Source organism: Brachypodium distachyon, chromosome 3 (assembly GCF_000005505.3).
Source record: "Brachypodium distachyon strain Bd21 chromosome 3, Brachypodium_distachyon_v3.0, whole genome shotgun sequence".
Classification (NCBI taxonomy): Eukaryota; Viridiplantae; Streptophyta; class Magnoliopsida; order Poales; family Poaceae; genus Brachypodium; species Brachypodium distachyon.
In genome coordinates, this window is record NC_016133.3 from 16,626,932 (window position 1) to 16,690,114 (window position 63,183).

General features: G+C 48.0%; 9 protein-coding genes and 1 pseudogene across 16 annotated transcripts in view; 3 read left to right on the forward strand and 7 right to left on the reverse strand.

The window, feature by feature from the left end:
* LOC100840945 (serine/threonine-protein kinase STY13) overlaps positions 1-3,496 on the forward strand; it is an 8,523-nt gene extending 5,027 nt beyond the window's left edge. For both annotated transcript variants that reach the window (XM_003573518.2, XM_010236172.3), the window contains exon 3: positions 2,752-3,496. In XM_003573518.2, the coding sequence (XP_003573566.1) occupies positions 2,752-3,091 (340 nt within the window). In that variant the 3' untranslated portion in view covers positions 3,092-3,496. The remainder of the gene's footprint in view (positions 1-2,751) is intronic.
* LOC104583572 (L-gulonolactone oxidase 2) lies at positions 3,303-7,711 on the forward strand. 2 transcript variants are annotated; one of them, XM_024461127.1, is made up of 3 exons: positions 3,303-3,444; positions 3,577-3,632; positions 5,607-7,711. In XM_024461127.1, the coding sequence occupies exon 3, from the start codon at positions 5,664-5,666 to the stop codon at positions 7,413-7,415; it is 1,752 nt and encodes a 583-aa protein (XP_024316895.1). In that variant the 5' UTR covers positions 3,303-3,444; positions 3,577-3,632; positions 5,607-5,663; the 3' UTR covers positions 7,416-7,711. The 2 variants fall into 2 exon arrangements, with proteins under 2 accessions (XP_024316895.1, XP_010234473.1); XM_010236171.3 differs by having other exon boundaries at positions 3,308-3,444; positions 3,583-3,632.
* A 2,006-nt stretch (positions 7,712-9,717) lies between these two features.
* On the reverse strand, positions 9,718-11,641 carry LOC100833703 (L-gulonolactone oxidase 2). The gene has a single exon (XM_003571495.3). The coding sequence runs from the start codon at positions 11,623-11,625 to the stop codon at positions 9,868-9,870; it is 1,758 nt and encodes a 585-aa protein (XP_003571543.2). The 5' UTR covers positions 11,626-11,641; the 3' UTR covers positions 9,718-9,867.
* Positions 11,642-14,981: 3,340 nt separating this feature from the next.
* LOC100840029 (L-gulonolactone oxidase 2) lies at positions 14,982-17,168 on the reverse strand. The gene has a single exon (XM_003573515.3). The coding sequence runs from the start codon at positions 16,853-16,855 to the stop codon at positions 15,086-15,088; it is 1,770 nt and encodes a 589-aa protein (XP_003573563.1). The 5' UTR covers positions 16,856-17,168; the 3' UTR covers positions 14,982-15,085.
* A 1,122-nt stretch (positions 17,169-18,290) lies between these two features.
* On the reverse strand, positions 18,291-22,701 carry LOC100840334. Of its 2 annotated transcripts, none has more exons than XM_010236173.3 (9): positions 22,522-22,701; positions 21,773-21,846; positions 21,518-21,692; positions 21,134-21,210; positions 20,772-21,048; positions 20,574-20,641; positions 19,575-20,060; positions 19,261-19,473; positions 18,291-19,178 (listed from the first exon to the last, which is right to left on the reverse strand). In XM_010236173.3, exons 1-9 carry the CDS (start codon positions 22,556-22,558, stop codon positions 18,816-18,818), a joined length of 1,770 nt encoding a protein of 589 aa, XP_010234475.1. In that variant the 5' UTR covers positions 22,559-22,701; the 3' UTR covers positions 18,291-18,815. The 2 variants fall into 2 exon arrangements, with proteins under 2 accessions (XP_010234475.1, XP_003573564.1); XM_003573516.4 differs by having other exon boundaries at positions 19,575-20,063.
* A 2,631-nt stretch (positions 22,702-25,332) lies between these two features.
* LOC100840646 (chloroplast envelope membrane protein) lies at positions 25,333-30,830 on the reverse strand. 3 transcript variants are annotated; one of them, XM_014901658.2, is made up of 9 exons: positions 30,633-30,830; positions 29,317-30,008; positions 28,993-29,078; positions 28,607-28,780; positions 28,325-28,439; positions 27,775-27,872; positions 26,721-26,856; positions 26,132-26,265; positions 25,333-25,734 (listed from the first exon to the last, which is right to left on the reverse strand). In XM_014901658.2, exons 2-8 carry the CDS (start codon positions 29,914-29,916, stop codon positions 26,197-26,199), a joined length of 1,278 nt encoding a protein of 425 aa, XP_014757144.1. In that variant the 5' UTR covers positions 29,917-30,008; positions 30,633-30,830; the 3' UTR covers positions 25,333-25,734; positions 26,132-26,196. The 3 variants fall into 3 exon arrangements, with proteins under 3 accessions (XP_014757144.1, XP_014757145.1, XP_014757146.1); XM_014901659.2 differs by having other exon boundaries at positions 26,721-26,870; XM_014901660.1 differs by lacking the exons at positions 25,333-25,734; positions 26,132-26,265 and having other exon boundaries at positions 26,718-26,870.
* Positions 30,831-33,909: 3,079 nt separating this feature from the next.
* LOC100834015 lies at positions 33,910-39,503 on the reverse strand (annotated as a pseudogene).
* A 1,256-nt stretch (positions 39,504-40,759) lies between these two features.
* Positions 40,760-45,880, forward strand: LOC100841450 (glucan endo-1,3-beta-glucosidase 6). Its single transcript, XM_003573519.4, has 2 exons — positions 40,760-42,037; positions 44,459-45,880. Exons 1-2 carry the CDS (start codon positions 41,700-41,702, stop codon positions 45,576-45,578), a joined length of 1,458 nt encoding a protein of 485 aa, XP_003573567.1. The 5' UTR covers positions 40,760-41,699; the 3' UTR covers positions 45,579-45,880.
* A 789-nt stretch (positions 45,881-46,669) lies between these two features.
* On the reverse strand, positions 46,670-47,979 carry LOC104581285 (BTB/POZ and MATH domain-containing protein 2-like). The gene is made up of 2 exons (XM_024461378.1): positions 47,755-47,979; positions 46,670-47,705 (listed from the first exon to the last, which is right to left on the reverse strand). The coding sequence occupies exons 1-2, from the start codon at positions 47,977-47,979 to the stop codon at positions 46,914-46,916; spliced, it is 1,017 nt and encodes a 338-aa protein (XP_024317146.1). The 3' UTR covers positions 46,670-46,913.
* A 2,082-nt stretch (positions 47,980-50,061) lies between these two features.
* On the reverse strand, positions 50,062-54,331 carry LOC100841751 (3beta-hydroxysteroid-dehydrogenase/decarboxylase). 3 transcript variants are annotated; one of them, XM_003573520.4, is made up of 9 exons: positions 54,058-54,330; positions 53,496-53,585; positions 53,223-53,356; positions 52,709-52,867; positions 51,967-52,089; positions 51,793-51,872; positions 50,958-51,165; positions 50,802-50,871; positions 50,062-50,706 (listed from the first exon to the last, which is right to left on the reverse strand). In XM_003573520.4, exons 1-8 carry the CDS (start codon positions 54,281-54,283, stop codon positions 50,818-50,820), a joined length of 1,074 nt encoding a protein of 357 aa, XP_003573568.1. In that variant the 5' UTR covers positions 54,284-54,330; the 3' UTR covers positions 50,062-50,706; positions 50,802-50,817. The 3 variants fall into 3 exon arrangements, with proteins under 3 accessions (XP_003573568.1, XP_010234477.1, XP_010234478.1); XM_010236175.3 differs by lacking the exon at positions 52,709-52,867 and having other exon boundaries at positions 54,058-54,331; XM_010236176.3 differs by lacking the exons at positions 50,802-50,871; positions 50,958-51,165.
* Positions 54,332-63,183: the final 8,852 nt, after the last annotated feature.

Consider the following 63,183-nt stretch of genomic DNA (forward strand, 5'->3'; position numbering starts at 1 on the left):
CTGGCCGTGTGACTAGTCTCGAGCAACCCTTGGTCATTGTCGTGCCGCAGCCCATGATGGTCACACTACTACTTTAGTGTGCTTGTGATCTAATTGGCGTGTAATCGCAAGCTTGCTTCCGAAGCCATGAGGAATCCCATTGCTTTGAAATCGATGAAGTTCGTGTGACTTCAACAAGCACCCTCGTGCTAGGGACATCACCTATATAACTGACCTCCTAGCGTTCTCATTAGGTAAAAAAGGAATATTTCTGTCAGCACTCCTAGCCATACTTGAATGTCAATTGGCATCAGCAATTCTAGCTATACTTGGCAAGACTTGTTACTGTGTACAGTAACAACTTGGGGAGCAATAATCCTTCCACGAGCAAGGAAAACCTTGGGGAGGTAGCATGACTCTCCTAGGTAGAAAACTTTGGAACAACATAGGAGAAAACGTCATGCAATACATTCCTATACCAGCCACCATCATCAATGGGCTTAGGTGGAAAAGGAAAACTTTCGGTGTGGATAAACTCGAGGGGGCCAAAGGATGTATTGAGAGCCTTGGTGCTTTGAGCTATTAATCACAATTGAGCTTGGCATCACCCCAAAAGAAGATGTACGGCTTAGATGCAGCCTAATATTAGCATCTCTAGTAGACCTATGGGCCAAGCTAGGACAACTGATTTAGGCCCAAAATGAAAAGTTTTTTTTCTACCATAACCTGAGGCTAGCCTACGGCCTTTGTGTCAGGCGACATGCAAATTATATTCATGCTTCATTCAAAACACTCGGCAAACCACAATCATGAATTGCTCCATTGCCAGAGTCAACCCGTATCAACTACACCCGTGGCAAATAGTCCCCAAGCTGTTTTTGGAGGTGGTTTTGCTACTGTGGTGGTGATATGGTGATGATGACTCACTATGTGACGGTTTTAGATGATTAAGTGGTAATTAGGCTTGTATACATCCATGATGCAGAGGCAGGGTTAATAAAGCTTCCATTTTCTTAAAAAAAGTGGTGTTTTAATTAGTTTCATAGTTTAGGGGTTTACATAAAATACCAACCCTAGCAAAATGTGCTTTCTCGTACCAAAGCCCAGTTATTGGTGAAATTCATATCCTGCATAATTTCAATATTTCATCTCACTGGGTTTACATGGGGGCTAAAATGGGGTCTGTCATCATTTTCTAAAAGAAATTAGATCCTTATTTGGTTCTTTGTGCACAGTAGCAGTTTGCTTACTGGACATTACTTTACCAGAGCAGCTAGTGATGCAAGAGCATACTGGACTCTGCTCTTGTTTGTTTTGATAACCTAGCTAGATGTAATTTAGTTAGGTCAGTTGTCAAGCCAGGGAGCAGGCTTATGGTTTAGCTTGTATCGTACTGGAGCCAAGTTTAAGTCAATCTTTGCTCTTGAGGTATTTGTACGTAGTTTAGACTTGACATTGAGAAATTATATTAATGGCGAAACTGATAAAACCATTGAAAATTATCCATAAACTACCAGAAAGAATTATTAATTGGCACTTCCATATAGTGCTAATGATAAAATTCTCCTAAATTTGAGAAGTTATATTAATGGCCAAATTGATAAAACCATTGAAAATTATCCATAAACTACTAGAAAAGATTATTAGTTAGTATTTCCATAGTGATAATGATAAACTTTTTCTAAAAGAAAGTTCTAGGTCTTTGTTGAGTTTCCATTTATTGAACCACGTAATATTTGGGATTTCTGTGTGCATAACTGGAATGATAGAAACATAGAGACTAGAGTTACATTCTTATTTCATATGAGCATAAATGGCAAGATTTCATTTAATGAAGACAACCCACTGTCCAGCCTTGGCTCAACTCAGCTTGTTTGTAAGCCAAGGCCAAGTTGTAGAAGTGCTCAAGCTTGTTTGTTAAGCCAATTCTGCGTAGTTGGCAAGCCTTTAGCTTTTCTTTTCAGCTCTAAGCATATCAAAGTGGGTATGCTGATATGACTGCGAACTCCAGTTGCAACATGACCATACATACAGGCTCAACCATAATACACACACATGTATGTAAAATTAGGTATTTTGCATACATTTTGCCATCATTATCTAATTATGCTACTAAGAGGAGTTATGGGAAGACGAGAAAATAATGCATGCAACAAAACATTATTTAACTAAAGTTGTATGCACCAAAGCCATGTTGAAAACATTGGAGCAATTGCTCTACATAATCTGACTAAGTTATTTGATCCACTACCTGAGTATTCCTGAAATTGTATAAAACTGAACATAGAGCGTTTACAAATGAACATAGGCACGCCACCTTTTGGGCCCTTCGTACTAAAATCATTGTTGTATGTAGTTTAAAATTTAATTTTTGGTACTTCTAAGCTTGTTCTTAGGTAGCATTTTTTTCAACTTTACTATTGCAGCACTAATCTGATCTCAAGGAAAAAAATACGTCTTTGTGCTCAACATCCTTGGCGTTAATTTGGTTCATATTTCGGTGATGAAAGTTAGCAAGCTGCGTTCAAGTGAAACTAGGAAACACTTTGAACATATTCTTTTGGTCTTTCTTGATCCATCTGATTGGACCTTCATATTCTCCAGGAAATTTGAAGTTATTATGTATAGCATTGCTGTTCTTTCTGCCTGTCCTCGTTTCTTCAACTATATATCTTCGTGCCTCGGTCATATATGTGTGCAATACTAGATTTGGATACACTGTGTTTTGTTTTGTTCATTCTGATGTGCCAACTTCTTATTTTGAACTTGCAGTGAGATGATCCAGCACAGACCATACAACCAGAAAGTTGACGTGTACAGTTTCGGCATTGTGCTGTGGGAGCTAATTACCGGGACCCTTCCTTTTGCAAAAATGACGGCAGTGCAAGCTGCATTTGCTGTGGTGAACAAGGGCGTCCGCCCAACAATACCCCATGACTGCCTCCCAGCCCTTGGGGAGATCATGACCAGGTGCTGGGATGCAAATCCCGACGTCCGTCCTCCGTTCACCGATGTTGTCAGGATGCTGGAGCATGTGGAGATGGAGGTCCTTACTTCTGTCCGCAGGGCCAGATTCCGGTGTTGCATCTCCCAACCGATGACACTGGACTGAACCAGGCGAAATCCAGAAGAAGAAAGCAACCTGGAGAGAAGTTGAAGTCCTTGTATTTATCATATTAATAGACTTGTGATGCAGCAGAAGCAGAAAGCCCACCCCAGCACACTGTGTGTGCTTGGGCGTAATACGATCTCCCTTTACGTATTTATCTTAGACCATACCCTAGTCTCTATCGTTGTCGTAAAACTGTCAGTTGTACTAGAGACAGCTTTATCCTTAACATCTTGAAAACATCATGCAGGTTTCCTTTTGTTGTAATGACCGGCATACATGTTCCTGCTGCCCTGTCCGTGTGTTATCCATCCTGCAGGAACATGAGCAAGCTTTGATGCTTCATAGTATATATAGTATGTACAATCACCTGGTTTGGTTTTGTCTATGTCAGCATCATTTAACCTAGTTGTATGCAGCACGTCAGTTATGTCTAACGAGTTCACTGTTCTGTCAATGCTTTATTGTTTTGCTCAATTTTTTTTCAGTTGCAGGTCGTTGGAAGAGAAAAAAAAACAGGGGAGCCAGAGAAGGAAAAATCAAGGTGAGTTAGCACATCATTTTACATCCAGCTGCTTTTAGAGTCGTTTGGATGGTGAGGCGCAGACGATTTTCCTATCATGATATTGCGAACTCCGGGGATCTGCGTGCTATAACAACATGAAGTAAGGTTCGTAGTTGTAGATAATTTGATTATACCACAAAAACTAACATATGCACATCCAGCGATGTACATCTAGGATATCTAATTTTTCAGGTTTTTTCTAACACACGGTAGCGTGCCTTTTGAATTTACACCATTCCTTTTTCCTTGCGAGGCAGCACGGTCATTTGACCATGGTCAAACCCATTGGCCTAGTACGGCTTAATAGGATTAATGTGAGCAATTTTACATACGCACGGGGGTTTTGAGCAAAATAGCAAACCTGAGTAAACAGCCCACGTGTCTCTCCTTACTGGCCAGGACCTCTAATGAATCCGCGTCTCAACTTTCAACATTTAGGACTAGTCCACCCTAATTTTCAAGAATTTAAACTAAATTGCTCCTGCGTCTTAAGTATTTGGACTGTCACTGTATTTACCTCTTGATAGAATACTCATATCAACAAGGTAAGCGTGATTGGCTCAGAGCAATTTGAGGATGGGTGAGCGACCGGGAAGTTTCTCTCGGGATTACATGAGTGAGTACAAAAAGTGCTGGAAAGACATGTGTCAGATGGCACGCTGCTATCCATCTGATGTTTTTTATCGTACACATGGAAGAAGAATCGGATGTGGACCTCGCATGAGAAGTTTTCCCCACACCCACCACATGCCCAAGTATACATGGCTCACTGGGTATTGGTCTCATTTACCAGGCCGAAGAACTGCCCCCGCCTCACACACCTCCCCATTAGCCTCTTGCTCAGATCATCCTCTCAGCGGAAATTCCAATTCTATTCGGATTGCACTATCGTCGACGAGGAGCAAGAGAATCGGAATTTTCCTTGAGATGATCCACGGTGCAATGTGACTCGCATGACGCATGGTACCGAGAAAAGCGGCATCACGGGCTCACGTCACCGAGACAACTAGTGGAAGGGGAGGTAAGATCGGGAGAGTCCGAAGGTTGAGGAGAGAGGACAAGGGCCGACGACAAGTATAACATGGGAGGCTATGGTTTAAATTTTAAAACGAGATGGATCGAGTAGAAATAGTTGGGTGGTATGGGAAATTGAGTTGGTGGGGAACTGAGAGGAATTGGTGAGCACGACAAGGATTTAAGAGTTTCTCACTCTATATATGCATGAGACTACATATCCCCCATTATGTCATATGGCTTTGCCGGTTGATGGGTACGGGTAGGACAATCTATCTCACTCCCCCTCCACCCGTCGGTTCATGTTTTTTCGTTTACACACCGTTGGTGACAAATACATACCACCAGGTGACCCTAATAGGTTAAAAACCAATGATACACCGACCGACATTATGACATTATTATGCAACGGAGTATGTCTTTAAACTGACGCTATACGATCTATATAATTTGTTGGCATTAAATGCAAAGATGTACGATAGAAAAAGGTCGATCGGACCAACTATTCACGGAAGAGTCAATTCTCCCATCTATCTTATTTCTCTTACCTTCGGCATCGGTGTAAATTTCAAATAAGATGACATCCAAGATCGATGCCTTTAGCCGCCACCGATCTAATCTATCGGGCTGCTTTCGCAACGCGTGGGACTGGAAGAGCTAACCTCTGTACGACGCTACCGTGAAATTGACTAATACATTTTATTTTTTTGACTAATTCATTATTTTTGTCCCTTGGGTTCCGATAGTCTGCGATTGCAGCCAACCTAGTCTAATTTCATTAAGCCAACCTAGTCAAATTGATAACGATGTTGAGGATACAACAAATATAAGATGATATCCTTTGCACTGATTTAATCTGCTGATCGAGCGTGTATATATATATATATATATTTAACCTTGTTTATTCATGGTAATACTACGGACATCTTCCTATTTAAGGCCCAGCTAGCTGGCGAAGCAAGCAGCACACAAGAAGATATTCCATTAAACTGAAGAATGGGCAGCAACTTCGTCCTCGCGGTTCTCTTCCTGCTCCTGATCCCCATGGCGGGCTGCAGCCCCCCGGCGGAGCCGGTGATTTGCACGCAAGGGACGTCCGATTGCACCGTCACCAACACCTACGGCTCCTTCCCGGACCGCACGCTCTGCCACGCCGCCACCGTCATGTACCCGCGCACCGAGGAGGAGGTCATCGCCGCCGTGGCCGCCGCGGTGTCCGCCAAGCGGAAGCTCAGGGTGGCCACCAAGCACTCCCACGGCATCCCCAAGCTGGCGTGCCCTGGCGGCCACGACGGGGCCATCGTCAGCACGGCGCTGCTCAACCGGACAGTGAGTGTCGACGCCGCGAACCGGCTCATGACGGTGGAGAGCGGCATGCTCCTCCGGGACGTGATCCAGGCAGCTGCCGCGGCGGGGCTGTCCCTGTCGCAGTCGCCCTACTTCTACGGGCTTACCATCGGCGGCATGATGTCGACGGGTGCCCACGGGAGCTCCCTGTGGGGCAAGGGCGGCGCCGTGCACGAGTACATCGTCGGGATGAGGATCGTGACCCCTGCGCTGGAGAGCGAGGGGTTTGCCATTGTTAGAGAGCTCGCGGCTGGTGACCCGGACATGGACGCCGCGAAAGTCTCCATCGGCGTCCTCGGCGTCGTCACCCAGATCACTCTGGCATTGCAGCCATTGTTTAAGCGGTCGGTCACGTTGCTGAAGCGCAACGACTCCGACTTCCCGGAGCAGATTGCCACATGGGGCCGGCTCCATGAGTTCGGCGACATGACGTGGGTGCCAGCGCTGGGCGAGGTGGTCTACCGCGAGGACGACCGGGTGGACGTCTCCACGCCGGGCAACGGCCTCAACGGGCAGCCCCTCTTCCGCTCCACTCCCACGCGCGAGGCCATCGAAGCGAGAGCCTTGGAGGAGCGACTGCAGCAGACCAACGCCACCGACGTCGCTCGGTGCGAGGCGTTGCGGCGGCAAGTAGCTGAGGCCGAGCGGGTGGGCAATGGCTTCACGAACGACGGCATCGCCTTCACGGGGTTCCCCGTGGTGGGGTTCCAACACCGGATCCAAACGTCCGGAGGATGCATCGACAGCCCGGAGGACGGGCTCGCCTCCTCCTGTGTCTGGGACCCACGCATCCGGGGCACCTTCTACTACAACGCCGGCTTTAGCGTCCCGCTCTCCAAAGCGTCGGCTTTCGTCGCCGAGATGCAGCAGCTCAGGGACCTCAACCCGGACGCGTTCTGCGCCGCCGTGGACCCTAGGGTGGGCCTTCTCATCCGGTACGTGAAGGCCTCCTCGGCGTACCTCGGGAAACCCGTGGACTCGGTCGTCTTCGACATCCTCTACTACCGGAGCCGCATCGACGGCACACCGCGCGCGCATGCCGACGTGGTGGACGAGCTGGAGCAGCTGGCGTTTCGCAAGTACAGCGGGCTCCCGCACTGGGGAAAGAACCGGGAATTCGCCTTCGACGGCGCCATCGCCAAGTACCCGAACGTCGGGAAGTTCCTTAAGGTGAAAGGAAGGTATGACCCCGACGGGCTCTTCTCCAGCGAGTGGACGGACAAGGTGCTTGGGATAAGTGGGAACCCAACCACCATCGAGAAGCGTTGCGCCATCGAAGGGCTCTGCGTCTGCTCCGAGGACTGGCATTGCGCCCCCGAGCAGGGATACTTCTGCAGGCCCGGGAAGGTGTATCCGGAGGCCAGAGTTTGTTCGTTCCAACCCACTGGTCACCGGGATTAGGAACGATGACGAGGGCTAAGACACCTCTCCGGCTGGCCATACATTGGTTCTTCTATAAACAAACACTACAACTATCCACATGTGCAATAAGGACATCTCTAATGGATTGTATGTTAGGAGATTGTCCAAGTCATCAACCAACTACACATCATGCAACTAAAATAAATTGTGTCTAAGTGGGGCAATAAGAGGTGAGAGAGTATAAGTTGTGTGTGCAACTAAAGTTTACACTTCCCTTTCGAAATATTGTATTTGTACAAGCAGTCCTTTACATGCAAAGTGATAAATTATCGTTTGGTCTCCTGTGTTATATGAACTGGATGATACCCCGCGTGTTGTGGTAAGACTTTTGGCCTTTTAATCTTTTAGAACATGTTTCGAGAGACGCATGCATTTCTCAAAAAACAAACAAATAAGACATTAATTAAGGATCACATTTAATTTTGAGTTAATTTGATCTATGCCGCTCTCTATTTCACCGGTTGGAGATATGCCATTACAAAAATTTACTTGGAGAAATGCCACTCTAACTTTCTTATACCTCTATCAATGCTATTCTGTCCACTTAAGACCAACAAGTGTTCATAAAATACATGTATTTCAGCGTGTACAGCAGTATTTATCATAATACCCCTATTTACAACGTTCAACAGTACGTTCGAGTCCTCCAGGTGCCATAAAGGTTCAAAAAAATTCAAATTTGGCCAAAATTCAATCTTCTAAGAAAAATCTATAAAACTTGCAGAAAATACAAAACAGTAATATGAGTCCACCGTTGAGGACGGGATATGAGGAACGCGTGGGGAATAAGAGGAATAGAACTGTTTGACTTGGGATGGGAAAAAAACTGTTCGTATAGAGTTATGTCTATATGTATTTAGACAGTATACGTGCTGGTATTGGACAAAATGGCATGAATAGAGGTATAAAAAAGTTAGAGTGGCATTTTTCCAAATCAAGTTTTTGTAATGGCATATTTCCAACCGGTGAAAATTATAATGGCATAGATCCAATTAACTCTTTAATTTTATAAACATGTTAATGCTAGCCGGATATATTTTTATACCAACTTAAAACGACGATTCGACTCAGCAGAAATTAAAGTTTGGTTGGGACTTCAAATGAGGCATTTATTTATCTGTAAGAAAATTTTCAAATTTGTGCAGAACAAAGTATTAAGCACTGGAAGATAAAATAAAGCACACCTAAAACATCACATACATGGTCTCAACATCCCAAGACAGCTTGAATAATACTTTTCTTAAAAGGAAAAAAGAAATATGTAATACACAAAAGATAGAACAAAAAGAGATGGTTATCATTAAGTTGTACCTTGACTAAAGATTTCGAACAGATGCTTTTGTCTTCTTTATTTAAAAAAAACAATGATTAGAAATCAGAGTCAACAAACTATGATAATGTTTTAATTTATTGTACATTGGTCACATGATTCATGCAGCTAGCTAGTTTATGATTTCTTGGCGATATGCAATTAGGACTTTAGGATGACATGAATGAAACATAAGCAATATTTGTTACGTATACCTCAAAAGTACTTGTACTCTGATTGAAAGAAACAGAGGCACACGTGAGTACTGAAATAAGAAATTGATTTAGTGAAAAACCATAGCAGACTTGCGGATACAGGCATCATCTCAAATGATCTCATTTTGATCTACATGGCGCCTGAGAAATTTTTATCTTCACAAATGAAAAATAGGAAAAAAAGCAAATGAAGGATAAATCATGAGTCGATTTCAATCTTACTAAATCAAAATTACAAACCAAATCATGCAGACTGCGTCTGGCGACCGTGCTGTCGACTGCAGTCGCCTCACGGCGGAGCGGAACCTGGACGGCTCACACCTTCTCCTCTCCCGGTCTCCCCCATGCCCCCCGCGCCTTGGGCCAACGCCCTTGCCGCCTTAAGGCCCACTGCAGAAAATGCCACCACGCCGGGGAGAAGAAGAAACGCACTGCTCAAGGCCCATGGAACGGCCCATATCGGCCGGAATGGCCAATATGCACGGGATCAAGAGAGCGCGATGCCGGACGTGATCGAGGGACTGCCTACGATGGGAAAAGAGGTGACGTGGCAGCAGGAGAATTTTCCGGAATTTATAGTCAAACACACGGTCCCATCGATGGTCCAATGGCCCAGAAATCAATTTATGTCTAACTAAAATTCAGGAGACTTAGATATTGCAAAACCATTATTTAAAAACGGGTGCGCAGATTAAAATTTTGTTGTACAATGAACAAGGCTTAAACAACACAATTGCTTTATTATTATTTTTCGAGGAACAACACAATTATTTCACGATGGATTGCAGTAGTTACAAAGACCCACAACATGCAGCCTGTTCACGAAAAAAAAAAATTTGATAGTGTCACATGCAGTACTTGTTTTATTTGTTCATGGAAGAAGCAATGGCCAGGTAGCTTGCCACTCCTAAGCCCGGTGACCAGTTGGTTGGAAGGAGCAAACCCTGGCCTTCTTATACACCTTCCCGGGCCGGCAGAAGTATCCCAGTTCAGGCGCACAGTGCGAGTCCTCGGAGCAGACGCAAAGCCCTTCAATGGCGCAGCCCTTCTCGATGCTGCTCGGGCTCCCACTGATCCCAAGCACCTTGTCCGTCCACTCGCTGGAGAAAAGCCCGTCCGGGTCATACCTTCCCTTCACCTTAAGGAACTTACCGGCATCCGGGTACTTTGCAATGGCTCCATCGAAGGCGAAGTCCCGGTTCTTCCCCCAGTGCGGACGCCCGCCGTACTTGGTTAGCGCCAGCTGCTCCAGCTCGTCCACCACGTCGGCGTGCACGCGCGGCGTGCCGTCGATGCGGCTCCGGTAGTAGACGATGTCGAAGACGACCGAGTCCTCCGGCATGCCGAGGTACGCCGTGGACGCCTTCACGTAGCGGAGGAACACCCCGAGCCGGGGGTCCACGGCGGCGCAGAACGCCGCCGAGTTGAGGTCCCTGAGCTTCTGCATCTCCGCGATGAACGCCGGCGCTTTGGAGAGCGGGACGCTGAAGCCGTCGTTCTCAAAGAAGCTGCCCCGGATGCGTGGGTCCCAGACGCAGGCGGTGGCCAGCCCGTCCTCCGGGCTGTCGATGCACCCGCCGGACGCCTGGATCCGGTGCTGGTACCCCACCACGGGGAACCCCGTGAAGGAGACGCCGTCGTTCGTGAAGCCGTTGCCGAGCCGCTGCACCGCCGCCACTTGCCGCCGCAAGTCCTCGCACCGGGCGGCGTCGGTGGCGTTCGCCTGCTGCAACCGCTCCTCCAAAGCTCTCGCTTTGATGGCCTCGCGTGTGGCAGTGGAGCGGAAGAGGAGCACCTGGTTGAGCCGGCCGTTGCCCGGCGTGGAGACATCTACGCGGTCGTCGTCTCGGTATGCCACCTTGCCCAGAGCCGGCAGCCAGGCGATGTCGCCGAACTCATGGAGCCGGCCCCAGGAGGCGACCTGCTCCGGAAAGTCGGAGTCGTTGCGCGATACAAAGGTCAACGACCGCTTAAACAACGGCTGCAAGGATAGGGTGATCTGGGTGACGACGCCGAGGACGCCAATGGAGACTTTCACCGCATCCAGGTCCGGGTCACCAGCGCAGAGCTCTCTAACCATGGCGAACCCCTTGCTTGCCGGCGCAGGGGTCACGATCCTCATCCCGACGACGTACTCGTGCACGGCGCCACCCTTGCCCCATAGGGAGCTCCCGTGCGCACCAGTGGAGAGGAGGCCGCCGATGGTGACACCATAGAAGTAGGGCGAGTGCGGTAGCGCCAGCCCCGCCGCGGCCGCCGCCTCGGTCAAGTCCCGGAGGAGCATGCCGCTCTCGACCGTCATGAGCCGCTTGGCGGCATCGACACGCACCGTCCGGTTGAGCCGCGCCGTGCTGATGATTGCGCCGTCATGGCCGCCGGGGCAGGCCAGCTTGGGGATGCTGTGCGAGTGCTTGGTGGCCACCTTGAGCTTCTGTTTCGCGGCCACGGCGGCGGCCACGGCGGCGATGACTTCCTCCTCGGTGGACGGGTACGTGACGCTGGCGGCGTGGCAGACCGTGCGGTCCGTGAAGGAGCCGTAGGAGTTGGTGATGATGCAGCCGGAGGTGCCGTGGGTGCACATCACCGGCTCCGGCGGGGGGCTGCTGCCCGCCATGGGGATCAGGAGCAGGAAGAGAGCCGCGAGGACGAAGCTCATGCTTTCCATTGTTCAATTTAATGAATTACCTCTTCTGTGCTCTTGCTTCTACTACCCTGGCAAGCTGGCTAGGCCTTAAATAGGCAGTTCCGTGAATATATATAATCTCTAGGAATGATCGCAAGAAAAAAGAAAAGGTTAAGGAACAAGAACATGGACATAGTCATGTTTGCACAAAATAGTTCATTTGTTTACGTCAGTTTGGGTCTTAGAAAATAAACCCTAACTTCTAATACCACCGTTGTTAGTCGTGGAAGTATTCATACACAGACATTCCAATGCTTATTAGTCGGCGGCTGCTAGACCTCCACTCTGACTTAATATTTGGTTGTACCAACAAAAAAACAGATTTTCTGAAAAAGTAAAACCATCATGTTACAATAACACATGAAAAATGACGACTAAATGCATGGATTCTCAGCCACACTTAAACGACTCAGTTAGTAATATAAATCTCGAGTTTTATGCACCACGTCAACGATCTTGTCCCCAAATGGCATTGGCATCCCAAAAATCCAGACCATAGGAGATTAACTTACAAATGATGCTGATTTCACAATTACAAAGTTGAGTTTTTTTCCATAGTTTCTTTTTTTTGAACGAAGTTGGGAGGGGAGACCCCTACCTGAATTTTGATTAAAAGGAATCAGAGGCTCAAAGTTACAAAGCGTCTGAAACCGGCAAAAGTGAAAATAATTACAAGGCAGGACAGAGCAAACACAAGGAAGCAAAGGAGAAAGAAAGAAAAAAAAAAGTTGGTATTTAATCACGCCAATCTTCAATCCAGTGGTCAACCGCCTGTTTTTCATTGTTCTTCAAACGGCAGGACCATAGTTTTAACGTTTCACGGCATTGTCTCGCGACCACGACTGGAGGAATATTGTGATCGTCGAACACCTTCCGATTTCTAGCTATCCAGATATTCCACATGATCGCGATCAATACCAAATCCCAGGCATTCTTCTTATCAGGCAAACAAGAAATCTTCCCAATCGTGAATAGATCGCTCATCGTCTGAAAATTAGACACATTCAGACCAAGCAATTGAAAAATTGTAGCCGACCTGGGGCATAGCACAGCAAGATGCAGCGCCGATTCGCTTGTGCTGCAACCGAAAGGACATTCATCCGAAGCAAGAATTTGCTGCTTCATAAGTACCGATCTGACTTTAATTCTGCCCTTAACCCATAACCAAGCAAAGATTTTATTTTTATCAGGAGCAGAGCATTTCCAGATTGCAGCACAAGCTTTGATCAAGGACGCCCCCAAAGTTTGAAAGGTGATACAAACTCCGCACAGACAAGGATTTCGATCGATTCATTTTGCACACTCTTTTGTCAGCAACACCCTCCATCGGCTCCCATCCTACAATAATCTGAGTTAGAACAGAGAGCTCAGCACCTGCCCTGTCCGAAGTAAGGTGACGGTGAGGAATATCCCAATAGACATTCCGATAACAGTACTTTACTCTCTGCTCTACAAAACAAAAACATCTTCCGCGTGAGGCGTGAGCTGAACAAGTTGACCGCGAGGGAGAGAAACGCATATGTGACCACAGATGACTATGGGAATGGCAAAGAAGATCCGTCATTATATATGCTCGGTCTAATTACTAGGAGATTCAAGATCAACGTAAATTAAATTAAATTAAATTATATAGTCCGCGGCTGCTATTGCAGGCTATTGGAACTGAAGGAATGAAAACTGTTGTCTGTTATATATCGTCGGTGGCTGCTATTGAATTAGTCAGCTTTGTGGTCGCGTCATTATTATCACATCCAATGCTTATTAGTCAGCGGTCTTGTCTATCCGCACAAGCTACAACTAGCTAAAACAAAGGAAATTAGAATTACACGCTCCTAAAAGAGATGAAACTGTCACTGAACCACTAAATTAGTTGAACAGCAGTCCCAACAACAGATCAGGTACCACTAAAACGGAACAGAAATTTTCATCCCACAGACACAGGTAAAAACGAAAGGTGACTAGAAGAACGCTGAAACCGAAAATCATTCACGACATGACACGGAACCAAAACGAAGGGAGATCGCGAGAGACCGCTAAAACTAAACAGCATTCACGACGCGACACAAGCAAAACAGGAGGAGACAAGAAGACCACTAAAACTGAACAGCATTGCCCACATACGCAAAGCTTGACCTGTTAGAGTACCAAAAAAGGCACGTACTCCCTCCGATCCTAAACTTTTGTCATTGTTTAGTAAATCTAGGATCGGAGGAAGTAGTCAGCAGTACACAGTATGTACAGTGCATGTTGGCTGCAGTACTGGCTGTCTTTTTTTGTTCTCACTCAGAAATTTGAATGTGAAACAAACAGGCACGCCAACATGATCTAGTCCAAAGGTCAAGTAACATTGTCGGGACCAAACACCGTGACCGCCCCATGAAGGGACAGATGGAGAGCCTACTCCTCGGATCTCCAGTTATAATTCATCAGTTACACGATGGTGCCTATAATTTATTGTTTTTACTAAATTTTGTGTATTTAATTAAGCATGCGTTAATCAGGTTGCCGTTGGGGAGGGTTTGGCTTTCCTCCCCGTACCCAGAGAATGAAATCCGCATCCCCATAACTATCCATGGAGTACCTGGTTTACCCGTACAAAATTTCTCAGATCCCGAACTCTGATCCTCGCACACAGTGGCCACGCTCCTCCTCCTCGATCCGGACGGCCTGGTTCACTTGTTGTCGTCTGCAGTGGTAGCGGGCTCGCCGAGGATCAAGTTTCCAGCACCACGCACGGTTTGAAATATGAAGCAGCAGCAGCAGCAGGAGGAGAACTTGTCCGCCGCTGATGTCGCCGCCGTGTCTTCCGCTTCCGCCCGCAGCCTCACAGCTCCCTCCTCGACGACGCCTCTTGATTTGATTTGGGGAGGGAAGGATGGAGCGATTTTGACTTGGGGATGGAGAGGGACGAGCGATTTGGATTTTGGGGACGACGGAGGGATTGGAGCGATTTGGGGGATCGTGGATAATGGCCACAACCTCTTCTTCCGGGCTCAGGCCCATGCATTTTGATAGGCCCATCAAGCGCAAACGAAAGGATGGTCAATGGGCCAGGGCCGCCGCAACCGAACTTCAAACAAGCACCCCAAATCCCCGCACGTGGCCCAGCACAAATTCCCCCGTCGCTCGCTTCGCATCTCGGTTCGTCGGTTGTGTTCAATAAAAAGAAAATCTCTGTTCGTCGGCAGATCCAAGCGCGCAGCGACCCTGTTCGTCGGCGGCGCGTCGTACCGTACGGGTCCTACACAGCCTTCCTGCTGCCCTATCTCTCCTCTCGATCGTCGCCGCCGAACTGAGAGGCAAGTTCAACTTTCAACGTTGTGTTGTTCCATCGTAGATTGGATTGTACAAGGCTTAAACAAGGCAATTATTTTACAGATGGATTGGAAAATGAAGAAGGTTTTTTTTTCCCAATGACCAAGGCTTAAACAAGACAATTATTTCACGCAGGTTTTTGCCAGCCACCCCGGTGACCAGATGGTTGGAACGAGCAAACCCTGGCCTTCTTATACATCTTCCCTGGCCGGCAGAAGTATCCCAGTTCAGGCGCGCAATGCGAGTCCTCGGAGCAGACACAAAGCCCTTCGATGGCACAATGCTTCTCGACGACACTCGGGGTCCCATTGACCCCAAGCACCTTATCGGTCCACTCGTTGGAGAAGAGCCCCTCGGGGTCATACCTTCCCTTCACCTTAAGGAACTTACCAGCGTTCGGGTACTTTGCAATGGCGCCGTCGAAGGCGAAGTCCCGGTTCTTCCCCCAGTGCGGGAGGCCGCCGTACTTGTTTAGCGCCAGCTGCTCCAGCTCGTCCACAACGTCGGCATGCACACGTGGCATGCCATCGGTGCGGCTCCGGTAGTAGATGATGTCGAAGACGACCGAGTCAACGGGTTTCCCGAGGTACGCCGTGGATGCCTTCACATAACGGAGGAGCACGCCCAGCCTGGGGTCCACGGCGGTGCAGAAGGCCGCCGGGTTGAGGTCCCGGAGCTTCTGCATCTCGGCGACGAACGCCGGTGCCTTGGAGAGGGGGACGCTGAAGGCGGTGTTGTAGTAGAAGGTGCCCCGGACGCGCGGGTCCCAGACGCAAGCGGTGGCGAGCCCGTCCTCCGGGCTATCCAGACAAGCGCCGGATGCTTGCATCCGGTGTTGGTGCCCCACCACCGGGAACCCTGTGAAGGAGACGCCGTCGTTAGTGAAGCCGTTGCCCAGCCGCTCTGCCGTGGCCGCCTCCCGCCGCACCGCCTCGCACCGGGCCATGTCGGTGGCGTTCCCCTGCTGCAGCCGCTCCTCCAAGGCTCTCGCCTTTATCGCCTCGAGTGTGGGTGTGGAGCGGAAGAGGAGCAGCTCGTTGACGCCGTTCCCCGGCACCGAGACATCCACGCGGTCGTCCTGGCGGTAGGCCACCACGCCCAGCGCCGGCGTCCAGGTGATGTCGCCGAACTCGTGGAGCCGGCCCCATGTGGCGACCTGCTCCGGGAAGTCGGTGTCGTTGCGCTTCACGAAGCTCACCGACCGCTTGAACGCCGGCTGCAAGGACAGGGTGATCTGGGTGACGACGCCGAGGACGCCGATGGAGACCTTCGCCGCGTCCAGGTCCGGGTCACCGGCCACGAGCTCTCTAACCATGGCGAACCCCTTGCTTGCCGGCGCAGGGGTCACGATCCTCATCCCGACGACGTACTCGTGCGCCGCGCCGCCCTTGCCCCACAGGGAGCTCCCGTGCGCGCCGGTCGAGAGGAGGCCGCCGATAGTCAAGCCGTAGAAATACGGCGAGTGCGGCAAAGACAGCCCTGCCGCGGCAGCCGCCTCGGTCAGGTCCCGGAGCAGCATGCCGCTCTCGACCGTCATGAGCCGGCTGGCGGCGTCGACACGCACCGTCCGGTTGAGCCGCGCCGTGCTGACGACGGCGCCGTCGTGGCCGCCGGGGCAGGCCAGCTTGGGGATGCTGTGGGAGTGTTTGGTGGCCACCTTGAGCTTCCGCTTGGCGGACGCCGCGGCGGCCACGGTGGCGATGACTTCCTCCTCGGTGCGCGGGTACGTGACGCTGGCGGCGCGGCAGAGCGTGCGGTCCGTGAAGGCGCCGTATGCGTTGCTGACGGTGCAGCCAGAGCTGCCGTGCGTGCACATCACCGGCTCCTGCGGAGGGCTGCAGCTCGCCATGGGGATCAGGAGCAGGAAGAGAACGGCGAGAACGAAGCTGCTGTCCATTCTTCAGTTTGATGGAGTACCTCGTCTGTGCTACTTGTTTCTGCCTGGCAAGCTGGGCTACGCCTTAAATAGGTACTCCCTCACTTCCATAAAGGTTGGCACGGATTTGAACTAGGACTAGTTTTAAAACCGCGCCAATCTTTATGGAACGGAAAAGTAGTTCCGTGAATAAATAACGTCAAGGAATCATAGCAAAAAAAAGGTGGTCAAAGATCAAGGACACCCGCAAAAAAAAAGAAAAAAAAAAGATCAAGGACATGTACATGTTTGCACAAAATACATTCATATTCATTTACCGAGTTTGGGTCTTAAAAAATAAACTCTTACGTCTAATCCCACCATAACTTTGATAATCTCTCTGAAACTTGTTTCAGGAATTGTACAATGTAAAAAATGCACCGAACACGGAAATTGTACAATATACTCCGTTCCATATTAAGTGACTCAAATTTGTCTAAATATGGATGTATGTATGCTTAAAAAGTATCTAGATACATGTAACAGAAATTCACTTAATATGAAACAGAGGGAGTAGCTGTTTAGATGAAACACAAGAATTTTACAAGGAAGCTTTTTCAGAGAAAGAGAAAAGGAGAGATAAAGACACATGCTGTATTGGAATTCTCAAAGAAAATGAAACATGAGGTTTAGGCAAATGTTTTGAATCCTCCAAAACATGAAGGAAAGAAAGCATTCCTATAACAATTCTTTCAGAGTTTCTATGAATTGACTTTACTCGTTACTCTAAACAACCACATCTTCCGTTGTGAGCTGAACAAGTTGACGGCGAGGGAGAGAAGCGCATATGTGACTACAGGATAAGATGGGAATGGCATAGAAGATCCATTATTATATACGCTCGATCTAATTAAGAGATACAAGATAAAATAAAGAAGATTAAACAAGTACAAAAGATATCATCTTAAATTTTGTTTACCGTCGGTGGCTGCTATCGCAGACTATTGAAACTGAAGGGACAAGAAAAATGGCTTAGTCAGCTTTGTGGTAGCGCCATTCGGCAGGTACCACACCTTTAAGGTAGTTACTATTATCACATCCAATGCTTATTAGTCAGCGGCCTTGTGTATCCGCACAAGCTACAAGTAGATAAAACAAAGAACAAATGCTGAAAACATACTTCCTAAATTAGTTCAAGACATTTTGCAAGTGTTTATGATTTTATTTATACAGGTCATAGGCAGACACCGAGTAAACATACATCAATACTTTTAGAAACGTTGAAACTTCAAAATGGCTAATTCTCTAATCATGCACTCGATTTACAATCTGTTGTTCACGGCTAGCTTTATCTTACATTATGCTACGACGACAGTTAATCGTGCTGCTTGAACTGCGTTGTGCTGCTTATTCTACAGTTTGCTACGAGAATAAAATGCTTTAAAGCACACCAGAACAGAACGAGAGGCCGAAGAGATGAAACCGTCACTGAACCACTAAAGTTGAACAGTATTCCCAGCCACAGATCTGGTACCACGAAAACGGAACAGAAATTTTCATCCCAGACACAGGTAAAATGAAAGATGACCAGAAGAACACTTAAATGGAAAATGATTCACGACACGACACAGAACCAAGACGAAGGGAGATGGAGACCGCTAAAACTAAACAGCATTCACGACGCGACACAAGCAAAACAGGAGGAGACAAGACAACCACTAAAACTGACAGCATTGACGACATACGCAGAGCTTAACCGACAGGAGACGGAGAGAAGAAAGGAGAGCAGGAATAGGGGGACAGGAACAAGATTTTTGAAACTATGATATTGAAACTATACCCTAAATGGAGGTGAAATAAAATCCTATGATGTTGTACAACTGAAGCAACAGCAACCCACATTCCACACCAATCAACCTGCCCTCCCCCTTTTCACCTCCGGATGAGCATTATATGATCCAACTGCTGCTTCAAACTAGTAAATCGATATGGGAAGAGCAAATCAATTGCTTCCCTCCACAGGGCTTGCCTTCATGTCTACCTTGTTTTCTTCAGCCTTGATGGTAGCTGTTTGCGCATCATCAGCTGAGATGGCGCCCTCAGCTCTCAGTTGGTTTCCACTTGTCTCGATTTCTTTCAGCTGGACAGTCCGAGAAAATGTGTCCGAGATATGATCAATAGAATCTCCTACAGCTTTGGCAACTGTTGGTTTCAGGGGTTCTGTGCTGCCAGGCTGCTGCTGACGTCTATTTTCCTTCAAAGCTTTCTCTCTTTGTTCATAGAAGTCAAAGTCCTCCACGATGGTTGTCTCAGCCTCGTGGCTCTTGAAGATAGTTAGCATCTGGAGACCATACTCTAGCTTCACCTGCATGGGTTGCTCACTGGGTTAACAGATCTTTTTTCAGAAAACTGTATTCTACATAAAATCTGGCGAAAACAAAATTTACCTCTTGGGTGTCCCTGCTGTTTGTAACAGGTTTGTTGTCATTGTTCTCAAGAGTTATGTGCCGTAGCAGGTTGTTTGGGACATCCTTAATTATGTGCCACTTCACAGGAAACTGGCCACTCCACTTGTCCTGCTGCCAGTAGTCAACACTTCTGTCAAAATCGACAGGTCCAATCATCTCAGCCACACCACAAAACTGACCGCTGCCATTAACCTATAAAAAGGCAGTTTTGTGTTAATGCAAATATATGCAAAGATAAAACCTAAATTGACGACCGGGAAAATAAACCACCAAAATAAAGGGGCTGGTCTTACCGAGAAAAACAGGAAAATAGGGCAATGGTCTTCTTTCTCCTTGGCTGCACGGTAAGCTGAATCCAGCTTTCTATTCCCACTAGCTGTGCTGGCCCAAACATTATACTTAATGCTCCTATGTACATGGTCCTCTGTGTAGGATTTTATTACAAAAAACTTTGCATCCTTGTATTCGGTGACAAAATCAGGACGGTTGTACAGCTCACTATCAACCAGCGGAACGGCTTTCTCACTTTTATCATCTACTGAAGAGTCCTCTGTGTCTTGCTTCTTTGGTTTTGCAGCACGTGGGCCACGGTTTTGCTCATTCAGAAACTCCAGAGAACCATTCTGAATACCGAATTGCATGCTCCCCTTTTGTTGACCGGAGCTGTAGTCAAAATTACCATATCTGCGACCCGCAGAACTCCAACTTGGAGTAGTGCCTCCAAATTTACTGCCTTGTTGGCGTGCCTTGTAGGATCCGGAACCATACATTGATCCATGCTGCTGGAATAACATGGATTATCAGTGCTGGGCATTTAGAGGCCACTATAAACATAATGAACAACTAAACTTGAGGTCCAACAATAACTGCTCATTTTCTACTGAGCAGCACATCTCCAGAGCAGATTATAACTTGGCATAAAAATCGTGACAGAATGATACAAAAATTCTAGCAAAATTCATGATGTCACACAAATAAATTTATGCAAACTTGCATATTTGGCGGTATTCAAATCCTAACCTGTTAAAGTACCCAAAAAAACATGTAGTCAGTACCCAGTATGCACAGTGCATGTTGGCTGCAGTACTGGTTGTCTTTTTTGGTTCTCACTTGAGAAATTTGAATGTGAAATTGTGCAAGTTTGCATAAATCTATGCGCTACAGCCATGAAATTCGTTCAGAATTTTTGGAACACACGTCCATGCCCAAATCCAGGGGATGCAAGCTCCCCTGGACATGGAACTGCAACTCTAAACCAAAGCATGCCAAAATCAAATTGCATAGCAACATACCATTCCAGAAGCCAGTGGTGCATTGCCTTGCCCAAACATTCCCGGAGCATTGTTTGGTTGTGTTGGTGCTGTGAAAGTGATATAAGATCAGTTTGGCACTTTGGCATGGCCCTAACCAACTTATCACAACACGTATTGCTTGCCATCACAATATCTATGCCTGGAATAGTACAGGAGACTGAAAGGGACAGAAGTTACCTCTGTTGTAAGACCCGAATGGTTGATGGTACGCTGCTGTGGGTGAATAGAGAAGACCATCAGGAAGGAAGTATTCTTGCTGAAGCATAGGGTCTCCTTGAGGCATTCCAGTACCAGAATTTGAGTATCCCATGCTAGGAGAAGCTGGTGGCTGGTAGTACGGACTTGAGAAGGGGAATTGCATAGAGGAGTAGGACTGGCCATCGGTTGAAACAGGAGAATAAGCTCCATACATCATATGGGAGTTGTTCGCGTATCCAGGAGATAGCATGAATGACTGGTTATCATTGTAGAATTACATCAGTGAAACACTTAGGAACTTAATAAAGAAAATGAAACAAGTTCAGTAGCTGGCTACTTACAGGTGACGCAGAATGGAGTCCTTCCATATTCACATAATAGGGATACTCTTCCCATTGCCCTGAAGGATTCATGTATCCTACAGAAGAAATAAAAGAAAATTCAAATTAAAAATAGCATTCTAAGCAAAAAGAGAAACCAAATAATCTACTATCCACCATCATAAGAAGGCTAAGATATATACCTCCACAATAATTTATATTAGTGCTGAACACAGAAGACCAGTAAACAAAAATCAACCATATAAATAGTAAAAACAAAATTTGGAGAGCAATGGTTCAAACTTGACTCTCTAGTAGTCTAGACATGTTATTTTCAAGTGCAGTGTGCGACGGTGCTGAGAAAATGCATCAAAATTAATACACAGAAAATAGAGGCGATCTAACCTCCAGAATAGAGTGCCTGTGGCTGTGGTGCATACACATTGGGCTGGTAGATATAAGGTTGTTCTCCACCTTTACCCAAAAAATTGGCCCTCTCTTGTGCACCTTTTGGTGACTTTAAGGAGGTAGAGCCATGCACATTGGTAGCAGTTGTTTTATCAGCTGTAATAGAAATAATCTGATGCAACAGAAATCAACCGTCAGTGACATTTCAATGCTTGGACAGAAGAGGAGACAAAGGGGTATACAGCACATTACCTGCTCTTTGGTATTTACACTCTTCGAGGGGTTATTATCAACTACAATTTCTGGTTGCGGTGGAATCGTGCAATCTACAACGAAAAAATACGAAGGTGAAAACAAATAGATTCATCATACAGATAAGAGCAACAGAGAGAATTTGCAGAAAGTTTTGCCATGGTACAATTGATGAGTCATAACCCCCTAACGAAATGCTTGACAAGTATCATGTGCTCAAGACACCACGCGGCTGTAAAATAGCCTTACGATGCTCAGTGGATCAGCAAGAATCCCTTAATCATGTTCGTATATCCCCAGCGCACACCGACACAGGCTATCGCCGTGCAGGTTCATCGCTAACCACACCCCTCTCTTCTGCTCATCTCAATACGCGTTCATCTTTCTTCCTAGCAAAACGACACTCAAATCCCCACGAGGAACGCAAAATTCAGCACGACCAACTCGCTGCCCTGACAAAATTCCTCCCTCCCAGCGGCAGGTGGGGCCCTAAATGCGGAAATTCTCAGGAAACGGGCAGCGATTACCGCTTCTCCGCAGCAAGCACGCCGGTCTAGGGTTTGCAACCAACCAAGACAGACCCACCCTAGCACCACCGCCTAGGTCTCTTGCAGGAGATAAGCAGCAGGCGGGGGGGCAGGAGCAACCACGCAACACAGCGACCCTCCGGCGAACGAACAATTCGGGCCGGATAGCTGGAAGCACGGGGACGAATTGGAGCAAGCGAATTAAGCAAAGCTAGGGCTTACCGACGAATCCGGACGGATCTCCTCCGCTGGACGCCATGCTCCGGCAGGGGGGGAGGAGGGGGAGGGTACGGGGGGAGGTAGTAGCGGCGGAAGGCGCGCGGCCCGGCGGTAGCAGGAGGCCGGCGATGGGTGGCCGGCGGGGGAGGAAGGGGTTTGACGGTGGTGAGTATGCGAGAAGGGAGGAGAGGTCCACTCACGGGCTAATCATCGTTGCCTTTTTAAATCAGACCGGTTCCGGCTGTTTTGGTCCACCGATCCGATCCGGCCCGGCCTGTAAAAAAAGGCCAGTAAACTCGATGCAGATCGCTTCTTTAATGTTTACCCCGGTAAAAACCAAAGTCAAACATGGACAAGCAAGCCTTCGGCGAAGATATTATGAAAAAAAAACTGAGAAACACAGCTCGCAGATATTATGCATATTTTATTTCAATTTCGATGGGCCGTGGACACATGGCACACGTTAATACAATGTTGCTCGTGCTAGATATGCAAATTAATTGATAGGGATTATGCGGTTGCTAATGCTAGAAATGCAAAATTGATTGATAGGGCTCCCGCTGCGGAAGTGCCTTCATTTTGGTGAAGATATTGTGCATTATTTTATTTCGATTTCGATGGGTAGTGATATATGGCACACATTATTACAATTTTGCTTGTGCTAGATATGCAAATTAATTGATAGGGATTATACTGTTGCTAATGCTAGAAATGCAAAAATTGATTGATAGGGCTGCCAGCCGCGGAAGTCCCTCAATTTTGGTGAAGATATCGTAGGATGGACCTCCAAGGCCTTGTTCGGTTACTGTATTCCCTGGCGGGATCGGAGTGTATGGGGGGGACGTTGAACTAAATTTCGTTCGTTCCCCATTGATCCCCGACGGGAAGGGTAGATCTGAACGGAGCCTAAGTGGGCGGGTTTAGTCGGCCGGTTTGCAGTGCAAATCGAGCCATCTTGAAAATAACAGGTCTGCGCGGTAGTTAAACATTTTTTATGTTTACTTGGGTTGAAGGCCCAATTTGCAGGCTGGGTTAGTGTTGGGGTGTCTCCATTCTCACCGGATATTTACCTCGATAAAAACCAAAGTCAAACATGTACAAGGGCCTTTTGGCAAATATATTATGCAAAAAAATCTGAAAAACACAGTTAAAAGCATGCGACTCGCAGACATTATGCGATGGGTTGTGGATACATGGAACACATTATTACAATGTTTCTCGGAGTAAAATACACCACTAGTCGATGAACTCGGCAAAAATGAACACTTTAGTCCACGAATTTGGAAATCGCACACTTAAACCCCTAAACTGGAACTACTGTGTCACTTTAGTCAAAAAACGATTCGTTGAGGCTTAAATACGCCACGTGGCCACCACGTCAGCTTCGGCTAGGACCGCGGGCAGCTACACGATTTTCTCAGGATTTTTTTCCGCAAAATCACCATGCCCAAGCCGTCGCAAGGGGCAAGGCAGCTACGCATCTTGGGGCCCTGAGAACCACGGCGTTGAAGCCGCCGCCTCGCCTAAGGTTGCCATGAATCCCACAATGCTCAATTTTGACGAGAGAACGCAGGTGAAGGGGTCACCGAAGCCGATGTGGCGGCCACGTGGCGAGATTAAGCCTCGCCGAACCGTTTTTGGACTAAAGTGACACAGTAGTCCCAGTTTTGGGATTTAAGTGTGCGTTTTCCGAGTTCATGGACTAAAGTGTTCATTTTTGTCGAGTTCATGGATTAATGATGTATTTTACTCGTGTTTCTCGTGCTAGATATGCAAATTAATTGATAGGGATTATACCGTTGCTAATGCTAGAAATGCAAAATTAATTGATAGGGCTGCCAGTTGCTGAAGTGCCTTAATTTAGGTGAAGATATCGTAGGATAGACCTCAAATTAAGTAGGCGGGTTTTGCCGGCCGGATTGCGGTGCAAACCGAGCCAGCTTGAAAATGACAGGTTTGAATGGTCTGAGTTAAAGCAATTTTTGTGGTTTACTTGGGTTGAAGGCACATCTTCCAGGCGTTAGTGTTCACGTGTCGCCATCCTCACCGGATAATTTGCACCCCTGGTCTGATTTTGAAGAGCCCATCGTGTACCCGCGGTAGAAGGGAGGCATGAAGATGCACCAGTGGGACAGGGAAATACCTACTCCCTTCCTCTCATACTACATGTCTCAAATTTGCTCAAAATATGAATGTATTTATACATAAAAAAACGTGTAGATATATGTAATATTTTGACATTTAATTTGGGACGAAGGATATAAGGCACGATCACAAAGTAAATGGCAAATTAGCCACGCTGCGCGTCAAATATTCCACAGCAATCGGCAGGCACACCACATGCAGTCGACAAAAAAAAAAGCTGCAGGCGATCGAAGAGAATCCGCGGCGTAGCAATTCCTCTCGACTGTGAAAACAAGTAGTTGACCGGCTTGACGAATCTAAAAGAATCTTCTTGCATCATGTTTTTGGATGGATTGACTTGCACGATAAATTCACACAACAGAGGAGAACAAGAAGATATCGGTAGTGAATGAGATCTGAAGGTGCAACATAACCAAAAAGGCGTGGTATGCTGCACTCCTTGATCCTTGCAAACAAAACACAACAAGAAGAATTCTTTTGCCTGCTGGGGACCATGCAAGCATGTTCGGATTGCTCCTGCAAATTATTGTGTTATTGTGGATCTGCAGATTTTTGTTTATTCTTGTTCAGTTAACCGACAGGAAAATGCTCCTATTCATGATGCAAATTGGTAAAGCAAGCAAAGATTTCAAAATTTCAATCAACTTTTCAACTTCAGCAGCATGAATAAGAGAGTGATGCAAGACCAAGTTACCCTGCTGCATCTGTTCTTTGTGTATATTATACAGCAGCCGCTTCAGAAATCACAACAGAAGATTGAAAAACATGATCTTCCTTATATGCGAACTTTGGGGGCCAAAACCACTTGGCTTCATAATAAAAGATCACATTTGCCTATAGGATACCTATGGTGCAAAATCTTTTTCTTTACCTGGAGAGTAACTATAGCATAAAATCAGCATGACACATTTTTAGAATAATAACTGGTTCATGCGACATCTAAAATTGCCAGCTATGACAAGTAGAATCATATTTGATCACTGATTAGACACACATTCCGACTCCAAGGTGTCCGCAGAAAAACAGTTCCTCCATAGTTGAAATCCTAGCTCCAATGATCTGTTGACTAACCTGCAATATATAAACAGACATTTTCCCTTTGGTACAAGAAACAAGAAATTTAATCCTGATTGGTTTACTTTATTTTCTTGCAACCATTGTTTATGATTATTTGGAGTTTGGACAGTTTAAAATTCATTCATAGAATGAGTGAAAATATTTAAATTTTCATCATCTCAAGCTGTCAAGCTAGAATCAAGAAATACTTTTTATAAGAAAAACATTGGTGATGACATATCACATATCAAAATGTGCATCCTTATAATTGAAGGACAGAAAAATGCTCTTTATTCTCCTTGAAGAACAATTAATGAATAACTGTATGTATCAATCGCTGCTAGTTTTCAACTAATCAATAATTGACACCAACACAACTAGGAACCAACACTACATAGAAGTCAATACATACCTGGAATATCAACTTCTCCTAGCAATACCCTAAAAGGATCTAAAACTCCTGATGGAAAGAATTCTCTAGTGACGCCTTATTTCATCCAAGATGTTGCCCACACTAGGTGATAATCTTGGAAGGTATTTGTATACCTGCAAAATAAGGAAAATAAATTAAGTATTTAAGTATGCCAATCTTATCCAGAGAACAGGTACTTTGAATTATGAAAAAATGGTACTTGCACATAAAGTGTGAACCTTTAACGACACTTAAACAGAGCAGTGTCAGGAAAATGGAGGTGAATCCACAAAAGATTGTGACTGAAAAGCTGGAGCAAGTTCAAAATCACTTTCTCCAAGAAACTTCAATTTTTTTTAATGTGAGTTTTTAAGTGTCAGTACCATAATTGCTAAAATTTGGAATAAAGGATATTGTAAGATCACCATCTTGGTTAAAACATCTCATAAAATTTTCTTTAGCAAAATTAAATTGTAAAGTGATGAAATCCAGAGTTCTAACCAAAATAAATGTGATGCTTGATCTTATAAATCCACTGTCATGTCCCTATTAGCTTGACTGTGCAAAGGTAAGTAGAAAGTAGACCTACCCAAAACTTTATAAATACATCCAGTGCGACTGGAACCAGACAAACGAAAAAGGTGACTGCAGCTTGATCGGTTTCAAGCCCATAGTGCTCAAGAATGATTTCTACCAACGAATGCCAACCTGCCTCTGAATGGTACCTGTGATAGGGCAGCTTGAGGATGTTCATATAATCAAACAAGATGACACAATATTTGCTCAAAAAAAGATGCAGAGTGCAAACCAAAATAATACTAGTCTTGATTTACATTTGTACGAAAAGATAGAAAATAAACAGACTTACAAACCTATTGCAATATGTCTTATGAAGCATGGATATAAACTCGTACCGGAGAATTCATTTTTATTAGAGCAGTTTGTTTCTGTGTTAATGAACTTCTGAGAGGCGAAATAACCTAGTGCGCTTAGGCGCTTGTTCAGTATTTCGTAGCTAAAAGTGACATGCACTTAGGCGCTTGTTAGAGAAAAGAAAAGCATTTTGAACTAGACAGTAAATAAATTTCAGTATTTCTTAACTAGATGGTAAATAAGACTGAATCTCCTAACTGGTTTAATTATCAAGATTCTGACAAATATTCCACTTCAATAATTTTTAAAGAATTAAGAAAGTGACGTTTTTACTCTGTTATGACTTAAAAACGCAATGTTTTATAAAAAAAAGTGACGGTTTTACTCTGTTCTGGGTCTGGCCCACCTAGGCACTATCCCACCATTTCAACCTAATTGCCCATCTATCGTGACTAGTCCATGAGATAGGCCCCACTCGCCTAGCCCTTTCTAGAAAACTATTAAATTGTGAGATAATGCTTGCTAGAGAAGCCAATGCACTATTGCCCTAGTATTAGCCAGGCTTCCTGTTAAGCCTTTTCTTTACGAGAAAAAAAAATCTTTGAATATTGTGAACTTAGCTACTTTTTCTTACATGTGCAAAAGCTTTGGTTGTTAAATTTTTGTTTCTATTATATAGGTTTTATGGTATACGTGAGTATAGCTTATGGGATGCAGTTAGCATTTTGGGGTTTGGAGGGGCAGGGTAGGTCTCAATTCATATAACTTACCCCAGAAGTATATCTGACACTAGAATGATAAGAAAGGCCTTGCCACTGTCCGAGATATTGTTTAGCAACTTATACCCAGTGAACTTCAGCATTGCAACCTGAAAGCATTGGTACGAGTAAGATGTATGTCAGATGATAACAAGATAACATGTATAATGTTATAAGGAGAAAAAATAGGCCAAGATCTTGTACAGAAAACATTGGACGTGCGTCAGGACCATTTACTGAATGATACTAATAGGAAAAGAAAAGGTTACTGTAATTGAGATGATGTTAATTCAGCACTAACTTAAATCAAAGCATTATCAAGTAGTCACAGTTCGGGGGAAAACTCTGTTAAGTTCATTTCTGACGTTATTTGACCTAACATTATCAGGTATTAACAGCTGACGTTGATTATTATTCACAAGTTCAAATAGCGCAGAAGATCCACATGGTATTTGCACATCAGGGAGGGTGCTAGACAAATTTAATGGTACACAGTTGCCAATGGTAAGAAAATGAAAAAAGAAAAGAAAGAAGAAGCTGCTTAGTTGATATATATACTTACTTTACTCTGGTTAAAGTACATAATAAGGAATAGGGTGACCCCGTAAACCATATCAGACCAGATATTTGCAAATGCTTGTCGGTTTTCTAATCTCCATTCATCCCTCAACTCTACCCTGATAAAGTAACAGAGCAGATCCGTTAAAATTAAACAAATAAATTTATTGGACCACAAAAAGATGTTCATGACTATCTTTTTCACAGAGAGGATGAATGTTCATGACAGACATTGCTACTGCGCTAATGTAAGTAACAACTTGGCAAGAAAGCATAATGGTCTCACGCTTTTTCCCGCAACTCTGACCAGAACTCCTCATCAGAAAGTGGAGGAGATTTACCAATCTCTACTTCAAAACGGAATCGTGCTTTCTCAATATTTAGGTCCTTTATCATCTGAAGCTTCTGGCTGCGTCTTACGTCAAGGATTTCAGCGGCAAGTGGCACCTTCTCGACATACCTGTTATCGTGTAATGATCAATGTAATCAATTGTGCATTAGTGTACATGGTTGCATGTAATTACAGAAGCATAGAGTTGCTATTATCAGTAGCTTTATTTTATAAAAAATATTCTAACATCAGATAGGTATACATAGAATATGTGTTTTCTGCAACAAAAAACAAGAGAAGAAAGATTAGATATGGAACAACATAGCTGTAAGATGAATTACCTGTCTAGAAATGGCATCATAACATAGTCGTGTACTAGAAAATCCAACACCCACGGAACCACAATCAGCAATGCTAGAAATTTGGCCTGCAAAGTACAATTTCGAATAAACGAGATGGATGCTAAACTCTGTAAAATTTCCATTTTTCTTCATTGAAATAGATCCACAACAATTTTTATTGTTATTACAGGCATAATAGTACACCACATGCAAAAAACACTGCATTACTTGTAGTAAAGATGAAAAGCAAATAATATCTCAAGATTATTGCAAGACAATAAATTGTGAACTTTTAGTGACACAAGCAAGGCAGTAAGAACGCACCGAGTTTGTAGAAGCGTATATGAAAACCTGGTCCTCAAACAGCATGTCATTGTAATCTTCATCAATGGAGTTCTTAAAAGTTTCAATGATGCCTTTATCTCTCACTATCTCTGTCGGATCATCACTTATCTGGTCCGACAAGCTCCCAGCCCCACCCCAATCACCACCTCCTGTGGTGCTGCTCCAACCGATCCAATCCTCCCAAGAACGCCCTTCCGCATTCTCAGCATCCATCTGGGCTTCCCGGAGCTCGACAATTGCCTCGGCCTTACTCTTCCACATCTCAAACTTCTCATTCTCCAACAGGTCTTCATCATTAACAACCTCCTGGAACAATTCATTGTCCTCCCTCAACCCAGCCAAGTTGTATTCCTCATCGTTCCAATCCGAGAACCACTCCTTCCACCAAGGCTGCTGCCTCTTGGAACGCCTCCTCCTCTTCTTGGCAAAACCCACCAGGTGCCTTGCCCTCCTCCTCTGCTGGGAACAAACATCAAACATCTTGCATGTGCAAACCCTCCGATGTCGAATGCTCTCTTCTACAGCGAGCCAGACTGTAACACCGCTATAGCTGACCACGGGACAGCTCATTAAGTTCATGGAATGGAGACCACATCTTTCAGTCCTCCAGCAATGCCTAGAACGCGGCTGTAGATACACTGGCTATGGTGCCCATGGCCTCACAGCATTCCCTGTTGTAGAAATGTGGTTTTAGCGATTTTGTCCTTTCAGTACCAACATTAACTACAAACATGCTATACACTATGTGACTATGTTAGGCAGAACAATTAGCATGAAGCACAAATTGTTATTATCAAATTTGCTCTCAGACTCTCAGATGACGTGCTGGGATAGCTTACAACTATTCCTCCTCATCACAGTTCGCCTGCACTTCTCTTATCAATTATGTATGACAGTACTAAGTACTAAGACTAGGTTTCAATTCTTAATTAATTGTAGAATTGATGGTCAAAGTTGAAGCTCGAAATTCTACAACATTAGCACCATACACAGTAAGAAAATAAGTAGGAGGCAATGTCACAAGAGAGTGCCAAGAGGAATTAGAATAATCATTTGTGCCTTGGTCCGGTCAGTAGCTGGGCCTGCTCCCTAACCCGTCTTCCTCCCGACGCCTCTGCTCCCTTCTCCCTCTCCAGCGACAACCCAACAAGAGGGACTAGGCGCTCATCCTCATCGAGGAGCGGCACCGACGCGGTGTGACCAGCGGCCGGAGGGGGGCGCGCGGTCTGGGCGGCAGAGAAGGAAGAGGGAGGGTAGTCTTGGGCTCTTGGCGGAAGAGGGCAGAGGAGGCCTACCTTGGCGGGAGGAAACGCTCCGACGTGGTTGGCGGATGGAGAACCCGAACGCCGGAGGTGAGACGGGAGGTAGCGGCTGAAGTTTGGGAGCGATCGGAGAGCTGCCAAATATAACTGCGGGGGGCGGCACTGGATAGGATGGGGAGCTCTTCTCTGATGGCCGTTGATGAGCATTCGGATGTGGTCAAAAAAAAATGGAGCATTCGGATTTGTATTTTATTTATTTATTTTGAACGATGGAGCATCGGGGCCCTTTTCTCTCTTCTTTTTTTTTAGAAACATTTCTCTTCTCTTTTTCTTTTCTTGAGAGGATAGCATCAGGATTTACGTTACGTGCCTGGGCTGCTGCTGCCTCCTACGGTGTACGATTAGTGTGGTTGTTTTTTGTTTTTTTAAAGGAATTAGTTTGGTTGTTAGTCACTTAGTTGGGCTATCCAGATTTGTCCCTGCTATCCTCCTTAACTGAAAACCATCCTGATTATACCCTTCACCCCGGCGTCATCCTTCTCTCGTGACACGGGGGAACCTAGCTGCCGCCGGCCTCAGGGCCCTCCACCCTCCCTCTACCACAACGCCGCCGTCAGAGGGTGTGCGCGGGTGTGCCGGAAAAGCTGCGCACACCCAAGGAAGGGGCCGCGTGGCAGTTTCTCATCTCGCACGGCTCTTCCTCTGGGAGTTTGCGCGGGGCTGCTGCAGACAAGGCGGCGCAAGGGCGGCGGCGTGCTGCAGGCGAGGCGTCGCGGGGCGCTGCTGGCGGGACGACGCTCGGGTCGGAGCGGAGCGTGGATGTGCTGCGCCGCGCGGCCGTCGGGGGCTTCTGGCATGGTGGCGTTGGCTCGATGGCCGGCCGGGCCAGATCTGGGGTTGGAGGTGCCGGATCCGAGGATGGAGGTGCTAGATCCGGTGCTCGGATGGGCCCTAGCGGCGGTTGGGGCAGCGGCGCACGTGAAGGCCGCCAGGGCTTGGCGGCGTGTGAAAGTCCTGCTGGCGCGGGGCCGCGAGGAGGCCGCCGTGCGCGGCGGTGCGGGCCGCGAGGGGGCGCTCGGCCCCCGCCGGCGGTGTTGGGGGCCTGTTTTGGGCCTGGTGGGTCACGGCCACGCTGCCCCGTCTACTGCTCATGTGGCCAGATCTCGGGTGGGTGTGGCCAGATCCGGTGCGTGGGGCGGTCGCGGCGCCCTGGCTTGTTTCCCGGTGGTGGTTTTTGCGTGTGGCGTTCGGCGAGCTTCGCCCATGCTCGCTGCGGTGCGGGGGCCCCTGGTCAGGACCTCTGTCCGCGGTGAGTGTGGTGGCTGCGGGTGGAAGCCTTGCATCGACAGGGTCAGTGACGGCGACGACGGCGTCCTTGGACATCGTTCTCCTTCTTGAAGGCGTCGTTGTGCAGCTCCGCCACATCCCACTTTTCGCAAACAAGGTGCCTCCGAGCGAAAGCTCTGATTCGGTGGCTGGGTCGGGTAGCGGCGACGTCCTTATCAGACGCCATGTCATCCTTGTAGGCGTTGCCTTTGGAGCCCTCGTTTGGTGGCAGAGTATGCTCGCTGCGGTGGGCCTAGTATGACCTAGCCAGGGAAAGCGACTTCGTGCTACGCGGGCTTGTCAATGCGCGCCACGTTCCTGTCGGGGCAACCTCTTCTGGCTCCGGTCATCAAAAAACCCAGTTCTGCCTACCTTCTTTGCCGCAAGGAGCTGTTCCCTGTTTGACATCGTTGGAGTGGAAGGGGTTTTGTCTTTGCAGTAGCGGCTCGTTTATTCGTTTTCGTTATGTGTACGCTCTTTGTCAGGGTTTCGCACGGCTTCCTTGAATAAGCCGTGCATTGTATCGGTTTTCATGCCCAGTTTTCTTTATAAACGGGGTCAATTCTTTCTTACCGGTGCGTCCTGAAAAAAAGATTTGGGCCTGGTCTCCTTCCTTAGCTAAGGGCCATCTATATGCATATTATTCCCCTAAAAGAATGTATATGCACACTATTATTATTTTCTAAAAAACCCACTGAATAATCATCAACAACAATATTATTATTTTTCTAAAAAAATCTCACTGATCTACTAATAATCATCAACAACAGTAGAAAGAGTCTGACAAGTAATAAGAGTCACCGTGTGTTACCGCGGAAAATTCTATTAACAGATTTGGACATAATGTCATGAACAAATGATAATAATATGATAAATGCAAAATAAAAGACAATTTTATCATCTATAACACGCATGCAGCAAAACAATAGGAGCAACTTAATTGTACATGAACATTAACATCTCCTGTGAAACCGGTGAAAAGAAGCTTATGGAATCTAAATATTTGCAATTGTTAGAAATATCAACATACATATAATGAAAATATGGCTGCTGTAATTTTGAGATGAATTGTCCAATGAGAATATAATCACATTCCCGCTTAGTAGAGCCGTTGTTTACTGTAGAAAAAGAAAGACATCAAGTAAGCTGTGTCGATTGTTTCCTGAGTCAACCAGATCGAGCAAATGGTGACTCGGTCTCTTGAATGAAATATTTGTTTACTTTACATATACACATATATAGACGGGTCTGAAGTAACAAGCTACTCACTCCGATCTTAAATTCTTTTTTTTATGAGACACGGTACAAACACAGACGCCCACAAGCACGCACACATACTGACACTAATGCACGCACGCAAGGAGACCCTGTTCTATGAGCACTAACCCTAATGTACGCACGCAAGCAGACCCTGTTCTATGAGCATCTCCGAGAGACTGATCCGACACATCATCTTGAGATTGACGAAATCACCACATACGCCTCATAGTTGACGGGTATGTCACTCTCACTGAAAACACAACGCCGGTTAGATCTTAAAATAAATCAAAAAAATGCGAATACCAATGTTAAGTCGGAGACTTGAAACTGCGTGGGATAGTTTCACCGTGAGAAACCAACCACGCTCACTTCGCACCTACGATCCTTTCTTGTTTTGAACTAAAACAACAACAAAATATTTGGATCAGAGGGATTAGCTTCGTGTACGTTACCAACCCGTCACCAATTTACGTAATCTGTAACTACTAATACGCCACTAGCAAATGACCAGTGTAAATACACGTCAGCTTGTTATCATTTAGCAAATGAAATGCCTAGCGTGAACCGGTATACTAGTTGTTGTTTTAAACCGGTATACTGCCTAAAAATGTCAACACTGCCACTGCTATTTTAATTTTGCCAAATGAAACGACTCGAGACCTCGAGTCGTTGTTTTAAACCGGTATACTAGTTGCAGCGGTAGCTATCACGATGCATACAAAAATTTGGATAATTGTCGGTAAACAATTACTACTACTAGGTAAGCAATGCACATTGACCAGTTCAGTACACTTGCGTACACAGCTTTCAGTGTCTTGCTAAAACAAATACTCCTACATCATCGGCCGGTGTCATTATAAACTGTCTTAGTTCGTCAGAGAAACAGACTTTTACTTTGTGGTCATGCAACGAGAAATGTAAGTTTTCCTTGTAAACACAATTAATCACCGACTCCAGTACGTACAATCCATTTTTCATAAACCTGATCGAGTTTGAGCGAGAGCCCATCAGATCAGGCTGTGGAAGCAGAGAGCAGACCCTTGACGAATCCCCTGGGCCGGCAGACAGCCGCCAACGGCGTCGCCATGGGCATGCTCAGGCCTCCACCTTCGGCCATGTCAACGGCGCCACCTTCTCCGGCCTCCCAATCGAAGCACTGCACGAGCGCCGCCAGCGTGAATCCCACAAGCCGCATCGCCAGCCCTTCCGCGGGGCACCGCCTCCGGCCAAGCCCGAACGGCATCATGGGCGCGGCGGCCGCCGTCGTTAAACCGAAGAACCGCTCCGGCCTGAACTCCCCCGGCGCGTCCCCGAACGCCTCCACGTCGCGGTTGATGGCCCACGAGTTCACGAGCACCATGGTGCCGCGCCGGACGCGGAAGCCGCCGACGGTGCAGTCCTGGACGGCCTCGTGCGCCGGGATGAGCGGGCCGACGGGGCACAGCCGGAGGCTCTCCTTCACCACGCACTGCAGGTATTCGAGCCCGGCGATGTCCGACTCCTCCACTAGCCGCCCCGTGCCGACCTTGGCGTCGATCTCCTCCCTCGCCTTCCGCAGCGCCGCCGGGTGCTTCAGCAGCAGCGCCACCGTCCACTCCATGGTCAGCGCCGTCGTGTCCGTCCCCGTGCTTAGAAGCACCAGCACGATGCCTTTGACTATGGTGTCCGTGTAGTGCTCCGGGTCGGCCTCTTGCAGCGCCACCAGCTCCTCGATGACGCTCCTCTTGCTGTCGGTGGTGTCTCCAATGGCGTTGCGGCGGCGACGGTGGTCGTCGAGGAGGCCTTGCACGAACGCGTCGCGCTTGGACTGCAGGCTGGCATGCGCCGCGTCGATGCCGCGGAGGCGGTCGACCCAGCGCAGCGCCGGGAAGAAGTCGCCGACGCTGGGCGCGCCGACCACGGCGAACGACTCCTCCACCAGCTCCTGGACCCTGCGCGCGTCCCCGGCGTGCCGCCGCGCGGTCACCGCGCGCAGCATCACGTCCAGCACCAGCTTGAACAGCCTCGGGCGGAGGACGATGCCGACGCCGACGCCGGCAGCGGCTGCGGCAGAGTCGGAGAGCAGGGTCTCGACGAGGTGCCTGACCTCGGCGCGGCGGTCGGCGGCGCGCTCGTCGAGGCTGCGCGCTGAGAAGAGGTTGGCGGCGAGGAACCGGCGCAGGGTGCTGGAGCGGGCGCCGTGGGGCGCCCAGGTGAGCGTCGTGTAGCCATAGCCGAGGTACTTGCCGACCAGCAGCCGCGGCCGGCCCGACAGCGCGGCGTCGGTGTGCGCCGTGAAGCACTCCTCGGCCGCCGCGTGCGTCGACACGAGGAGCGTGGGTCGAGTCCCCAGCCGCAGCGACAGGAGCGGCGCCAGCCCGCCGTTCGCCGAGGCGGCGAGCTTGGCCAGCGAGCGGTGCAGCGGCTTCTTGATCAGGTGGAGGTGGCCCAGGAACGGGAGGGACGGCGGGCTTGGTGCGGCTCTCCCATGGCGACGGCGGCTCGATCGGACACGAGTGGACACGAGGCCGGCGAGCAGGACCACGAGGAGCAGGAGAAGGCCGCCGCTGTCCATGTCTACCGTTGGCATTGCCTTGAAAGCTTCAGCACATCAGCTCTTGGCTCTTGCTATATACCAGTAGTACCCGCTATCAGGATCACGCACGCTGCTTCATAAGGATTCTTCCTTTTTCTTTTGCGCGGAAAGCGTAAGGATTCTTCCTGTGTGAAGGGAATCTTCAGCTTAAGTAAGGACAAAAGTTGGAAGTCCTATCTCCGTTGATGTACAGAAATGAGAAGCAAACAAAATTCTTACACAGATTAATTATTGGCGAGGTGCTAATATAATTTGAAGACTCGAGTTCCAGTCTTCCTAGATGTTTTCATAAGATACTGCGATAGCACAGTAGACTATGATAAGCGCGCCCATTCCTACGGTCGAGAAGGACAGCTTTGGGTGTAAACTAACATGATATAGTGAACATAAAATTAAAACGGAAATTTTATTTTATTGAATAACAGGCGGCTTTACTTGACTTTGGAAGTAGCGTAATGACCATGAGAATTAAAATTTACCATGTTTGGTACAGAAAGGTAAATACAGGATTCCTTTGGCGGACTGGTCTCATGATGAAAGTAGGTGATCCATCAAAGATCTTCCGGTTAATCCATTCGTGTTGGCGATGCGGTGCATTAATCATGTCTGTATGAGGACCACCGACATAATTCGTAGGTAGGATATCAAGTGCACACATGTCTTTATTTGATTCTTAGACGGATACCATACCATCTGCTCCCTCCGATTCATAATAAGTGTCGCTGGTTTATAATAATTATGGATCGGAGGGAGCAGTAATACTCATCCTTCCTTGTAAGGCTTTATCAGTGCAGTGATATTCAAATATTTTTTTTTTTTCAAAAGATCAGTTCAGAGGAACAAAAGTTGAGTTCAAGTACAGGTAATATATACCTCAGGCAAACTGATTCCCCCTGCTTCCTTATCTGGCAATGAATCCATGAGAATTGCATGACCGCTGTTTCTCGGCTTCCAAATTTTATCCGGCCTTGCTCTTTACTGTAGGCACTCGGATCACTGATTATTTGAAAATAGGTTGGAGCCAGGAACCTGCCAAGTTTCAGTTTATTGACTCCGATGAGATCTACACATGGACCAGATCCTCATTTCTTAATCTCAATCCGCAAAGACCATATAAACGGACTTTCAGTTTTTTGAATACTGCGGAACATTTAAAAAAAAGACGGTGAAGAGTTGAGTCCCGATACGCCCCGCGTCGTCCTCCTCGGGCGACTCGGGGGAACCCTAGCGCCGCCCCGCGTCGTTCTCCTCGGGCGACTCGGGGGAACCCTAGCGCCGCCCCGCGTCGTTCTCCTCGGGCGACTCGGGGGAACCCTAGCCGCCGCTGGCCCTTGAGGCCTCGTCCCCTTCCTCCCCCACCTCGGCGCCACCGGAGGGGGCGCCGGCGAAGCCGTGCACCTCCGGGGAAGGTGGCGGCGGGGCGTTTTTCCTCTCTCTCCGCGCCCTTGCGTGCCAGATCCGGGTTGCGATGGAGGCGCGGGGCGGGCGTGGCCGCGGTGCGCGGCGGAGGCCTGGCAGGCAAGGTCGCGCGGCTGCTAAGGCCCGGCGGGCAAGGCCGTGCCTGCGGGGCGGGCCCAATTATGGGCCTGGGCCGGGTGGGCGCCGGTTGCGGGGCACGTCGGGCGGGCGTGCGCTGGCATGGTGTGGTTTCTGCCCTGGCTGGTGGAGATGGAAGTGCGGCGGCTCCGGCTGGTTGCGGAGCGTGTGGTGGGCGTCAGATCCGGGTCTTGGAGTGCCAGATTCGGGTTTTTGGGCATCAGATCCGGTGCGTGGGGCAATTGCGGCGCCCTGGCCGGTGGTGGTTGGGCTGCATGGCGTGCGACAACCTTCGTCGACGCTCGTGGTGTGCGGTGGCCCCTGTCATGCCTTTGCCTTCGGCTCGCTGCGCGGCTATATGCTCCTGTCCGCGGTGGGTGCGTGGAGGTTGCGGGTGAAAACCCTGCACCGTCTTGTCGGTGCCGGCGACGACGGTGTCTACGGATGTCACTCCCTTCTTGAAGGCGTCGTCGAGCAGCCCTTTCACTCCCCACCCTGTGCAGACAAGGTGCTTCCAAGCGAAAGCTTAGATTCGGTCCGGATCGGGCAACGGCGGCGTCTTCGGACGTCGTGCCCTCCTTGTCGCCGTTGCCTTTGGAGCGCTCGTCTGACGGCGGAGTATGCTTGCAACGGTTGGCTTGGCAGGGATGGCGGCTTCATGCAGCACGGGCTGGCTAATGCGCTTGTGGTTCCAGTCGGGGCAGCACCTCCTTGCTCCGGTGTCGAAGAAGCCCAGTTATGCCTACCTCTTCTGGCACATGTAGTTGTTCCTTGTTCGGCGTCGTTGGAGCCGGAGGGGCTTCGCCTTGGCGGTTGTGGCTCGTTCTTTAGTTTGGTCCTGTGTTTTGCTTGTAGCCAGGGTTTTCCGCACGGTTTTCCTAAAATAAGCCGTGTATTGTATTGGTTTTTGGGCCCAGTTTTCCTTATAAATATGATCAATTCTTTTCTTCTAATCGAGCGACGGAAATCGGCCGTCTTGAGCTAAAAAAAATAGATAGTAAAAAAAGTATGCAGAATGCAACTTAAGTACATATCTGTTAGAAAGTAGGCGTTCGCTCAAACAATTGCTAAAACATTGATAACATCCTCCTCTTATTAAGAAATAAATATTCTCGTCTAGTGCTATAGAGTTGGCTACACAAAATTAGCCTTACATAAAACCTTCTTTTGTCAGGATATATTTTGTTTTCCCATACATACATAAGAAAAGAAATAGACATCATCTTCTTCCGGAAAAAGTGTAACCCAAGTACCAACATCCAGCGAGATCTAACATTGGGTGCCCTGGTATCTAATATGGTTATAAATGTAATATAAATTGACATGTATTTGTCAACCTCAAGCTATTCCTTATTTCGAGGACGAGTTAAAAAAATTATATTACATCTCACCTTTCCTGAGCCTAAAAATTCTAATCTCAAGCTCAAACTTAAACTTATGTTTTTATGTGCCTTGCAGGGAATAGAACCGTGCGATATATTACGCGTTAGCAGAACAACAGAGATAACGTTGAAATACTGTACCTTTCACCAAATGGCAGTGTATAGTTGGCTCCAAGTGCCTTGAGTTGTTGATGCCTGAGTTACAGTTGTTACTGGATCATCAGGAACAATTACACAAATATCTCACATATGTATGCATACCTTTGATTCCAGGTTCAATGGTTCAGCAACATTGCTGGTTTAGCACGATCTAGATAAGTTTCGTCAACTGCAATTAAAATGAAGTTTCTACTAGAAAGTAAGCGAACCACGATGAAGTAATGACTGATGAACTTAGTGTTAGCAAAATAGCATATCGTCCCTCCAAACTTTATTAAGAACTTTTTTTAATAGGATATTAAGAAAAAAAATGACAGTGAAGTATGTAAAGAAATAAATTAAACAGGCAATGATGGGCGCAAAGGAAGGAATCTAGATGAAGGGGAAGTCAAGGGACTCACCATGTCTAGGGAGAACCGTCAGGTAAGGTGGCCTGCCGAGCTTGCGCAGATCTGCAGAGACACAACGAGGACGGAGAGGCTTGGCCGTCGATCAGGTAGTGAGTCAGGCACTGGTCTTGCCGAGAGAGAAGCCGCCGTCCTCACCCACCACCACCACCCGTACTCCCCTGCGACTCGACCGCTGCAGCCTGCAGCCAAGCAAGCCCGTGGAGCGCCGTCGTCGCCATGGTCGCCTGGCTGCCCAAGGAGAGCACAGAACACGGGTGGGCTGTAAAACAAACCGGCCCAACTAACCAGCTTCTTTGCCTTTTATTTCGCGGAGCAGCTGCGGCCCAATTGGCGAAGCCCGGCCACATCGGACGTCCAGAAACGGTGGAGAATGTTCGGAAACAGTGAAATCTATACATCTTCCTCTCAAAAGATAAATAAATGAAATCTATACATCCTAGAATCAATCATATGTCGTAGACTCAGATCAGATGATCCTATTTTTTTTCTGAGGGAAAGCCATCATGGCAACGATCAGATGATCCTATTTGGTCTAGAGCGTGGTAATACAAAATGCCCCGGTACCGCCGGATATGTTCTCTTAAGACAATGTGCTATATAGCAATTTTGATGGGCCCATCCTATACATAATTTTGTTGTCTGGTAGCCACGCATGAGTACCTAAGTACTCCCTCCGTTTTTAAAATCTTGTCGTGGTTTTAGTTTAAATTTGAACTAAAACGACAACAAGAATTTAGTTAAACTAAAACGACGACAAGAATTTAGGAACGGAGGGAATAATTTGAAACAAATTCTCTAGTAAAATAAAAAAATCTAAGTATTGGATCAGTTAAATAAATTTAAAACTCTTGAAGAATATACTCAGGATTGGTATTCGAGGCGAGATGTTTGTTCAAACGGGCCGAAAAGCGGGTAGAGGTGGAAGAAAACAAAAGCCGTGGAATGAACATGTGTCCGGATGTCACCCATCGGGTTCGGGTACGAGTATAGCTCAACCATACATCTACCTGAAGACCCGACCCTCAATGGCTAACCATACCCGTACCCGTGATCGGGTATGAAATTTTACTAACACCTCTCGTATTGGTCTAGGTTGGGTTGGGCCTTAGGCAAGATTTAATGGGCCATGTTATATACGAAAGATGTTGGGTTGGGGCGTTGGGCTTTAGGCAAAATATAATGGGCCTCTTGTACTGGGCTATATGCGGTACATGGGTAGACGGGTTCGGGATACTCCAGTATCATACCCGTACCTGCCAAAACCTTCGGGTATAAGATTTTACCATTTACATACCCGCGTGTATTTTTTCTTACAATACCCGTATCTTAAATGGGTAAATACCTTTCGGGTATACGGGTATCGGGTACTCATTGGCATCCATAAATTACATGCGTTGCCAAACGGAATATTGAAATTGCATTAATTTAATAATTTACATAATATTTACCTATTGATTTGCTTTAATTGACAGAGCCACACTCATGAGTGCCACTCTCTGTCTGTTCCTCCTGCTCCACGTCATGTCATTAGTGCCACCCTCATCCTAACTGTACAGCTTTAGCCACAGCCTCTCTCTGTTCTTAGTACCTCAAGAAAGGAACCCAAACAAAAACGCCTGTCTCCGTTCTTAGTTCTTACACCTGGCAACAAATCCCCCTTTCCCTCCTGGTTTTATACACTTGGGCAATTACTGCCTTCCCCCATCATTTGGCTGGAATCCTGCGGATCTGTACATTGCTTGTTCCTGTGATATTCCTCATCACAGGACAAAAACACCCTGTTCTTATTCCCTAATTATTATTTTCTGTCACCTGGTTCCTCCTTTTGGGGCCGTTCTTGCTTGCGGCACACATCCCCTATTAATGCCTCCTCCTGTCCTTCTCATGCTCATGTTCTCGCGATCAATCTAGCCTTGGCTTGCCCCTTGCTGGCCTCTGCTCGTACAAGCATCCACCACGGAGAAGAGATTCTGAGCTCCTTCTGGTTACTGCTAGTTTGTTCCTCAGCTTCTTTTTTACTCTTCTTTTGATTGGCTCTCTTGATTCGAGAGGTTTTACCCGGGGTTTCAGTTACTGTGAGGAGGAGTTCTTGGCTGGGATACCTTGCTCTGTTTTTTGCTTTTCTTTCCGACCCCCTTTTCCCATGCCTGAATTTGAGCCCTGTTCTTGGTAACTTCCCACTTGATTCTTGGAAACGGCAAACGTCAAATTTCACGTGTTCTCTGCCTCGCCAATTAATTCTTGTGCATACAAAAGAATCAGTGTTTTCTTCCTTTTTTTTCCGCAAAAAGGAAATCGGTTTTTGATCCTAATTTTTACACCTACTATATATTACCAAGACTGGCTTCAAGAGCAAAATTGCCATACTCTACTTCCCGACCTATCTTGAACTTTGATCGGTTCTTGATCCAAGAAATCAGAACCAATCCACAACCCCAACAAATCAGAACAAATGGCTGCGGCGGCAGTGTCACTGCTGCTGATGCTGTTGCCGGCGTTGTGCATGATGCCATGGCCGGCGGCGGCGGTGGGCGTGAACTGGGGCACGCAGCTGAGCCACCCGCTGGCGGCGAGCACGATGGTGCAGCTGCTCAAGGACAACGGATTCGACAAGGTGAAGCTGTTCGACGCCGAGGAAGAAGCTCTGGCGGCGCTCAGAGGGTCCGGCATCCAGGTCATGGTCGGCATCCCCAATGACATGCTGGCCGGCCTCGCCGCCAGCGGCAAGGCCGCCGAGGACTGGGTAGCCGCCAACGTCTCCAAGCACGTCAGCGACGGCGTCGACATAAGGTCGGTCAGAGAACTACGTGCATTGATTTACTTTCTTTTGTAGATTAATTAGCTCGGTTACTACGGAGTAGTACGTTTTAATTTTTGGTTTATTGCCATTCATTTAATGCATGCGCAAAATATCTCTGGCCATTTCTTCTTTCTTTTTTTAAAAGTGTTGTAGGTAAATTTGGGCAGTGCCATACTTATCTAAATATTTAATATTTAATATCCATAATTAATTTTCATATGAAAAATGTTAATGAAATATAGAAATTATGATATCACCACATTAAGTTTAGTGTCAATTCCAATGATGGAAATTAGCCTTCTGGAATCTGAATACTTTTCATATGTTAATCACAACGACTCTTTTATCCAAAAGTTTTTTTTAGAGGACTTTAATCCTCTGTTTTTTTGTTTCCTACATTGATCGTTTGATCATACAAACCCTATGAAATTTCCTTATTATTCATATGCACTAGATTTCATATGAAAATTTCCATCCACTCTAACCTCTTGGTAAGAATCCTATTCCCTCCGGCTGGAGTTACTTGTAGTTGATTTAGCACAACTTTTCTCATTCCTGCGTTTGATAATCCTACGAATCAAATGGGCCCTAAAGTTAAAGGAAGTTTAATTCCCCGCTTCCTTAGGAGGGGAGGAGTGTCATTCTTCAAAATGCACATGTCCATTTCCTTGCACACTTTCCTTCTTTAGAAAAGATCAGGCAACAAAACATCACGTTTGCCTTTGACACCACTTTATGCCGAGACTATCACCTCTTCACACTTTATAAGATGTCATGTATTTACAAATGGAGGTATTAAGCCCTAAATTTGGTCGAAAGGCGAGTCCTTAAATTAGTCTGTAACCCTGTTTGGAAGCAAGGAATTCCCCCCGATTCCTGCCAGGATTTAACAGGTCTAAGCGAAATTGCCTCCCTGAAATTCTTCATTTCCCGGTTCTTTGATGCATGAATGAGACTCCGAAATGGTCCACACGCTGTGTTCACTTCAAGTAGGCCCAACACATATGGCACCACATCAAGGTTAAGGCAATCTCTTTTATCTTTTCCAAGTGTGAAGGTTGTAGAGCACACTGTTGCTGTCAGATTGTAGACACCTTTGAAACCCAAATTCAGGCCTACCCTTCCTTTACCAGCAGCTAAAGCAGCCCCCCTTCCCTTTGGCTGTGAAAGGCCACATCTACAAGCAACTGAAATTCTGCCCCCAGATAGAATGCAAACCTTTTCATGCCACTGCATGTTAAAGTTAGCTAGGCATCCCCATTTTGGTTGTGCTTTTCTCCTGCTCTCTGCTTCTGCACCCACAAATACAGAGAGTGTGAAAGATAGAGCTTTGAGCTAGACAACAGTGATGATCCTGGCAATCTGCCACTACTGTGGCTTTTGCCATTGACAGAGACATTTTTATTTTTATTTTCAAAGGAAACAGATGGGGTGAGCTATATATTGCCAAAGGGGGCCGTACTGAATTCTGATACGGAGAAAACACTAGAACTCAGGAATATATGGATTTAAAAGGAAAGATTTGAGGCATGTACTAGAAGTGACCAGGAAGGCTAAAAGCTCAAGCAGCTAGTGAAAAACCACTATGAGAATTGAGAGAGTTTGACACGTTTGGTGGTAGCCTCAGCCTGATCTTGTTCCTTTCCAGACCATCTATCTATCTTGTCCAAGGTCATTCAGAGAGATCATGCACCTGCCACATTCTCCATGGAACTTAATCCGTTTCCTAGTTGCTCCTTTATCTTGTTAACCTTTACTTCATGATTTGGCACATGAAATCGATCAAAGTGTGGACATTAATTCACGTGTTCCAAAAAGGCTGACATTGAAGGTTTGTTAGGCAGTTCAAGATGAAGATTCCAATTTTTGGCTTCGGAATATGTTTGGCGCCAATGAAAATAAGTGAAAGTCTTGCTATTTTGGTTTCCAATTCATCCTGCCAGAAATTTGCTTAGATTTGCCTGGAAGTCTGAAATGCATCCAAAGTCTGAGTAAATTTGACAAAAGATTGAATTGTATTGTATTTAACTTTGGCTCAAACTCGTGATTCATCCGAAATATAGCATTTTGTAGAAATACTGAAACGATAAAAAATTATGAATTTTTTGTCAAATTTTATGAAATATGATATTCCATTGTATTAGCCACAGTTTAGTATGCAGAACACGGCAGCAGGGAGATGGGACCATGCCAGCATCATGAGTCCTTTTTTGTGTGGCAAATCCTTGCCACATGTAGGAAAATTTTGTAGGGGTAGGCTTGTAGCATGGCCACGCTTGATTTACTTTTCTGATGCAGATATCCAACCATACTACCATGCAATCATCTGACATCAACTTCAGTTTCTAATAACAATCCATCTTCATCGTTAAGAATCCTTTCCTGACAATGTAATTTCTGACGGGGGGCAGGTTGGTGACCGTGGGGAATGAGCCGTTCCTGGAGACATTCAACGGGACGTACCTGAACACGACGTTCCCGGCGATGCAGAGCGTCCAGGTGGCGCTGGCCAAGGCCGGCCTGAGCAACCGGGTCAAGGTGACTGTGGCGCTGAACGCCGACGTGTACCAGTCGGCGTCGGGGAAGCCGTCCAACGGCGACTTCCGCGCCGACATCCTCGGCCTCATGCTCTCCATCGTCTCCTTCCTCGCGTCCAACGGCGCGCCCTTCGTCGCCAACGTGTACCCCTTCATCAGCCTCTATGCCGACGCCAACTTTCCCCTCGACTACGCCTTCTTCCAGGGCTCGTCGTCGCCGGTGGTCGACGACAACGGCGTCACGTACCAGAACACCTTCGACGCGAGCCACGACACGCTGGCGGCGGCGCTGAGCCGGAACGGGTTTGGCAATGTCTCCATTGTCGTCGGCGAGGTCGGTTGGCCGACTGACGGGGACGCCAACGCCAACCTTCAGCTCGCGCGGCAGTTCAACCAGGGGCTGCTCACCCGCATCGCCTCCGGCAAGGGCACGCCGCTCCGGCCGGGCTCCGCCATTGATGCCTACCTCTTCAGCCTTGTAGACGAGGACCAGAAGAGCATCCAGCCGGGGAACTTCGAGCGCCATTGGGGCCTCTTCTACTACGACGGCAAGCCCAAGTACCCGCTCACCTTGCGCGGCGATGGCGACGGCTCGTTCCTCTTGCCGGCGAGGGGCGTGGCATACCTGAGCAGACGGTGGTGCGTGCTGAAGCCCGACGCCGACCTCGCCGACCAGAAGGTCGGCGACAGTGTGAGCTACGCCTGCGGCAACGCCGACTGCACCAGCCTCGGGTACAAGACCTCCTGCGCAGGGCTCGACGCCAGGGGCAATGTCTCCTACGCCTTCAACAGCTACTACCAGCACGACGACCAGGACGACCGGGCATGCGACTTCGACGGCCTCGCCACCACCACCACCGTCGACCCCTCCGCCGGGACGTGCCGCTTCATCGTCGAGATCGCCCCTACCAGCGCCGCCGCCGCTCCGGCGAGGGACGTTGCAGGCAGGGTGGCCTTCCTGCTCGTCTCATTCTTGTTGCTGTGCGTGCTCTGATTCTGAATTTAGAGACTGTTTGTAGATACTCTTTGTTAGTTGTCTGTCTTTAGCAGTTTCTCTTTTCCTGTAGCATTCTGAGGGGATTTCTTGATAAAAATAGTTGTTCATCTCGATGATTGCTAATGTGTTTTGCCCATTATATGATTATTACTTGCAACCAAAGCAGAGTACAACTTGGTGTACAATGAAATAGTGCCTCCTATGTGTAACACCTTGGTTTTGTAATTTACTGCCGAATAACATTTAGCTTTGATACAACTCAACCAGGTAAATTAACCAGGATGTATACCTTTTCTGAAGTTATGACCTACTCCCTCGGTTCCTAAATACTTGTCGTGGTTTTAGTGCAAGTTGGAGGGAGTACTTGCCTACAGCTCAAAAATTATACATAAAGAGCAGTGAATATAACTTTGTTCTGGTTAAAGGATGTTGTGCTTGCTGGCAAAAGAGATGCCTAGTATTATGTGTTAATCTGAACTGCTCATAAGAAGGGGTGTTGTTTTATTCATAACGATAACCTCAAAACTGAGAGCAGCATTATATCGCCGTTGTTTATATCAGAAATATGGAGATTCATCTATACTGTTGTTCAGGCTTATACCAGCTTTATAAATTATAACAAAGTTGAAGGCTATTACGTAGTGCTTGTCGATGGCAAACATAATACAGATTAAACACAGAATACAGTAAAACAAGTGCACAAACCTTTAGAATTTTCTGTACACTGATGATTTAATCCTGACTTGGGAAAGTAAAAGAAAGCTGACCTTTGGATCCCAGTATGGCGCTTAACAAAAATCTAACTGTCTGATCTACCAGGCTGATTATAAATCGGCCATGCACAGTAGTATCCTAAAATACACTAAAGGTTGCAGTCAGTCAAAAAGATCCATTCCTACAAATGTTGTATCTGCAACTGGCTATTTGTATAAGTTTACTAAAATATGAATAATAAAGCTATAAGATTTAATATGCATATGTATTCACAGCTTGTGGGGCCTCAAATAGTTGCGGGATAGATTGTATACGATGTGCCATCTTTCAATTCGTAAGGAAACAAATATGATAGCACAAAAGTAGTTGCTATGTTCTCTCAACGACATGCTCTTGTTTATCTGGCATTGATTCATTGCAATATATGAGACACATTGATATTATACTACTTGAACACCCAAAAGTTTGACAGCAGGTGCAGATAACAAAGAAAACTAGACTTAACACCCACAGGCAACAAATTCAAGTTAGAAAAACTAGCAAGTTAGAAGTTACTATAATGAGTCTAAGAAGTAAACTACCTAATCAACATACTAAGCTTACGAAAGAGCTGCTCATCTATGCTTCAGCATACTTCCTCCTCTTTTCTAAAGCATCTATCACGACAGAAGGACAAGATCTTTTGATATTTGCCAAACCTTCGGTCGCCACCACATCATCCATCTTCTCTGAAGAGGCGATAAATCCAATGCAAGCGTCCTTGAGCCGGTCGCAGTGATGCTGATCAGCTAAAGCCAATGTAGTTGCCACGGTCTCCACATCAAGATTCTTGCCAAGGATGTTTTGACAGATCAACTTGAGCCTGTCCACATCATACCTATCTGCAGCCACAAGTAAATGACAGACCATTTCCCTTTTATCACCTTCTTCAAGAGCATCCATGTCGTCAGGCAATGAATCGGTGTAGATGAAATGCAGGAGAGCTCTGAAAACGGCAGGCTGCATGTCTTGGATTGTCACACACCGGGTGCTCGTCTCCCTCATCGGCCCGCAGAGCTCTGCTCTGAAGACGGGTGAACGTACAGCAAGCAGAATCTTGTGTGCCTGGAAGGTCTCCTCTCCAACACGGAAAGTGACATCTGCTTCCTCCTTTGCTTCCAATAGCTTGCCTAGATGCTCTGTGATATTGGACGGCGGCACCTCGATTTCAGATGACTCCCTGGTTTCATACACCTTCGATTCTTTGATGACCAAAAGGTCACATGTAACCAAGAGGCGATCATCCTGAATGCAGGTCGAATTTTGCAGTTTAGACTTGTGCACTCGGATTCCATGCCGACAGGAAGATGCCTTGAACAGTGGCGGTTCATCCGTGGGCCGGGCGGGCCAGCAAACCCGAAGGGCGATCGACTATTCTCAGATCAAACAGCGCCCGCACCTCCTCGACATCTTGGCTCACGAGCATGATATAGATGACCACGGAATCTTCGCTATGCTGGACGGTTCCGTCGGGGTAGACGCGGATGGCCCAGTCGTAGCCACCGACGGTGAAGGTGGTGGATTGAAGGAACTTGCCGACGCCCATGCCGTTCTTGAGGCTGTAGCCTTCGATGGCGAAGACGTGCGTCCCCCTCGCCGTCTCCGATGTGCAAACCGACGCCGTCTTCTTGCACGCTGACTCCATCGAATCCCTGTCAAGAACCCGTAAACAGCATTAGTTCTAACTACGGATGGTACAGATCTGAGCATAGAGGATGAAATTAGACTCCTCTCACCAGAAGAAGCAGTAGAAGGAGAGACGAACCTTGGAACTCTGGCCAAGGTTGCCGGCGGCGGCGAGGAAGGGGGGAACAGACGCTGTTTTTTCTTTCTTAATTATTTTGGAGAATCGACGGGCCCTATAGCTTGTATTGGGCTAATAGGAAAAGGCCCGTTACGAATGAAATATCCACAAAAGGCCCACGTATTGGAACGCCAGTACGCCACCCATGCATCACATAAGTCCAGTCCACCTGGCCCATTGGTTTTCGCCCCCAAAAAAAAGCTAGCCCATTGGTTCCTGGTGTTAGCTGCTTCACATGCAACGTTCCCGCAAATCCACTGTAGGTGGCAAATTCGGCTCTGTTTGGTAGCTCAGTTTTTTCTCTGTATTTTGAGAATACCACAGTTTTTAGATATACTCTAGTTTAAATATATAAAGGTGTTTGGTACCTAAAAAAACTCTAGTTTTAATACCAGGCTATTTTCAAAACTGAGATATTTTCTCTGAATAAAATAAAGAGGTCTGGACCTCTTTATTTTTTACAGAACACGGACAAGAAACTCGGCATCGCCGCATACCGCTGCCACGCCGAGGGCCCGAGGCTGCGCACAGCGCACATCATCGCGGCCAATAGACATTGGATGGCCGTCGCCCGTCGGACCGCCACCGCTGCAGGTCGTCGTGCCGCGCCGCTGCCTATCGACGCGACGTCGCCCCTGCAAGGTCGCCGGCTCCAGGGTCGACGCGCGCTGCCGCTGGAGGTCACGGCTCCCGCTGCAGATCAATGCGCCATCGCCGTTGGAGGCCGCCGCGCCGCCCTGCTACCGGTCATCGCGCGCCCCCGCTGTAGGTCGACCGCGCGCCTCGCACGCAATTCCAGCCACCGTCGCCGCCGCCCAATCGTCTCCATCGGCGGGGACAAAGAAATCTCGATGGCGGGTAATCTGGGCCTCCCCTACCCTCGATCCCTACCTCAGTCCCACCCATGAAGGCGCCTCAACTCCGGGTCATCGCGGCTGCGCGCCGGCTGGAGGCTGCCGGCGGCCATTGGATGGTTGCTAGCGTTGTTGCTGTTGGAGGTCGCCACGTACTGCCGCTGGAATTGGAGTTCGCTGCTGCCGGTGGAGGTTACTTCGCCACTGCCGCTGGAGGGCGACGCGCCGGTGCTGGAGCCTGAAGGTCGCCGCTGCCGCTGGATGTGCTGCGCGGACTGGAGCTCACGGGCAGAGGAAGAAGAAGAATAAGAGAAGGTGGGGCCGTGGGGGAAGAAGAATACTGCAGTTCAATACTTTGATACCAAACAGGTTGAAAGTATTATTAATACTCCAAAATAATCAAGTTTGCCAAAACTGAAGTATTTTGTATCTAGAGTAAAATATACTGTAGTTTGTCAATACTTTAGTTTTTAAAATATTTTAGTAAAACGAATACGACGCGTCGTTTTCCATTAATAAGAGTTGGAATTTACAGAGAAGGGGTTACAAAGCGAGACAAGTAAAAACTAGGAATGCTGGTAACTTTTGTATTTCTACTTGCAATACGCCCTTGTATTTCAACTAGCAACTTCAGCAGCTCCTAATCTGGCAACTTTGGGCATGTCGGCCGGTGTACCATTTTCCTTTTTTTTCTTCTTTACAGCATGGTGTGCCACTTCCTTAATGTGCACATTGGATGTGCACTTGGTCGTTGCTTCAGCGGGAGGAGGATTGGCCGGCGGTGTTGGTTGCACGTTTCAGCTGGAGCTGATGGTCAAGGAGGTGTTTTCTTGCAATAGGTGGATGTGTAATCTCTGTCTCGAGACACCTTGGTTGACTTGTGTTGTCCTGTCCTCATTGTATAAAACTGTGCACAACCATTCTTGGTTTCGCAGGATGTGTGCATCTTGCTATACAGAGACCGAATGTCCGGATGTGAACTTTGTTTGAATCTATCATCTTGATGTGACTTAAGTTCAATAAAGCTTTACTTCATGAAAAAATGGATGCAGGACATGGAACGGGCAGGTCAGTGAAGAAGGGCATTAATTTGTGTAGGGTGTACCAACAAGAGTTGCATCAATAATAAATAAGATACACAACTGGTGGCATTTTTTTCTTACCATACCATCCTCGATCTCTCATCCTAATTTAAGATGTCACATAGACAAGATGGTGGGGCGGGACACTAAAAATGCCCTCATACTATTGTACTTCCTCCGATTCTAAATTGTCGTCGAAATATTACATGTATCTATACACTTTTAAAAAATAGATACATCCATATTTGGACAAATTTGAATCAAGAATTTAGGATCAGAAAGAATACTTATTACTTATACAGATTAGTGCCATCACAGTAGCCTTGCTAGTTATTTACCAGAAGCTTGCTACAGGTGACATGCATCTGATCCATTTACGATGAATTTTTTACCATGAGGAGCAACAGGTGACATGTAGACTTATAAGAGTAGAGGAGTATAATTCTTTATCCCGGTAGAACGTCCACTAATTAGTTACAAATGAGCCTCGGCCACGAATTGTTGAGACACACGAGGTAAACATATAATATTTCATTATGGAGGCACGCCATGTTCTTTCACCTTTTCTTATTTTCTTTCTCGAAGAACTCTTAATTGTACTTCGTGTAAGGAAAGACTACCACCGCCGTAGCCTGCCAGTAAAATGAATGAACAGTGTGAATGCATGCTTGCGCAGAAACATTACTGAGGTAAATGCATGGCAGGGTTGGTTGAATTGTGTGTGTACCATTTTTCTTGGGAGATCAATGTGCATATCTCATACTCTTATAAGATTCAGTAGTTATCTTTATACCCTCCTAACATTTAAGTTGACACAATCGGGTCAGCAAATAAATATTGAATGTGAAACTAAATTTCCACCGAGCTGAAGTTAATTAACAACCTTGAGTGACACTATTGGTTGGTAACCAAGTTGTTCGATGGCATTGTTGCAACTGAATGTTCTGTTCAGAGTCAAATACTTGATCGTCACAGATGTTAGCCAAAACTTTGGTCGCACTCCGTAAATAGAGGATAGCTTATTGTAATTCCAGCCTAGAACACGTGCTATTGGCTTGAGAAGATATGCAGGTATTTTTATTTTAATCCGCCTGAAACAAAATACCATAAGTAGTTTTATAATTGCTGGCAATATGTGCTATTGTAATAAGAAATATATCTATAGCTTTTTTGCTGTAGAAAGCTACACATTTTGGGATTACAAGATGTGCCCTCTTAATTCATGGAAATATGTATACGCACAAGATAAAGATACGGAGTACCTACTTATTTAGTTAGATATATAATATCAAAGACTTGGGGTTTACAATCCCTGTTTTCTTGGGAGTGAGCATGCCTATATAGCTCACTTTGTTGGGGGGAGTGGATGTACAGTCCCACCACTTGGGTTCAAGTCCTCGCGGATGTGAATTTATGTTCCTATTTATACCGTAGGAGGTCTCCCTTATAGTTTCCTTTAAAGAAAATTTTAAATTGTGGTTCAACTATTACGGATGAATGTGAGAATTGTTTGTCAACATTAGAAACATGTGCTTGCCAATCACATATGATTTGTCTTGATATCAATGTGATCTTTCAAAACTAGAATCTCTAGGAGTATTTCAAAGGGCTAAGACACATTTGGATAAGTGGCTTCGTAATATTATAAAAAAATAAAGGTAAATATTACTCAATAATATTGTTCTTAGTTTGAGTATGCGAGAGAATAGAAAGAGCACCTTTTGAATCCAAGTTCTTCCAAAACAATATATATAAACCTCCACATATTCATTGGTTCCATATTGGTTATAAAGTAGGCCTATATAGGAGAATAAATAAATAAAGACGTCATATCAACTATAATGATGAAAGTTACAATTATGAAGTTGAACTATAATTAAACTTATTTATACTTTGCCTCCGCTTCTTGCTGCACCCGATTTTGTTGTGAGAGTTCTCTCGGCACAGATATGACCATTCACCACATTCTCGACATAAACAAAATCATCACTATTCTTGCCATCACCAATAATGAACTGCAAGAATATACATTGTCATTTATTTCAAATTATCTCTATATATATGTCACTAGTTCACAACCAATTGGATGACACTTAAGCCGGGGTTGATGCCTAGGGAATTTGTTTGGAAAATTAGAGTTTTTTTTTCATGATAGCTTGTAGGCTCCTATGTATTTGTGATGAATAACTTATAGGTGTGTGGATATGTATGACATAGATTGATAGAAAAATATATTATCTAAACCACATGTATTCCTTGATAGCTATAGTTTCTCTCACGCCCAAAGGATTATACAGAAACATCACATAAGAAAACTAATGCTTGTCAATGTTTGAAACAACATGTTTTCATGCCTATCGACCAAAAATATCATCTAGCATTGTCATTTATATAAACTCTATTTGGTTTAACTAACAATAATTCACTATCTTTTGGTTAGGTGTGTACAATTATTTTTCACACAAAAATGTGTATAGTGTGTTAGACAAGGGAAATATTTTCAACATCTAATTACGTCAATAATTACTTCCATAGTGAGGGATGTAAGTAAACAATGTTATGTTGTATGTGAAAATTAATTTGAAATTCTGTTTTCAGTGAAATAATTTTATTATGTACAGTATAAACTCTTACCATCGTTCTTGCATATGAAACGATATATGGTACTAATATGTCACCGGGACCAAAAATGGTACCGGGACGAATGCAACATGTTAGAAGCTCGTTTGTGTCATTGGCCTTCTTCACTAGCTTCTCTGCTTCTGCCTTAGTTTGTGTGTATGCGTCGGGAAACTAATTATAAACAAATCAAACAATTAGATATCCCACAAACTTTGTACTTACGTACTATGATATTTGTATAAATTAAGATAAAGGAACATTCAAGTACTAACGAAATAACAAGTTTCCCCCATAGAAATAACCTTGGGAGGTAAAACAGTTGAGTCTCTATCTGTGCAGCAAACAAGCTAGCCAGATCAATAATATAAATGATGTGTGCATCAATTGATGATGATGAAGAGGCCGGGTACAACCTCCTTTTCGGAAAAAAGGAGAAAAAAAAAGCAAACAATCTGGCTAGCAATAAGACAGATAAATAAAATCCTTGAGAAAAAATTAAGACGGATAAATTCACATGTGGAGCAACCTTATCTGGATACGGTATTGATTCATCTACGCCAAAGAGGCCATGTACTCCATCGAATACAACAGCACTCGAACTAGTGTATATAAGCCTTTTAACCTTGCATGTCTTACAAGCATCGATGACATTCTTTGTCCCTGCAGTGTGCACCAGGAAACAGGTAATTGAAGCAAAATGCTTATGAGTTAAATTAAACACACGCATGCATGATGACACCATATTGATCCAAATTACTATAAAAGGATGTACACAATGATTAATTTTACGTGTACTGACCCTCAACATTGACCTTGTAATGGAGTTTGAAGCTGTTGTTGACAGGATCCGCCGCAGCCGTGTGGAAAACAACATCCACCCCTTCGAAAGCTGTAGGAGGAGAAGATCATGGCAATTAATGACGTGCACCCAATCATTGCCCCACCATGAATTGCAATCTTGTACAGAGTCAGTCGAACCATGTAGAGTATGTACTATGTCACATGCATGATGCAGATGCACGCATGGGAGATTAATTTTTATGCTCCCAAAATAAGTGACGTGGATTTGTATAAATTACTCCCTCTGATCCTAAATTGTTGACTCAAATTTGTTCAAATATTGATGTATCTATTGTTAAAAAGCGTCTGGATACATGTAATATTTCGACAACAATTTAGGATCGGAGGAAGTATTATACAAATTAAGTCACTTATTTTCGGACGGAGAGAGTATATGTGTTTGCTACCTGTACACACTGTGCAGACACTGGTATTTAAACTATTAATAAAGATTATTGGAACTTCATCTTTATATGGTCCGTCATTGCTAATAATTAATGGCGGACGACTCTGGGAGTTACCCTTGGTAAGCAGGGCAAGGTCACAGACGTCGGCGGAGGCATACACCGCAATGCCGTCCCGGAGGGCGGCGCCGAGGAGCCCCTCCTTCTCCTCAGGCTCCAGGGCCGCCACCGGGGCGAGGTCGGTGATCCGCACGCTCCACTCACCGGAGCGGAGCAACGCCGCCACCAGGTGTCTCGCCATGAACCCCCGTCCGCCAGTCACCGCGCACACCTTCTTCGCCATCTCGACTCATATGAACACTATATAACTCTATAAGTGCAAATCCTTGCTCATTTCCTTTTATAGGATTTCAGGGGTGGATGCATGATTGCATGTTACTAGCGCTGTGCCAACCGGCAACCGCACACCATAATGGCGGCATGGCGCTCTTCAAGTCTTGATTGCACTTCCATGCGTTCATTTATTAAGAGGGCCTCGCTCCCAGGGCAATTAATGGTTTGGTTATGCTTCACCATCTAAACAAATTAATCAGCACATGCTAGCTGTTTAGGATGCAACATTTGAAGAAGCCCGTAAATCCGTAATACGAATACAGTATATTTATATTCGAAATCAACGGTGTAAATTTACCAAGTATTTGAAAAATCAACATATAAAGATCGATTCTAGAAGAAGGCGCCCAGAAGAATAGCTAGAAGCCTAGAATCTAGCTAGATATCCGGCTAGGCGCTGCCTCCATCTGATGTCGGCGCCAATTAAACCCCGATCTCTGGAGGGTGTAGGCACCCATCGTGTCATGCATGTCCCCTGGCCTGCATTCATTTCATTTATCAATTCACATTTGGTAGCCAGAATACTGCACACGACACCCAACAACATTCATATATATAATTACACCATAACGCATTTACGTACCCAAAATGTTTCTATAAATTGGAAGAAACACAATGCATTTATCCAAGGATTAGTAAGCAAAGAAAGAAACCCTTTTCTCGCTTTCTTTTGTTACACCATTGCCTTGGCGTGTTTAGGGAACGAACAATGGTTGATAAGACTGCCTTATCTTAGGTGTTCCACGTCATTTAGAAAAGACAACAAAACATGTTGTACAATGGGTTATCTCTTAGTCTTATATCTCAAAATTAATGTTTTGAAAATAAAATTAACTAAATAAATGCTAAGAAAAGGTGAAATCTAGTACAATGGAAAAATTGACTTATCTTTGACTTATCATTCTTGTAAAGAGATCATATCTTAATTAAGAGAAGGCTTCTGCCTTTTTTCGTTTCTTTCTCTTTCACGTCAGATTTTATTCTATGTGTCATCGGTAAGAGAAGGCTGACATCACCCCATTGTACACGCCCTTATTTGTTCTACGAGTACCCTTGTCGTTTCATTGCTCCGAGTGGTGAGGAAGACCAATGTCTTTCGAAGTCAAGTATCTGGCCATGTGTGAATGCGGGGCCGTCCAGCTAGTTCCGTTGGTTTAACTAGATTTTGAAGCCTCATTATTTCCACGCTCTTGAACCATGAGATGAAGACATTAATCATGGCTATTTTGTTGAAATAAACTATGAAACAAAAATACAAGATTAAAGAAAGAGTAAATTTCACAGAACCACAAGTTTTAAGTCAGTCTTCTCAACAAAGTTTTGAGACAGGCGTGACCCACGTGTAGGAATACTGTTGTCGTACCACTGGCACCCGGGGTACCAGCGCTGCGCAACGCGTGGGCCCCGTCCCCGAGTTCCCGGGAAGGTTCCATCCCGGGCAGCGGCTACGAGCAGCCTGGCAAGCTACCAGCCCGGAAGGGCTAGCGGGGCTTCGGGGAATATTCCCGCCCGGGCACCTCTCGGGAAGCCGCTTCTCGGGGGGAGGTTTCCGGGTGCGTTGGGCCTGAGCACTTCCCGGGAAGCGACTTGCCGGGACGGGGGTTCCCGGGCGCAGGCCCCCGCCTCAAGGGTGGGGCCCAGTGAGCAGATCAACTGAGCCACGCGGGTGCGTGGTGGGCGTGGGGTGCGCGGCCCCACCGGGGCAAGGAGTAAGGTGCACGGCTCATTAAATGAGCCGACAGGAGGGGCGTTACCCGTCAAGATCATGCAAACAGTGGCTGTTCAATCCTCCTCTAGGGTTTTAGACCCCTAGCGCCGGAGGTGGCGTCCATGTGCGCCACCAGCTCATCTAGGGGGAGTTGTATGCCTCCCCGCTCGACACTTGTAGCCCATGCACCGTGGCACCTGTGGCATCCCCTTGGGAATAAAAGGAGGACCTTCGCCAGCGGTCAAAGGGGTTGCTTGGGTCTTGGTTCCAGTTTCGGTTAGAGGTTCGGGGGTCACAGGCTCCAAGCTTTCAAGGGTTGGTTCAGGGTAGCAAGTAGCGTTCGCAAGGGAAGAGAGAGAGCCCGGGGACCCTCCCCCGGCAGGTTGTAAACACTTGATCCATAATCAATACTAGCTCAGACAAGCAGGACGTAGGGTTTTACACCTCCGGGTGGCCCGAACCAGGGTAAAAACGTGCGTGCATGTGTTCTTTGATTAGCACCACCCCTAGTACATCACTTTGCCGGCCCCGCAGGGCCCATCGCCGTGCCGGCGGTCGCCGGGGCGAACCTCGACGCCCCTGCCGAACCTAAAAGGGGCCGTGGCCACACGCCCCCGGTATCGGAGCACCGTGCGACGACATCTGGCGCGCCAGGTAGGGGGCGCGGGAGTAGAGCTCGCCGGTGATCGCCGGCAGCAGCGTTTGCATCGACGTCGGCTTCGCCTTCTTTGCCAACGAGACCAGCCACCATGCCCCCCAAGCGGGCTGGTGATCCTCGGATAGACTCGCGTGAGGCCCCAGCGGCACTCACGCGGTCGCACGACGTGCGACCCGAGTCAGGGGCTCAGGAGAACCCCAAGCCCTCGAGAGTGCAGCAATCACAGCTGTCTCCCCCGCCTCCTCGGCTGTCTGCGGACAATCGGCCGAGGGGACCGGCTGCCCCCAGCGGCGGGGCCAGTCACGCGAGCGGGCATGGTGCCGCTCGCGCCGGCCAGCGAGTTGAGTCGCGGGTCGAGGATGCGCAGCGATAGCGGCACCAGGAACATACCGCGTCGCGAGCGACCCTCGGGGGCTCGCACCGGGAGGCGTCCGGGGCCAGAGCGGGAAGCAGTCGCTCTGGAAATCGGCTACTCCCCGCACGAACCCCGGCGGAAGCCATCATCGCCGCGCGCGTCATGGTGCGGTATGAGCCGCAGCAAGGCACGCCGGCGCACGAGACGTGGGGCGAGGAGTTAGACGCGCTCCTCGCTCTGGCCGCCCAGCAGCCGCAAGGCGAGGGCGCCCCGGTAGGCTCCGGCCACGGGCAGAACCCGGAGCGCGGAGACGTGCCGCCCGCCTTGCGACAAAGGGAGAACCCTCCCCCTCTGCAGGGAGGCCAAGGAGACAGGGGCCCGGAGGGGTCCTCGAACTCGTCGCCCACCATTCCAGGGGGTGACGCGCGCGGCATCTTGAATGCCCGCTAGCAAGAGGATCTGCGCCCGCGCTTGGAGCGCCGGCGCAGGCGCGAGGTTGAGCGCCAACGCCCAAAGGAGCAGGAGGATGCTCCCATGGGCCCCGAGGACGAATGCACCGCGTTCACATGTGAGTTGCGGCGGGTGACGTGGCCCCGTAAGTTCCGAGCGCCCGCGCTTGGCACGTACGACGGGGCCGCCAACCCCAATGATTTCCTCCTGACCTACACGTTGGGGATGCATGCCATCAACGCCGATGACAAGGTCAGGGCCAACTGGTTCCCAATGGTCCTGAAAGGATCAGCACGAACCTGGCTACTCAACCTGCCCACCGGGTCCATCGCCACTCGGGCGGACCTACGCGAGCAGTTTGTGAGCGCATTCCAGGGCGGCTATAAGCGCCCGGGAACCATGCCGGAGCTGCACAATATTGTGCAGAAGCCGCGAGAGACGTTGCGGGCTTTCGTCAACCGCTTCTCCAATCTCTCCTATTCCATCCCGGAGGCGGAACGCCATCATCAACACCTTCTCCATCAACGTCCGCGATCCCAAGACGCGCGAGAAGCTGAGCACGCATCGGATCTGGACGACGCAGGATCTGTACGCCTTGGCGCACAAGTGTGCCATGGCCGAGGAAGGGCACCTAGCGCCTGAGCTAGCAGCTAAGGCTGCCGCGATCCCTGGCGAGGGTTCGCAGAAGAAGGGCTCCCGCAAGCGCAGCGGGAAGCAAGTTCTCACTGCGGACTCGGGGGCTCCTGCCGCGAGGCCTGCGAAGAAGGCCTCGCCGGGTGGCGGGTCCGGTGGCAAGCAGGGCGACGTGCCCCGCTGCCCCATCCACAGCAACTCCACCCACGACGCGCAGAACTGCCGTGTTCTGCAGGGGATCAAGCAGCGGCAGGAGCAGCGCCATGAGGAGCGCCGCGCTGTCGGTGCCTGCTTCAACTGCGGCGACATCGGGCATCTCTCCCGAGACTGCCCCAACGACCCCCGAGCGGGGCCGAGGCTGGCTGGCGGCGGTGCCGCTAGGGACGAACCCCAAGGGGGGCGCGGTCAGCCGCGCGCTGGGCGGGAACGCCCACCCCGGGGACGCGACAGGGCACGCGCTGAGGAGCAGCGCGAGTTCGACTGCACTGGCAGCGACGAGCCGGGCTTCCAGGAGCCTCGCGGCGTCGCCTGCATCCATGGGGGAGCTTACGCTCTCCCATCCCACGCCGCGGTGAAGCGCCTCACCCGCGACGTGTGCGCACTGTTGCCGGACGTGGAGCCGCAACAACCGCTGAGGTGGTCGCACGTGCCGATCACCTTCAGCGCCGACGATCACCAAGCGCGGCAGCTGGGTTCGGGGGTAATACCTTTCGTCATCTCGCCAATCATTAGCAATATGACGGTGACCAAGGTGCTAGTGGACAACGGGGCGGGGCTTAACCTCCTGTCCGCCAAGCTGGTGGAGAAACTCCAGTTGCCGGTAGAGCAGCTGAAGCCCACCGACCCGTTCCGGGGGGTGAACCCCGGGATCGTGCGCCCGCTGGAGCGCATCACGCTGCCGGTCACCGTCGGGTCCCGGGAAGCGTTCAGGACCGAACACATAGTGTTCGATGTGGCACACACCCCGTTGCCCTACAACGGGATCCTTGGTCGGCCAGCGCTGATCAAGTTCATGGCGGCTACACATTGCACTTATGGCGTGATGAAGATGTCGTCCGTGTATGGAGTCCTCTCCATCAGGCGCGACCTCAAGGACGCGGCCTGGTGCGTTGCCGAGGTCGTCAGGGTTGCTGCCGCAGCTGACGCCGGCGACGAAGACGCTGCCGGAGACGACAGCTTGTCGGGCGATGCCCCGGCAACGAAGTAAGTCCGTGCTACCCCGCAAGAGCTTACCGGGGGACGTGCAGGCTCGAGCTTGCGCCCCGGCAAGGGGCAGAAGCTCCGGGAGGAGGCCGCCAAGGCGAAGAAGCTGCCCCTCCAGGCCGGCGACAAGGAACGCACCGTCACCGTCGGTGCGAACCTTCCCGCCGAATAGGAAGGCGCCCTCATCACCTTCCTCCGGGATAATGCCGACGTGTTCGCTTGGGAACCGTCGGATCTTCCTGGAGTCCCCAGGGAGGTGATTCAGCATCGGCTCGCGGTGCGCCCGGACACGCGCCCCGTCAACCAGAAAATCCGGCGGCAAGCACAAGAGCGTAAAGATTTCATCAAGCAGGAGGTGGACAAACTCAAGGCTGCCGGAGCGATCAGGGAAGTTCTGTACCCCACTTGGCTGGCTAACCCTGTAGTAGTACCTAAAGCAGGGAATAAGCTTCTCATGTGTGTAGATTTTACTGATCTTAATCGTGCATGCCCCAAGGATCCCTTCCCTGTACCCCGTGTTGATCAAATAGTTGATTCTACCGCTGGTTGTGACTTGCTGAGTTTCCTGGATGCTTTCTCCGGCTACCATCAAATTAAGATGGTGGTCGAAGATGAGGAAAAGACAACGTTCATCACCCCGGTTGGCTGTTATTGTTATACATGCATGTCTTTCGGGTTGAAGAACGCGGGCTCCACATTCCAGCGCGCCTTGCGCGAATGTTTGGGGGCCCAGCTAGGCCGCAACGTGGAGGCCTACATGGATGACATCGTCATCAAGTCAAAGCGCGGGGACTCGCTGATTGATGACCTGCGGGAGACGTTTGATAACCTCCGCAAGATCAAGCTCAAGCTAAACCCCGAAAAGTGCACCTTCGGTGTCAACTCCGGCAGCTTCTGAGTTTCTTGGTTTCACACAGGGGGATACAGGCCAACCCGAGCAAAATAGAGGCCATCGAGAAGATGGAGGCCCCCCGCAAGGTGAAGGACGTCCAGCGCCTCAACGGCTGCGTTGCCGCGCTGGGACGATTCATCTCCAGGCTGGGCGAACGCGCCCTGCCTTTCTTCAAGGTGATGAAGAAGAAGGGTCCGGTTGACTGGACTCCTGAGGCCGAGGCTGCGTTCCGGGAACTCAAACAGTACCTGAGATTGCCGCCCGTCCTCGTCGCCCCCAAGCCGGGCGAGCCGCTGCTACTCTATCTAGCAGCGACCGACCAGGTGGTCAGCTCGGTGCTGGTTGTCGAGAGGGAGGAAGATGTCCCGGGGACTGAGGCTCCGGGGCAGGGGGCTGAGCAGCCCCCGGCAACCACCTCGGACTCGGGGACCACCCCTGAGTCAGCAACCTCGGCACCGTGGAAGCGGTTGGTGCATCACCCGGTGTACTTCGTTAGTACGGTGCTGCGCGACGCGAGGACGAGGTACCCGCAAGTACAGAAGCTCTTTCCGGGGATTCTCCTTGCGTCACACAAGCTGCGCCACTACTTTCAGGCGCACCGCGTCACGGTGGTGTCGGGATTCTGCCTTGAGCGGGCCCTCATCAACCGTGAAGCCACCGGGAGGGTGGCCGAGTGGAGGATGGAGTTGTTGGAGTTCGACCTCCAATTCGGCAACTCCAAAAGCATCAAGAGTACGGCCTTGGCGGACTTCGTCGCGGAATGGACGTCTACGAGCGTGGAAGATAATGAACCGGAGACAAGCCTGCCCGGCAAGCTGGACGAAGACCACTAGGTCCTCTACTTTGACGGCGCGTTCAGTCTTCAAGGAGCAGGCGCCGGGGTCGTCATCGAGTCACCGACAGGGGACCAGTTGAGGTTCGCTGTCCAACTCGACTTCGCGAACTCCACCAACAACATGGCGGAGTACGAGGGCTTGCTCGCCGGGTTGTGGGCGGCGGTCGCCCTCGACATCAAGCGCCTAGTCGTTCGCGGGGATTCCTAGCTCGTGATCAACCAGGTGAACAAGGACTACGACTGCCCGCAGATGGCACCGTACGTGGAGGAGGTCCGCAAGCTAGAACGAAAGTTCAAGGGTTTGCGTTTCGAGCACGTCAAGCGGAAGGATAACTTCGCTGCTGACGAGCTGGCCAAGATGGCAGCAGAGCGCCGGAAACCTCCGGCGGGGGTGTTCTGTCAGAAGCAAGCGGCTCCTTCAATCGCCCCCCAGCCGGCTACCGGGGACACCCGAAGGAACCCCTGCAGCAGCAGGGGTCCATGCCGCCGACACAGCGGCATGCGTTGGCAGGGAGATCCCTCCCTGGGCGGACGAGATCGCCCACTACTTGAAAGGAGGGGCTCTCCCGGAAGATGACGTCGCCACGGAACGAGTAGCGCGGCAAGCCAAGATGTACACTGTAGTGGACGGGAACCTCTACCGCAGGCGTGCAAACGGTGTCAAGCTCATCTGCGTGCCACAAGATGAAGGGCGCGCACTGTTGGAGAAGATACACTGAGGAACATGTTCACACCATGTAGCCTCCCGGGCTTTAGCCGGCAAGGCGTTTCGGCACGGCTTCTACTGGCCACGGCCCTGGCCGACGCGGAGCGGCTGGTGAGGATGTGCGAAGCGTGCCAGTTTCACTCGAAGAAGAGCAACCAACCGGCACAGGCCCTGCATGTCATCCCTTCCTCATGGCCGTTCGTGGTCTGGGGGCTCGACATCGTCGGCAAGCTGCCGAGAGCGGTTGGCGGTTACGAATATTTGTTCGTAGCCATCGACAAGTTCTCCAAGTGGGCAGAGGTGGAACCAGTGCGGAAGGTGACCGCCCAGGCGGCCATCAAGTTCTTCAAAAGCATTATGTGCCGGTTTGGTGTGCCTAACGGCATTATCACCGACAACGGCACGCAGTTCATAAGTGCAGCGTTCCAGGTCTATTGCGAAGGCATGGGCAGTAAGTTGCCCTTTGCGTCCGTGGTTCATCCAAGGAGTAACGGACAGGCGGAGCGAGCTAACGCAGAAGTGCTGCGGGGGCTCAAGACGAGAACCTTTGACAAGCTCAAAGGCCACGGGAAACACTGGGTCGAAGAACTCCAGCCCGTGCTGTGGTCCATCCGGACCACACCTCGTCGGGCAACGGGCGAAACTCCTTTCGCCCTTGTCTACGGGGCAGAAGCGGTGCTGCCCCTCGAGCTCAAGCATGGATCTCCCCGGGTACGCGCGTACGGCAACACCAGCCAACACGAGCAAAGGGCCGACGATCTAAATGTTGGAAATATGCCCTAGAGGCAATAATAAATTTGTTATTATCATATTTCATTGTTCTTGATAAATGTTTATTGCCCATGCTATAATTGTATTGATTGGAAACTCAAATACATGTGTGGATAAATAAACAAATACCGTGTCCCTAATACGCCTCTACTAGATTAGCTCGTTGATTAAAGATGGTTAAGGTTTCCTAACCATAGACATGTGTTGTCATTTAATAACGAGATCATATCATTAGGAGAATGATGTGATGGACAGACCCAAACCTAAACATAGCTTTTGATCGTGTCACTTAAGTTTAAGTTGCTTATGTTTTATTATGTCAAGTATTATTTCTTTAGACCATGAGATCATGCCACTCCCTAGTACCGGAAGAATACTTTGTGGGCATCAACCGTCATCTCGTAACTGGGTGATCATAAAGGTGTTTTTCAGGTATCCCAGAAGGTGCTTGTTGGGTTGTATGGATCAAGACTGGGATTTGTCACTCCTTGTGACGGAGAGATATCTCTGGGCCCTCTCGGTAATATAACATCCTAATGAGCTTGCAAGCATGCGACTAATGTGTTTAGTTGCGGGGGTATTATATTACGGAACGAGTAAAGAGAACTTGCCGGTAACGAGATTAAACTAGGTATGGCG

Bases quoted from the DNA above. Each gene is read 5' to 3' on its own strand.
- LOC104583572 (XM_024461127.1), top strand. From the start codon at position 5,664: ATGGGCAGCAACTTCGTCCTCGCGGTTCTCTTCCTGCTCCTGATCCCC.
- LOC100833703 (XM_003571495.3), bottom strand. From the start codon at position 11,625: ATGGAAAGCATGAGCTTCGTCCTCGCGGCTCTCTTCCTGCTCCTGATC.
- LOC100840029 (XM_003573515.3), bottom strand. From the start codon at position 16,855: ATGGACAGCAGCTTCGTTCTCGCCGTTCTCTTCCTGCTCCTGATCCCC.
- LOC100840334 (XM_003573516.4), bottom strand. From the start codon at position 22,558: ATGGCGTCCAGCGGAGGAGATCCGTCCGGATTCGTCG. The intron at 21,847-22,521 runs GTAAGCCCTAGC...TTTTCGTTGTAG, and splicing joins AGATCCGTCCGGATTCGTCG to ATTGCACGATTCCACCGCAA. The intron at 19,474-19,574 runs GTAAGACCAGCC...GCCTTTTTATAG, and splicing joins CTATTTTCCTGTTTTTCTCG to GTTAATGGCAGCGGTCAGTT.
- LOC100840646 (XM_014901658.2), bottom strand. From the start codon at position 29,916: ATGAACTTAATGAGCTGTCCCGTGGTCAGCTATAGCGGTGTTACAGTC. The intron at 28,781-28,992 runs GTAATTCATCTT...ACACGATAACAG, and splicing joins ATGATGCCATTTCTAGACAG to GTATGTCGAGAAGGTGCCAC. The intron at 28,440-28,606 runs GTGAGACCATTA...TTACTTTATCAG, and splicing joins TCAGAGTTGCGGGAAAAAGC to GGTAGAGTTGAGGGATGAAT.
- LOC100841450 (XM_003573519.4), top strand. From the start codon at position 41,700: ATGGCTGCGGCGGCAGTGTCACTGCTGCTGATGCTGTTGCCGGCGTTG. The intron at 42,038-44,458 runs GTCGGTCAGAGA...GACGGGGGGCAG, and splicing joins AGCGACGGCGTCGACATAAG to GTTGGTGACCGTGGGGAATG.
- LOC104581285 (XM_024461378.1), bottom strand. From the start codon at position 47,979: ATGGAGTCAGCGTGCAAGAAGACGGCGTCGGTTTGCACATCGGAGACG. The intron at 47,706-47,754 runs GTGAGCCAAGAT...ATCTGAGAATAG, and splicing joins TGGTCATCTATATCATGCTC to TCGATCGCCCTTCGGGTTTG.
- LOC100841751 (XM_003573520.4), bottom strand. From the start codon at position 54,283: ATGGCGAAGAAGGTGTGCGCGGTGACTGGCGGACGGGGGTTCATGGCG. The intron at 51,873-51,966 runs GTATAAATAAGT...TCTCCTATATAG, and splicing joins CAGCAAGAAGCGGAGGCAAA to GCCTACTTTATAACCAATAT. The intron at 51,166-51,792 runs GTGCTCTTTCTA...ATTTTGTTTCAG, and splicing joins GAAGAACTTGGATTCAAAAG to GCGGATTAAAATAAAAATAC.